The sequence below is a fragment of the Nicotiana sylvestris genome, chromosome 7 (genome assembly GCF_000393655.2).
Source record: "Nicotiana sylvestris chromosome 7, ASM39365v2, whole genome shotgun sequence".
Lineage (NCBI taxonomy): Eukaryota > Viridiplantae > Streptophyta > Magnoliopsida > Solanales > Solanaceae > Nicotiana > Nicotiana sylvestris.
In genome coordinates this window covers 171,183,998-171,256,086 of record NC_091063.1, presented here as the reverse complement: position 1 = coordinate 171,256,086, position 72,089 = coordinate 171,183,998, and the positions used below count along the sequence as shown (strand labels likewise).

At 36.6% G+C, this 72,089-nt stretch overlaps 6 protein-coding genes and 1 non-coding gene across 7 annotated transcripts; 4 read left to right on the top strand and 3 right to left on the bottom strand.

Annotated features, from left to right (window-relative positions):
- Positions 1 to 12,915: 12,915 nt before the first annotated feature.
- LOC104238938 (protein BUD31 homolog 2) lies at positions 12,916 to 19,249 on the top strand. The gene is made up of 4 exons (XM_009793454.2): positions 12,916 to 13,450; positions 18,171 to 18,272; positions 18,400 to 18,587; positions 18,881 to 19,249. Exons 2-4 carry the CDS (start codon positions 18,179 to 18,181, stop codon positions 19,034 to 19,036), a joined length of 438 nt encoding a protein of 145 aa, XP_009791756.1. The 5' UTR covers positions 12,916 to 13,450; positions 18,171 to 18,178; the 3' UTR covers positions 19,037 to 19,249.
- Positions 19,250 to 19,355: 106 nt separating this feature from the next.
- On the bottom strand, positions 19,356 to 22,793 carry LOC104238939 (ankyrin repeat domain-containing protein EMB506, chloroplastic). The gene is made up of 7 exons (XM_009793456.2): positions 22,227 to 22,793; positions 21,371 to 21,450; positions 21,052 to 21,150; positions 20,875 to 20,973; positions 20,675 to 20,773; positions 20,500 to 20,598; positions 19,356 to 19,863 (listed from the first exon to the last, which is right to left on the bottom strand). Exons 1-7 carry the CDS (start codon positions 22,621 to 22,623, stop codon positions 19,759 to 19,761), a joined length of 978 nt encoding a protein of 325 aa, XP_009791758.1. The 5' UTR covers positions 22,624 to 22,793; the 3' UTR covers positions 19,356 to 19,758.
- A 24,093-nt stretch (positions 22,794 to 46,886) lies between these two features.
- Positions 46,887 to 47,264, bottom strand: LOC138874137 (uncharacterized). The gene has a single exon (XM_070152643.1). It carries the CDS (start codon positions 47,262 to 47,264, stop codon positions 46,887 to 46,889), a length of 378 nt encoding a protein of 125 aa, XP_070008744.1.
- A 3,442-nt stretch (positions 47,265 to 50,706) lies between these two features.
- Positions 50,707 to 52,242, bottom strand: LOC138874136 (uncharacterized). The gene has a single exon (XM_070152641.1). It carries the CDS (start codon positions 52,240 to 52,242, stop codon positions 50,707 to 50,709), a length of 1,536 nt encoding a protein of 511 aa, XP_070008742.1.
- Positions 51,631 to 51,735, top strand: LOC138874323 (small nucleolar RNA R71). Its single transcript, XR_011401362.1, has one exon. It is a non-coding gene; the product is annotated as a small nucleolar RNA R71 (small nucleolar RNA).
- A 5,478-nt stretch (positions 52,243 to 57,720) lies between the features above and the next one.
- LOC104236813 (uncharacterized) lies at positions 57,721 to 58,638 on the top strand. Its single transcript, XM_009790831.2, has one exon. The coding sequence runs from the start codon at positions 57,721 to 57,723 to the stop codon at positions 58,636 to 58,638; it is 918 nt and encodes a 305-aa protein (XP_009789133.1).
- Positions 58,639 to 62,866: 4,228 nt separating this feature from the next.
- LOC104236812 (protein ELC-like) lies at positions 62,867 to 64,501 on the top strand. The gene has a single exon (XM_009790830.2). It carries the CDS (start codon positions 63,043 to 63,045, stop codon positions 64,282 to 64,284), a length of 1,242 nt encoding a protein of 413 aa, XP_009789132.1. The 5' UTR covers positions 62,867 to 63,042; the 3' UTR covers positions 64,285 to 64,501.
- The last annotated feature ends 7,588 nt before the right edge of the window (positions 64,502 to 72,089 follow it).

The window sequence follows — 72,089 nt, the reverse complement described above, 5'->3', positions numbered from 1 at the left end:
AAGCTGATTCCGTCAATCCTCGTGGAAAATTCCTCTATGCATGTTTTCTCTGTCGACTCATAACTCATAAATTGAGGAAGACGACATAAGTGTTCAATCATCCACATCTGTAGCAACACATTGCACCCCTAAAAAAAGTTTCCCCCGGCTTTGCAGGCTGTGAGAGCGCGGATGATTTCAGCTACTATCATGGGTGCTAGGGTGTTGTTGGCCTGAGTGAGTAAAGTGCTGACAACCCCAGATACTCGTATGTCAATGTTCCCGTCTTTTCTAGGAAACACCAGGAGTCCCAGAAAGGCTACCATGAATGCAAAACACCTATGTTCATCCCACTTAAGGCGGTTTCCTTTGCTACAGATTTTGTTTTCCGACAGGGTATAAAAACCAGCTGCCAATTCTGGATTGTGGACCCCCCTTCTTATTTTCAAAGAGTCTAGGAACCTGTGTACGATTACGGTCCTTGGAGCGATCAGGTACTGGTGTCTTAGAGGAACCTTGGGACCCCCGATGTATCCGACTATTTCTTCCAATGTTGGGGTAAGTGCAAAATAAGAGAAGTGAAATACGTTGTGAGTCGGGTCCCAGAATGCGACTAAGGCCTTTATGACATCCCCTCTAGGATTGATCTTCAGCAACCCAGTGAGGCCTCCCAGGTACAGATTGACTGTGTCGCGCCCCGATTCTCCCAAGTCATCCCACCACATGTGCAACTCCAAAGGGATCTTGTTCACAATTGTTACGTGTAAATTCTGACTTGTACTCATTCTGCACATTTATTAGGGTGATTAAGAAATAAAATTTATTTGACTCACCAAATTGACTATTTTTATTTTTTCACAGATTAAAAGGAAGATCCGGCTTCACACACGGCTTTTCAGCACTTCGGGAACGAGGATTTTAAAGCTAGGTGAGTCAACCGGTTAAAAATCCAAAAAATGACTAAAAGTGGTCGTTTATGCAAAGTCAGCCTTCCGGCGTCCCTTTCGGGACTATTCGGCTATTCTTGCCAAAAACGGCATCACCCGACTTATTTATGTTGACAATTAAAATTTGACATTTTTGGCTATTTTTGTAAAAGGGGAGGTTGGACCCGATGAGGGTTGCCTATGTATCCCGCACCCTGTGAGAATCAAACCGGCGTAATTCGGGTCGATAAAACAACTTCTTTTTTTGAAAATCATACTCTTTTCATTGGCAAATAAAACTATATATTTTTTCCTTTTTCATTTTTCCACTTTCTCAAAAAATTCGGCAGAGTTTCGACACTATTTGGACATTGATTTTTTTCCAAAAATAGGCGATTAACTCTCCTTAACCCTCATATTGCTATTTTGCTTTCCTCAAAAAGCCGGTGAGCATGCAAGTCCGAAGCAAATAAATGCACAAGTAGAAGCAAGTAAGATGCATCAGGATGGTCATTTTCATTTTCTGCTACACCTGTCCTAGACAGACCCAACCCTTGTGTTGAGCCTCCAAAGTCAAATGCACATGATGCAAACAAACGTTCCTACTAGGGATTCGGCATGAAGCTGAGTTATTCTAGATTCATAACCTGGGTATTTGTTCTAGACTGTGTACCCAAGCGGACAACTCGAGTCGAGGAGGGGGCTACGTACCGAGAACCAAAAGGCCATCCGGCTTAGTAACTTGTCTGGCCTCTTTCTTATTTCAGATATGACACTAACAGAATATGGAGTCTCAACCAGCAAGCACATCCCCGGAGGTAAGAAGAGAAGGGTTTCGGCACAGTTTATATATAGTTCCGATAATATCAAAGCGGTAAAAGCAGCATTTAGCACATTAGGCCCAAACATGTAAAATCAGATAATAAACAAAGCCAATTATAACAATTATTCCAAGCTCAAATTCTCGAACCCTGAACCAGAGATTCAGGGTTCGTCCCCAGCAGAGTCGCCAGAGCTGTCACACCTCCTTTTTCACCCGCGCCCGCCGGGGCGTAGGGGGGAGTTTTTCCAATTAAAGGACAATCGAAACGAGATTTATTATTTTAATTCAGAATCGCCACTTGGGAGATTTATGGTGTCCCAAGTCACCGGTTGAATCCCGAATCGAGGAAAAGATTGACTCTGTATTACAGTTTGCGAACTAGAAACCCGGATAAGGAATTCTGTTAACCCGGTAGAAGGTGTTAGGCATTCTCGAGTTCCGTGGTTCTAGCACGATCGCTCAACTGCCATATCTGGCTTAAATTATCTGATTTTAACAATTATGAACCTGTGCGCAAATTTCAACTTTTAACCGCTTTTATTATTTATTATTCTAAAAGAGAATTGCAACGTCATGAAAATGCATCTCGAACTGCGTCACATAAATGTACCCGCAGTTTTTGACACGTTCTAACTTCGTTGAGATTTGGATTTGAGTCACATAAATGTGCACCCGAGTTTAGAGAGATATTTTTAAAAAACCCGCCTAAAGATGCTAACGCATTATTATTTTGAGAAGGCCGTGAAATTCGCTAAACGGCCTGTCTTGAAATTTAAGCAATTAAAATAACCATCTATTGAGGGCCCCGTAATTTGCATTTTTATTTGGCGAGGCTTGTCTCGTCCATTTTAAGGATATCCTAAAGCGACTATGATTCTATATTTATTTTTGTCTCTAAATATAAAGAAAAGTCATAATTAATTACATGCGTATAATGACCCAGCTTTTATTATTTGCTCCAACAACTTAGCAATTTCAGCGGTTATACCAAACGAGAAGATACTGTTCAATTGAATTCCATTCAAGTTGTTCAATTCTACTAAATGCAAAATTAGGCGTGTATGGTAGACTGAAATAAACTGCAATAAATTGAAGTTGATTCGGATTGATATACATGAGAAATTAAGTTGACAACTAACAACTCAAGCTCTAACATTCATCAGATATTCCCAGTACTCTAAATCTACTTCCCTATTCTACTTCAATTTTGTTTTTCAAAAAATAAACTATGTAAATTGAGATTATACTATAGCATGGCTAAAGGGCAAATATCCAACTAATAGTTCACTGTTTCCATCACACACAGGAATATAAATACACTAACACTCAACTAACAACCACGTGAATAACCTAGGCGTAGGGTTTATCAGTTCAATTTTCAGGCAACAATTTACATTAACTGAAGATAATTCTAACTAAACAAATCCCTATCTGATACAACTCAAAACCATCAGAAATAACGACTAGGCAGTAGCTATCAACAATCAGGCAGCACAGAGACTCGGATCATGCTTCATTTCATTCCAATAGCCAAGGATATACAAATGTGTACCTGATATTGACAATACAAGAAGAGGATCAGCAGTAGCAGTAGCAATACAATAACAACAAACAGCAACAGATAACCAACAACTTGAAAGTGACCCAATGTGGTACCAGAAGGACCAAAATGCAACCCAGGAACGAAATAGAAAAAGGATTGACCCACAACACTTCCAGTAGCAAGACACACCAGGAATAAATCAGGAAAACCAGTTAAAGCTCCAGCAATACCAATAGCAATACGAGTACCCAAAGTAAACCTAACAGAACTTGAGTTTAAACCAGAAAGTAGACCAATAGACTTCAAGAGTAGATTCAGCAGGCAACAGAGAGCATGAATCAGTGTTTAAGACTCCAAATCCAACTAAGAACCAATGGAACAGTAACTTTCAATCCTTTCCTATTTTTCTTCTTTTTTCAAACTCTCAGACTTAGTTTCAAAACTGAATCCTTCAAGAACTCCTAAACCTATCAGAATACATCCTTTCCTGATCCCCCTTCCAGTTCTGACCCAGAAGAAGAACCAAGCCCAGGCTCCTACTCCAAAAAAAAGGATCCCCCCTTCTGTCTAAAAATGACTCTATATATAACTCCCAAAACAGGCCTGCCCCCTCTGCCTTATCAGATTTTTCTGCCCATGATATTCCTCCACCACTACTACATGTTTTGTTCTCTTTTTTAATTCACTTGTTCCCCACTAAAGTATGTTTTCCCCATTATCCCTTGTCCTTCCCTTTATTTAATTGTTCAAACATGTATGAGCAACATTTTATAATCAATCCCCTTTTAAGCCTTTCATACCATTATGTTTTGTTCCCTATTAACACTAAACAATTGCATTAGTTTAATAGTACTTTAGTACTTACTGGACGGAACACTTAAACTGACCATTTTTAAACTTTTCAATTCCCAAATTACCCCCTTAAAGCCCCTGAAATTACTGTCCTACCCCATCCCTTTCACTCTGCATTGAACCTTTCAACTCTAACCTATTCAAATCTACCCACTAACTAAGCTGAATCCAACAAACTACAACAGCTATAACCAATTCAAATCAGCTAATAATTCAAGATAACAAATGACCAATAAATCCAGTTCAACGTACTGAATATACCAACAGGCTCAGTCCTAAGTTCAAATATACCAACGAGCTCATTTTAACACAAAATTTAGAACACAAACGAGGCAGGAGGGGAAACAGACATGAATGAGCTATGAAAATCAAAACCAAAATTAAACTACTATCGTGTTGAACTAGCACTCAAACCTACCGGACTAATCGAAGAAACTTATTTGATTGATTAAACAGTTATAACATATAACAATCGACAACAACAGAAGCAATGATAAAATTGGACCAAATAAAAGGTCTGATGGAGAAGAAGAAAGAACAATGAACAAGACTGGATTATAACTAACTAAACACAATTAACCGTAACAAAATAGAACAAGAAAGGAGAAAAAGGTACCTTAACAAAACAGAAACTAGACAAACCCAGGTTGAACCCTTGACTCGAACTTTTTGAGGTCAAACGGACCTTAATCGAGTTTTCTCAACTGAGAACACTTCGACTAAGGTCCATTGGTCACCCAAATTCCTTTAATTCGGACCAACTCCAGCCTTTGGTTTTCTAGGGTTCTTGGGGTTTGATTTGGGGTTCGAACGGTTCTGGTCTGATTCGAACCAAACCAATGATGGTTTGGTGACGAGGGAGGTCAGGGAGATGTCCGGTATGAGTTTGGGACTTGTTGGGGTAGATTTAGGTTCTGCTCGAATCTTCGATTGAAGATTCGAGAAACTACAGGCTGATTCGAGGCAAACGGTTAACAGATCCGTAATGAGGGTAGTCAGGGGGTACCGTGGTGTGAGTTTGGGTCTGGTTGGGGTAGTTTCAAGTTTTGCTCGAATCTTCGATTGAAGATTCGGGAAGCTACAGGCTGATTCTAGCAAAACGAGTAAGGGATTCGTGGAGAGGGTGGTTAGGTGCTCTAGGGGTGTTAGTTTCATGGTCATCGGCGTTGCTGCCACGGGGTTTACGGTGAAGGGATTTGGTGGCGGCTAGGGTTTGGGGGGGTCATCTCTGAGAGAGACGATGAACAGGGGGTATAGCTTAGGGGGGTGCGAGGTGAGAGGTTGGACTTATATACGGAGGGGGTGGTTTAATCCTGGCCATTAGATCAAGCACGATCAACGGCCTGGATCAATTCACTTAAAGGAAATAGTGATGTTTGGTCATGCCTCGAGACTGGGTCGACTCGGGCTGAAATGGACCAGGCTATGGGGGAAGCCTGGGGTCGTTACATTAAAACAAATCAATGGCTTGGATTTACTGGCCAGATACGACGTCGTTTGGATATATTTGGAGACGGACTGGACCGTTTGATCATATGAGATTGACAGTCCAGATTCACAATGCCCAAACGACGTCATTCTGGACTGGTCGCAGGTGGGCTGGATTTGGGGTGGGTGTGGGCTGGTCTTTTGGATTTGGGCTTGGCCAAATTGGCCCAACCGAATTTTCCTCTTCTTATTCTTTTTCCTTTTCAATTTTCCTTTTCAATAATAAACTAAAATCCTAATTATAAAATCGACAATTAACTAAAAATATTAACTCTTAATAATAACTATCACACAAAATTAAACATCAAATAAAGATAAAATCACACAATTCAGACATTAAATGCAAAAATGCAAAGTACATATTTTTGTGATTTTTCCATTTTGTAAAACAAACTTGATTGTTTAATTAATTCCTAAATTGTAAAATTAAATCCTAAATACACATGCAACACATGTTTTTGTATTTTTCTTAATTAATGTAGAAATAAACATGCACAGACAAAATATAAATAAATCACAAACAACACAACTATTTTTATTTTGAATTTTTGTGGGAGTAGTTCTTGTAGGGCAAAAATCACGTGCTCACACACATGTTGTAGTAAACTTGAAGTTTACTAATACAAATGACAATCATACGGAGACTACAAATGATTGAAAGATTGTAAATCTTCATGTTTCCACAATCATAGAGGGTAAATATGTATGTGAGAAGTTACCCGCCTTATTCTTTAATTTGTACTACATCATGTATCACAGTAAACCAGAAGTTTACTGTCACGACCCTAAATACCGATCGTGATGGCGCCTATCACAGTACTAGGCAAGCCGACAACCCATAAACACATCTCATTTACCAATAACGTTAAGCCATTTAAATGATAGAAATATGCGGAAGATCAACATAGCCATTACTACACAGCCCAACAAATATGGTATCACGAGTCTAAAGCCTCTAATACATAGTTGAACATATAATACATCACGTCTAGGAAATGCAAAAAAATAAACTGGATAAAGAGGAGAAAATAGGGCTGCAGACGCCATGCAGCTACCTCATAATCTCCGGTGAATGCTGACTCAGCGGAAAGTCCTCACTCTGCCCCTCGAGCACCTGGATCTGCACACAAGGTGCAGGGAGTAACGTGTGTACGCCAACTCAGTAAGTAACTAAAATAAATAAAGACTGAAGATAGTGACGAGCAATTAAAAACATATAACTAAAAATAGCAACAGGATCATTGTTCAACTTTGCAGTTTAAAATCAGTTTTCGTCATAAAATTCACACATTTAGTTTAAAGCTTGGAATCATATACTTAGCAGTATTTCCGACAGAGGCTTTGTTTAAAAGAAGAGTGAAATAGTGAAAACAACATAACAAGACCTCTTGGGCAAGGAATCACTCAGAATATGGCCTCTCGACAGCCTCTCAGTCACTCGGGACTCAACTCTCGTCACTCAGTACTCACTCTCAGTAGTCAGCTCCTCATAATAATAGAGATCATAGAAACCGATGTGGCGTGCAACCCGATCCATATATCGTTGCGGCGTGCAGCCCGATCCATATATACATAGTCGACTGCGCTCACTGGGCGTGTGCAAACTCTGGAGGGGCTCCTACAGCCCAAGCGCTATGTCGCTGCGGCGTGCAGCCCGATCCAATATATATATCGTTGTGGCGTGCAGCCCGATCCATATAAGTATCGATGCGGCGTACAGTCCGATCCATAATATATACATATAATATCCTCACAATTGGGTCCTCAACCTCTCTCGGTCATTAACTTCACAGCCTCTCGGGCACAATAGTAAAAGGTAGGGATCTCAGCCCAAACAATCCTCACATTTAGGAATAAAGTGATAAAACCAGCTTTAATCATTTAAACAGGTAAAAATATTACTGAGGATATGGTTTTTAACAAGTAAAGTGAGGAAAAACAATCAAAACGCCCCTAAGGGTTCTACATGTCGGCACAAGGCCCCAAACATGGCATACATCCCATAGTACAATATAAAAGACTGAAATACGGAATAATATAAGATTTCCAAATCAAGTACGCGGCTTAATAGTTGCTACGGAATGGACCAAGTCACAATTCCTACCGGTGCACGCCCATACGCTCGTCACCTAGCATGTGCGTCACCGCTTTTATCAAATCAAGTCAAATACCGGGGTTTTGTACCCTCAGTTCCAGATTTACAATGGTTACTTATCTCAAATCGATGAAAATACTACTCCGCGACGGCTTTGCCTCTCGAATCGGCCTCCACTCGCGTCGAATCTATCCAAAATCAAAACGAATACGTCACAATATGCTAAGGGACAAAGCCCAAGCGAAAACAATCAAAAAATACCGAAAATTCCAAAATTAGCAAAAACCCGAGCCCTGGGCCCACTTCTCAAAACTCAGAAATTTTCACATCATTGGACTCCTCGTCTCCCCACGAGTTCATACATATCAAAAACACAAGAATCGGAGTTCAAATGACCCCTCAAGTCTTCAATTTAAGCTCTCTTAAACTCAAGCTCTAAACCTCCATTTTTAGTCATTTAATTCCTTAAATTTCAGTTCCAATCCATGAAATATTACCATAGAAGTATGTTTTAAGTCCAAAATACTTACCTTAACGAAGTATCTTGGATTTTTCTCTTTAAAATCTCCCAAAGCTCCCAATTCCGAGTGCAAAAATGGTTAAACCCTTCAAAAATCGCGAAGAAAGAATTATATACATTTTGCCCAGGGGTTTTAGCATTTGCGACCCGTCCACCGCTTTTGCGATATCACATATGCGGTCAAACTATCCGCTTCTGTGGAATTTCACTTAACCAGCCAAACCGCATCTGCAGTTCACTAGCCGCATCTGCGACTCCGCAAGTGCGGTTCCCCTACCGCATCTACGGTTACTGACCAGGCCTCTCGAATCCGCTTTTGCGGCTCCCTTTCCGCATCTACGATTGCACAGATACGGCCCAACACTCCTCTTCTGTGGTTCCTGACCCTCAACCCATATCTTGCATCTGCGGCCTTCTCCCTCGCACGTGCGGCACCGCACCTACGGTCCCCAAATCGCAGGTGCGGTAATACCAGAAGCAGCAATATCAGTTGCTGCAACCAAGTTCCAAATTCTTCGATAACCACCCGAAATGATCCCGAGGCCTCCGGGACCTCAACCAAAAGCACAAACATGACCCGATACCTTATTCAAACTTGTTCCAATCATAAAAACACCTCAAAAACATCAAATCTACCAAATCACATCGAATTCAAGCCTAAGTTTCTAAAATCTTCCGAAATACGCTTTTGATCAAAACCCCAACCAAACCACGTCCAAATGAGCTGAAATTTTGCACACACATCCAACATGACACAACGAAGCTACTACAACTCTCGAAATTCCATTCCGACCCCTATATCAAAATCTCACCTATCAACCGGAAATCGTCAAACTATCAATTTCGCCAATTCAAGCCTAAATCCACTATGGACCTCGAAAATCCATTCTGATCACGCTTCTAAGTCATAAATCACCTCCCGAAGCTAACCGAACCATCAGAACTCACGTCAGAGCTCTCTAACACATAAGTCAACATCCAGTTGACTTTTCCAACTTAAACCTTCTTAAAAGAGACAAAGTGTCTCAAATTTCACCAAATCCTCTCCGAACTCAATCTAATCAACCCGGTCACATAAAACACGGATAACGAAGCATAAAGAAGCAGAAATTAGGGAAATGGAGCGGTAACTCATAAGACGACTGGCCAGGTCGTCACATTTACTAATGCAAAAGCAGCTACAGTAAATGAGAAATTTACTTATACAAAAATAGCCACAGTAAACCAGAAGTTTACTAATGCAAAAATTTGTGCCATTGTAAACTAGAAGTTTACTAATAGATAGCGCATGCCATGATAAACTTGAAGTTTTCATTTGCCATTTTTAAATGAGCTATTTGAGTTTTCAGATAAGCATATACTGAAGAACTAGAAAATTCTTCAAGAATTCTCTTATGTTGCTTGTTCTCATAATAAATTGATTATACCAGCTAAAGTTGGGACTAAGACCCCTGATTCTGAAATATATAAAAGGTGAATATGGGCCCATTCACCTATCATGTGAACCGTTTATAGATGCATATATAAGATGGTTACATGTGTGTTTATTGTCAACCTGCAGTTTGGCATTTAAAATTGTTTTTCTCAACTAAGAACAAAACTTTCAGATTATGAAATCAAGACAGTTCATCTTGATAATGTCGGTTTATATCCAAGCTGGTTTAGCATTGAATACCTCCTATTAATGGCTAAACCATTTCTTATGAGAACAAAGCTTCATGTGTTGGTCTAAGATTTTCTAAATTGCATATAGCAACACTTGTATGCATCAGACCAACAATATATGATAAGTCCTCCCTCACAATTGGTTTAGGATCAGAAACCAAATATACTATCTTTTGATGTGTGGTATGATAACTAGGGATTTTGACGAATTTTATACTCCTTCTTGCTTATGTTTTGATTAGAAATTCACACAAAATAGTCCCGAAAGGCTCACAAGTTGTGCTTGATTGCAGGTTTGCTCAACAAATTGACAACATGTCAAAGATCAACACAAAAGGAGTGAAACTTGCACAAGTGCCAAAGACAAGACAAGCTTAGGCAAAACAGGCCTAGTGCGGCCGCACACCACTTTGTGCGGTCCGCACTAGGAGATTCAGAAAGCATGATTTCCAGGCTAAGAGGCAGTGCGACCGCACTAGGTTTTATAAGGTCCTCACTGAAGGTACTGCGGGCGCACTACCATTTTGTGCGGTCCGCAGAGTTGAGAATTAGAGAGGTGTCAAGTTGGAGCTTTCAAGCCAATGCAGTTCGCAGTCTATTTTGTGCGGACCGCACTAGAAGCCTCCACGGCCGCAGTCCATTCTGTGCGGTCCGCGGAGCCAGAGTTCATAGAACCAGATCATCAAGTTTAGAGCCCTAGTGCGGTCGCACACCATTTTGTGCGGTCCGCACTAACCTCGTAGGGGCATTTTTGTCCAGATTTTTTAGCATAGTATAAATAGATTCTTTTTCCATTTTTTAGGGTATCGCATAGTTTTTAGAAGCAGTTGCGCTCGTGAGAACAACTCTTGTAGTTATTTTGGGCAATTTTATCTACTTTGCAACATTGAATCTTTATTTTTATCTTAGTAATTAATTAATATGAGTTTATCTTCATCTATTTCTTGTTTTTCTTCTTTGAATATGAGTAGCTAGACCCCATAGATAGGGTTGTGACTCAACCCTAGTGTGGGCAATTGATGTGTCTTGTATTTTAGGGCTAAATTGACTATGAGTGTTTGATATTTGGGTCAATTTCATGGTTAATTGCTGAATTAGTGGTTGCAAACACTATTTTGTATTTAGTTGACTAGGGCTCTTCTTGAGAAAGAGAGCCTAAGTCTCTAAATTGATCCAACAAGGAATTGGGGAGTACTCAAGAGATTGATAGCCCCAATTAAAGGGTTAAACCTCGAGAGAGTAATAGCCGACTTGAACCCTAAGTTGCTTGTGTAAATTTGCATACCCAGTTGGTCTTGACAAAGTCAATTTGGCAAAATCACTTGAACCACCGAGAGGTGAAGAGTGGGAAAAGTAGTGCAATGGTTATATCATACTCCACAATCATGTCAATTGTGCCTTAGACTCAAGTACCCGTCAATTGACTACCTAAGCGGATGTCACTACCCGAGTTCCCTTTAAACCATTTGAATTATCCTTTTAGCTTATCTCTTAGATTAATCTAGTTGCAATTATAATTTGTAGTTTGATAAAGTAAAATTATAAAGAAAACCCTAAAAAATGATTAGAAGTGTAATTTGGAACACTTACGCAATCCTAAGCTAAATAGACACTCAATTCCACTTCTAGCTCTCTGTGGATATCGATCCCGACCCAAAATCAGGTAAAAGCTGCTCCGACCCTATCTCGATACATAATTAGTAGTGTGGAGTAGGCTGCGATCATGGTATGTGATTAATTTATCTACCACAATGCACAAAGATATGTTTCCCAAAAAAGATTGGGGATATATGTTAGTTTTTCTAACATTTGGAGGATGGAATAAACAGTTGAAAAATATGCTATATGAATCGAATTATCATTAATATGATCCTCACTTAGAAGATAATTCAAGAAAAATGCCAAAAGCATTTGCTGATCCAAAATTAAATATCATATTTCAGCCGTAAATGCTCCTATTACAATTTAAAGTCCCTGAAGGATAAAGTTTACTGTACGCATGAAGCGTGGTAGACCAATCGGTTCCAAAGGTAACAATCCTTGAAAAATGATAAGGAGTTAATGATCAAAACGATCATAATGAAGAGGAAATGATCTCTAGAAGAGCCCACAACATAACATTTCATGAAGCTCCAGAAGAAGTTCAGGTACCTGAAAATAAAGAAAGTGATGAGATCTCGACAAGTTATGTCGCTTGCGAACCGATACAAAATGATCGTTGTGAGCACATGATTTTTTCCCTACATGAAAATAACTCCTAAAAATAGACCAAAATAATTTTTATTGATTTTAGGAAATTTTTCATTATTTATTTGCATTTCATGCATTTTTAATATTTTTTTTTTAAATCATAGAAAAATCCTAAAAATTATCGTTTTTACATATTTAACTTTTAGTCTTTTAAATTAGCATTTTTCTTTAGTTTTAAGTCAATTAGTTGTTTTAATGGCGGCAACCCTCTTGATTGATCAACGCGAGTGAACTGTGCTTAGACGCTTCGTAAAACCGCACCGATCTACAAGAGGAGCTGATAGATGAGTAGGCTTCCCCTTTCGATTCACGGAATGTGATCTGGGACACGATGGGAGTTTGCGCGTGATTGATTCCAGACAGGTCTCTCGAGCCTTCTTTCTCGCCCTCATCTATTTTATCCTCTGCAGCTGTAGCTACGTGGAAGCCAGCTGCTTAAAGACAGGCCCCCTAACCATTCCGCTATTCCTGCCCTAAAGCAAGGGAATCCGCTCTGACCCACCACCCTGGTAGGAATTGCCAGATTTACAGTTTCTGAATCCTTTAATAATAAATAAAGAATTTTAATTTCTACAAAATATCTTAATTTAGGTTTTTCTTATTAATTAAAGTAAAGAAAAGAAAAAATAAATAGAAGAAAAATAAAAAAAATGTTTGGTCTTGTTTATTTAAAATTGGGCCAATCCTTAAATTGACCCAATTAATTAACCCAAAATCTGTCCAACCCAAGCCCAATCTCCCTGCCCAAATACACATTACCCTTTACCCTGCTCCCTACTGCAATTGAGAAACCACAAAAAATCAGATGGATAGACCCTAGAGAACCGAATCCGCCGCTAGAACACAAGAAACCCCCCCTGTTCATCTTCTTCGAGAACAAAAACAAGACTCCCATGATTTTTCTCTTAAAAAAAAACGCACACACAGAGACGGGAAATAAAGGGATGACGAGAGGGAGAGATTAGTGAAGAAATGTTCTAAGCTTTGAGAGTTTATCTTCTTTGTTGGCTGGTGATTACATTCCAAAATCCAAAAACAAAAAGAAAAAGAAAGAAAAGATCTACATATATAGAAAAAGAGTATCTCTGTTTCTGCTTTCAATTTGGTTTCATCTAGTGGAGTACGCGTGAGCCATTCTTCTTGAAGCTGTCGGTTAAAGTTTCCGGTTCGGAGTTTCAACATTTGGTCGAGTTTCTTTTTCTAATTTGACTGCTGTCGCTACTGGTTTTGCTGAGCCGCTGCTGATTTTCGATTCTCAACTTAGCCTCATTTCAGCTGTCTTTTCCTTAAACTTATCTAGAAAAATTAGGTATGTGACTATACTTTTGAGTTTTGTTAAGATATTAATCGAAAATCTGGGTTACATATTAGTTTGTGTTTGTTATGAATATTCATGCCTTTTCTTGTTTGAGTATAAAACAGAGTACCGAAAATAGCTGGTTGGTTAAGTAGCGCAAGATTTTAGTAATTGAAGTGTGAAATTGGGCTGTTAGTTTATGAATAGGAAGAAACGATAAAAAATTTCCTTAGTTTCATGGTTATTTTTCCAGTTGCTGTTCATAATAATACTTACCATGGATTAGCTTGCTAAAAACTAACCAAATGTGCTTTAGTTTCGTTATAATAATTTTTCCTTTAGTTTCGTCATCATTAACTTGCTGTTTATAATAATCTTTTCCTTTAGTGTCGTTACTTGTAGGTTGTTATTTTGCATTTTGTTCTTCCTGTTTGGATCGTTGATATCTAATTATTTGTCTTAATGAGTGTGCTTGTACATATTCTGAGAGATTTTAATAATTTTTAATTTGTTTTAATAGGTGCTTATACATGTTCTGAAAGATTATAGTAATTTTAATTCCTCAAAAATGCTCTTTTCATCAAATAAGTTCAATCCATAACTCGTGGCCCTCATGTAGTGATTTTTAATCCCTTAGAAATCAGGGTGTGCTTTAGTTGAATTTCCATGGCCCTCGTAAACTTGAAAGTGCGTAGTTGCTTTAGGCGCGATATTTAAATTAATTTCCTTAAACACGGGTGTTCATATATGGGACCCAAATCCAAATCTCAACAATGTTACATAAAATGTGTTGCGGACTGCGGGTGCATTTATGTGACGTGGTTCAAAACATGCTTTATGTGACGTTGAATCTTCCTAAAATATTAAATAAAAGCGGTTATAAAGTTAAAATTAAACCATAGGCTAAAACATGTATTAAAATCAGATAATAGGCCAATTATAACAGTTGAGCGCCCGTGCTAGAACCACGGAACTCGGGAATGCCTAACACCTTCTCCTGGGTTAACAGAATTCCTTACCCGGATTTCTGTGTTCGCGGACTGTAATATAGAGTCAATCTTTTCCTCGATTCGGGATTTGAACCGGTGACTTGGGACACCATAAAATTATCCCAAGTGGCGACTCTGAATTTTTTTAATAAAATGATCCCGTGTCGATTGTCACTTAAATTGGAAAAAACTCCCCTATATGCCTCTTTACGAGGGTGTAGGTAAAAAGGAGGTGTGACATTTAGTACTCCATTGAAGTTGCAAATTGAACTAATAAAACTTGTCTGTATATTATTAGTGTACCCTTTTTCCTTGACTAGAATTTTTTCCCACAGGGTTTTTCCTAGTAAGGTTTTAACGAGGCACATAATAATGAACATCCAAAGGGAAGTGCAATGAAAATATTATTGTGGATGTCCATTTATTACTCCGCTGTAGATAATTTTCCTGAAGAAGATTATCCATTTAGTACTCCATTGAAGTTTTCTACAAGCAATTGATGCAGACTAGTTGCAAGGAACTCAATGAAATGACTTGTACCAGCTTCTTGGTTTGATGAGATTAATTTAAATCGATTTGAAATAGTGGTGGATAATATTCTCTACAAACTCAACTTTTTGAGAAGATGGTATACAAGATTGGAATGCTGAGACTCAAATATTATAAACAAGGTTTTCATCATGGGGAGTAAAATATGCGATGCACTCTTTTTTTTTCCTTACTAAGTTTTTTTCCTACAGGGTTTTCCTTATAAGGTTTTTAATGAGGCACCTAGCAATGCGTATTACTAAATATGTGTACTCTTTTTCCTTCACTAGAATTTTTTCCCACGGGGTTTTTCCTAGTAAGGTTTTAATGAGGCACATTATCTTTTAATGAACATCCAAGGGGATTGTTATAAATATATATTATATTATGGATGTTCATTTAGTACTCCGTTGTAAATAAGCTTCCTGAAGAAGCTTATCGATATGGGACTACGCCGTAAATATGGTTATCTATTCAGTACTCTATTAGAAATAAGCTTCCTGAAGAAGCTTATCGTTTCGGTACTCCGTTATGGATAAATATTACCCGGCAGAAGATTATCTATATCTGGTACAGTATCAGCTTACAAGAAGCTTACACAGCAGCTTACACAACAGCTTCCTTTCTTCTATAAATAGAGGAGATTTCAGTTCATTATGTATATGAATTTGAAGTTGAATAATAAATCTCTCTCTCTACTTGTCTTTGATTTCTTTACTTTAAAGTCTTTATTTTATAACAATCCTCTTATTATTGGCAATTTTTTTGGGACTTATAAAAAAGTGTTTTCTTGGGGTTGGGGGTGGGTAGGGGAGGTATTATGCCGAAAAAAGGAAAATTACGGGCCAAATCTTATCCGGATTCGGACTACCTATCTATTTAGCTCCATAGCCGGTTCAATTGGTTAGCCTTTTACCCAACCCCGACGTTTCTTTCCCCCCTCGATAAGAAAATCGAAGTTTCCAGAATCCAAGCTCACCGGAGCTTCTTAGGTTCGTATCGTTCTCTGCGCCGCCGTTTCTTCCGCCGTCATCATTAGTTAACTTTCAGTACCGGTACAGTTGCTTTTGCGGTATTTTTTTGTCATTCAAAAGTGTCCTTTTTTGGTACTAATTTACATCTTCTATATTATGAAGAAATACGGCGTAGAAGTATTTGATTAAAGCAGATTTAGCTCATAATATTTGTTCGCTGAAGGAAGAATAGTGCTGTAGGAAGTTAATTTAAATATTCTGAAATATGGAAATAATAATTTATTTGCTGCATTTTCATTTTGTCTCTGGATTTTGATAAACTATGCTCATGGTTTATTGTCGAGGAGGCGAAGTTAGCGCCTGCGTTATGTGCTGCCAAGTCTCTGGGTAATTTGGTTTATGAGGTTAGGCATGATTATGATACTGTTAAGTGTAAAACCTATAGAAACCCTAATAGTGTTGGAATGAAACAAACCGAAATAATCGAGATGAGTATAGAGGATTCATATGGCCAAACCCTAAGAATCAAGTATGTTGTGTAAAGATGGCTAGAGAGGAGACGGGAGAGGTAGCAAGGACTGAGGCAGCCACACCAGCTAATTTGGGATGGTGGCATAGTTGTTATGTTGTTGAATTAATTGACCCTCTAAGGGAGCCGAAAGCTAGGCAAGCTTGGTGTGACTTGACTTAGCTATACCATGCTCAAGAGTAATTGACCCTAATATCTTGCTGCTCAATCTTGTCTTAATAGGTGGATGAGGAAGTTTATGCATTAGCAACTTAGTTTTTTTATATTGGACTAGCATATTTTATCCAAAATAAAAATAATATACATCTTCCAAGTCAATCCAAAAAGCTCTAAGCTACGCTAAAATCATTGAGGTAGGAGCCACACTTTTGAATTAAGGGAAACTAATGCAATCAAATTCTCTACTCTTCATCAAAAAGTAAAAAAAACAATCCTAGATCTGTTACAAGTTTCAGATGAAATACTAAATCCAAAAGCCGTGTGTTCTAAGTACAGAATAGCCGTTCCAAAAGGAAATACTTTTTTCTTAGATAAAAGCTAAAGTGAGAAACTTGTAACAGATCATGGATGAGATTGGTGAGGAGATTGGTGATGATGGGAGGAGAGAAACTAGTAAGAGGTTGAAGTTGAAAATATAGGTTGTTTTATAGATTATATTTGCAAGGCTTAAAAATTTAATTAAGAGAAGAGAAGTAGAAAGGGTCTCTAAGCTTGTAAGCCTTTTAACCTGGTTTTGTTTTCCTGAGCCGAGCTCTAGCAGAGCATAAGTGTGATCCAACGCTAAACCTTGATATCCGCTCTGCATTTGATTCGTCTTAGTTACAAAAACTGAAGTTTCCTTGTTGACTATCTGAATCTTGCCTTCAATCAGATAGTTTAACGTGAACTGTCTCGAAACTATAACCAGGCATGTAGCAAACCTATATATCTGTGTCATTGCTAGGTTGTTAGGTTGATCTACACACAACTTTCTTATTGTGACATGTAACTTGTGGTAATGGTGCTACCACAACTTTCTTATTATAACCTGTTACCATATAGTAATGCTAATTTGTGGAGAGATCTAAAAAGTAAAGGACATCATTATACTTTTATGAAGCATGTAAAATTATCTGATTATCAACTGTGCCTTAGAATGTCAGTACAAGCAAAACTTTTATCTCTAATTTGCCTCGTTGCTGTGTTAATTAGGATGCTGATGACTTGCAGTTCACAGATTTTCTTCTTTATACTCCCCTTTAGCCCATGCCTTTGCTTTGTCTATTTGATAACGAGGGAAAGAAACAAAGGAAAAAAATGAAATGGATGTCAGGCGAGCACATATCCATTGCTTCTGCCATGTCAGCGGAAATCATTATCACTTCTCTCTTCTTTCTCGTTGAGAACAAGTTTCTGTTCAACTGTAATTGCTTGATTTGTAACCAAGAAAGCATGGATGGTCTTGAAATTTAACCATGAAATACTGAGAATCCGAAAGCGTGTCCATGTAATTTTACTAGATTATGTATTGAGTAGTGTATCATGATCACATAAGAATATCAGTTTGGCTTTTGTGGCCAATTGATGCTTTGGAACTCATTACCCAAGCATCTTCTATCATTTACCATAATTGTTGTTGGTAATGTTTCTCTGACTGCTCAATCCTCGTTAATAAAGTCAAAAATTAAGATACATTTGTCAGTATGTTTTACATTTACATTGATTTGCTGCAGTTAAGGTCATGCCTAAAGTAAAAACAAACCGTGTCAAATATCCAGAGGGATGGGAGCTGATTGAACCTACTCTTAGTGAGTTACAAGCAAAAATGAGGGAAGGTATTGTTACTTCAGTTAATAAGAGTATAAGACTACTTTAGCATTCGTTGTTTCCTATGTAGGCAAAATGATTTTCATCTCCTAATTTATTGTGGAACTTTAATGTTGGTTTGACTGTTTTGTACAGCTGAGAATGATCCTCATGATGGCAAAAGAAAATGTGAGGCTTTGTGGCCTATTTTCAAAATTGCCCACCAGAAGAGCCGGTATATTTTTGATCTCTATCACAGGAGGAAGGAGATCTCCAAGGAATTATATGAGTTCTGCCTAGATCAAGGATATGCGGATAAAAATTTGATTGCGAAATGGAAAAAGGTATGTTCACCCTCCTTGCTTCAGTTTGTGTGCCACCTTTGCTTTTTAAGTTTGCTTTTTAAGTGCACTTTCATGAAGCCATGAACTATCCCTTTTTTCATTTGTGGGGAACTCTTATTCATGAACTGTAACACATGCCAATGCATATTTCTCTTTTTTCTTTATGTATTTCTGTTTTGACTTTTGTTTAGTACTTTGGGGGTTTTGGGGGGGGGGGGGGTTGGTGTGTCCTTTCCATTTGTGTATATACTGACTTTGTAGACAATTCTTATGGTTTTGGCTTTGAATTACAGCCTGGTTATGAACGGCTCTGCTGTTTGAGGTGCATGCAACCACGAGATCACAACTTTCAAACAACTTGTGTCTGCCGAGTTCCACAGCATCTTAGGGAGGAGAAGGTTATTGAATGTGTCCATTGCGGCTGTAAAGGTTGTGCAAGCGGAGATTAACCTGTTCTTTAGAATCAACTAGTGCTTAATTTTACATGTTTTGTACTTGTAGTAAACCTACATTATTCAAAGCACTGATCAAACGATGTCTAGAACATCGTAGTCAGTTCAATGCTTGAGGTTGTGTTGGATGAGATAACAATTGTGGTCACAGTACCTATTGTAAACTGTATAACCTATTTATAGACTACTTGCCTTCAGATAGTTTTGATATGGTTGTTTGCAAGTTAATCATTACAGCATATCAGAATAGTTAGTGTAAAAGCTACTTGGGTTGCAGGATGCTTAGACAATTTAAGTGTCACATTTGGTAGGGATAGAAGTTGTAAGAGATTTTAATAGACGTGGTGTAAAATTCATGACTTTTCAATTCCCTGATACTGTCACAGTAGAATGTCTAAAATCAGTATTGAGATATGTATACCATAAAAGTCGATATTTCACGAATCTGGTCAAGACCAACTGCACATTTGCTCAAAGATTTTACAGTTCAAGTGATTCCATGGTTGATAGTCAATCTGAATTGAGCTTCAATATCTCCATCTTAACACGCTTAATGAACATCCTCCTTAATTGGAGATCTCCTTTTTCTTCCTGTCGGAGGCAAAACTGCAGAAGAATTTGCTAATGTGAGCTGCGACGCAAAGTCATGTCTGGCTCTAACCTTCTTGAATATTTGGAAGATCCATCTCTTGGAACTGTGAGTAAACTGTAGAAGTGAATCACAGTTCTCTATTAGCAGAAACGAGCTTCAGTAATTTCGCCAGATCATAAGACTTGAAATCTTTGCCATAACAAAGGCTAAGATCAAGCGGTGTATTGCCATCCTGTCAAACGTAAATGTTCAAAGGCTATTAAAATTTTCACATGCATACCTGTCTAAGGAAAGAGAAGCACAAACTAATAGGGAGATCAATGGCAAGGTATAGAAAAGTTCACCATGGAAAGTCCTCCCATCCCAGGAAAATTATAGTGCGCAAGTGCGATAAAAACAATTATTATTTTTGTATATACATAAACCGTTGAATCCTCTTAACATAAGGAAGATTCTAGGTATACCATTTTTGCATTTTTTTGAATCCCTATTCGTGGCTCACTCATCCTACATATAGTCATGGTGGATAGTATCTTTTATCATTCATCTACCGTTTGAGTTGGATTGGCACGTCTATATTCGGCTTGAATGACCTTTACCATCCTTTCTCAAAGCTGAGGGCAAAATGAGTTGTAATCGGGATATTTTATCAATGAGAAGAACATCATTAGAGTTGCATTTTAAAGATTTTTGGGGAAAAACTTAGCTTTGCAAAATCAGTTGACTTAAACACGCATACATATAGGTAGTAGGAGGTATTAAAAACCACCCAACTGGCCAGTATGGATAGTTCTTAAGCGTATTTTAAGCCGTAGAAACGGAACCAGCAATAACACTAGTTTGGCACTAAAGTTATAGCTACAATTACCTTATTCTTCCTGTACTTATCTGCTCCACTGACTAGAAGAATTTTGGCTATATCTCTATGTCTGCTTTGCATGGCCACATGCAGCGGCGTCCAGCCCTCCTATAAGAAGGAATTACTACAAATAAGCTAACAGGACCATGAAAATGTCAGAAAATAAAATAAAATGTTCACTTACATTATCAGCAACATTCACATCAACCTTGTATTTGATTAACAACTTTACAGTTTGCATGGCTCCTACTTGAACTGCATAATGAAGCGGGGTAACACCGTCCTGTTAACAGGGAGAAAAAGACATAAAATATGATGTAATCCCTGTAATTAAACTTTAAGCAAGTTGTTTACAAAGTGAAAAGCAAAAGAGAGCTGTCTCACCAAATCCCTAACTTGAGGATTTGCATTTTTTCTTAGAAGATGACTGATGACAGCCTCTTTTTTACCAAAAACCGCATGGTGGAGAGCAGTTCGCCCTTCCTGTCATCAAATTAACTGAATAACTTACTTCATACCAAACGAATGAACAAAGGTATTAGGGACTACAACGAATCTTACCTTGTCAACAACATCAATATCGAGACCTTCCTCTAGAAGTCTATCCATAAATCGTATCTGCCCTGCTAATGCAAAAGTGTGAAGAGGGTTCCATTTTTCCTGGATTGGACACACATCCAATAGTATCAGGACTTGTTCCAGAAACCAGTAAAAGAATGTATGATTTCTTTTCAATAATGTAGATTTTGGTCTCTACAGTTTGTAAGCAGTTTCTAACAGTTAGAATAGCAAGCCCCTGGCTTGCACGAAAGACTACTAATTTACTTATCAGAGAAGATGTTAGCATGAAAAGAGGCAGCTGGAGGTCCTACGAACTTACAGTTGATATCTTATCCAGCTCTGGAGTTTGGTTGCGGTACAAAATTTCCCTTTCCTCTGGGCTCAAAAGCTGTTCAACCTCTGAAACAAAAACAAAAGTTAGATACTAATACTTTATCGTTCACATGCCCAAGCGCACTGAACTTTCTTTTTGTGCAAGTGTTGAGGGGGGTTTTGGGTGTGGGGTTTGTGTGTGGGGGAGAGCTAATTGAACCTGAAGCATTTCGAAACGACTATAACAGATTAGCTGAATTGATGCACTAGAGCTTCTGTCAACTGAAGTTAAGATACAAAACTAAATCAGAACGAAATGACGCAACACAACTTATTAACATCATCTGCTGGAAGTCTGGAACTATCCATTCTACGATGTTTATCTCTAACATTTCCTTGCTTCATTTTGTAACTTTCCTTCTTTCATCTGTTCACGAGGCTGTCAAAAGACAGAAAACCACTAATATCTACCAGGAGTCGTTTTGGTTGTATGCCGCTATGTATTTCCATAGACCAATTAGAGTCTAAAGTCCACCAGGCTGATGGATTACAAGTCAACTCCTAACCTCGTTATTCCCCCCACCCCCCCCCCCAAAAAAAAAAAAAAAATAGTAGTGTCTGAGCTAGCTTGCGGCATGTCTTGATTATTCCACTAGATACCAGCTACCTCCTTCTTCCTGCATCCCATCAACACAGGTACCGAATAACTCGGCCCACCAAGGCTCAGGGGAAGAAATCACCTAACTTAGTTTTTCTTTTATCCCTTCTGTTATAGTTTGAATAAACTACCATTTTTCAAGAATTTTCTGAAGACAACAACAATTATATAACTGTCCCACTTGGAAACAGAAAAAAGAATATACCTTTCATAAACTCCTCTTCAGAGTTGCTACTAGACAACCCATTTGTAGAATTAGCTGTTGCTTTATTTTCTGCTCCATAGTCCCACTTACTCTCAACATCCATATCTTCTTCTTCCTCTTCCATTTCATTCTCTTCTTCTTCTTGTTCTTCCTCTTCATCTTCACTATCACTACCATCATCAGGATCTTCCCAAAAAGAAGCTTTGGTTAAGTTGACTACGTTAGTCCTTTTAGTACAATTGTGAAAATAACAAATTTTGACTACATTAATTCTTCTGGGAAATCCGAAAGAAATGACATTGGAGCAGCCTAAACTGGAGTTATAAGTAGTTGTAGTTGCACATAGCTGTGTGGATAGGGCAGCTGGATTACTCTGCAACACCATTATTTTCTCCATTTTCAATCTTCAGGCTAAATTATACCAGTAAAACCAAGACTCCCATAAACCAAGAAGGTAGATTGTGAAAGAGCTTGGATGATTACTCTCTTTGAGGCATTTTGTCGAACAGGTTAGAGGCTTCCGATGGGCTATTCAGATAGGATTACTTCTTTTGTTTCTGGCCTTTTAGGGAGTGACAAGCAACGCATCAGATTATGCAGTCCTTTAATGTGGGCCTGTCTAATAGGTATCACCCTTTTGGGCTGTGATAAGCCAGCCCATGCATATTTAACTCTCAAGAACAAATAAAAGAAGCCCGGAGTTAAACTTTGAAAGTAAAAATAGCACGGGCTAGTCAGTTTTCGGACTGGTAATTGAAAACTAGCCAGCGTTTGCATATTTATTAAAAAATAGTCACTATTTTACTGTAACACGGAAAGTTCCAGTATAATATACTGGAGATTGGTGCACCTGTGTATGAACTTCCAGCATATTATGCTGGAACTCCATACACAGAAAGTTCCAGCATAATATAATGGAGATTGAAACACTTGTGTATAAACTTCCAGCATATTTTACCGGACCGATATATTATACTGGAACTCTAGTATATTATACTGGAATTCCAGTATATTATGCTGGAAAATTTTCCGGATTTTGAACAGTGTTTTCGTTCAAATTTATTTTTACATGAAAATGGCCAAATTTTGATTACTTTTGAAACTGTGGGTATTTTTCAATGACCACTTGTAAATCTGACTATTTTGAATTTCTCCCAACTTGAAAGGGTAATTGACAAGAATGACCCTATAAGGTACTGATCTTTAAATATTGCTATCGTTTTTGTACGTATTTAAAAAATAACCTTCTGACTGCGCAGATTGTCAGTGATGTCTCGAGTTTATACTATATTTACTCTATCTATATTGTTAATTGTTCATAACTCTATTCGATTGGCATGATTTTGTGTTTGTTTAATTATTCACCGAACTCTACCAAATTAGCCTAATTTTGTGATATCTACAATCTATCTGTTAAATTGTTCATCAAAGCCTATATGTTTCGCATAATTTTTCTGTGTTGTTCAATAAAATAGCCTCTGAATTTGCAACCAATTTCGATTTAGTCAAATAACACCAAATCAAGAAGACTCACTTTGTCTTCTTTAATACTTTCTAAGGATCAACAATAGAGTTTTGAAATTCTTAAAGTAAATCACGAAATCAATGTTTAAACTAAAAGCTGAAGCATAAAAAATCAAATAATTTTAATCATAATTAACTATGAACTTTTAATTTTTAACCCCAAACAAGAATTTTAATCTTCCAAAATTAAAGAATTATGATGTTCTCGGTGAAAAAGCAGACATGGAGAAGAAGGAGCTAATGGAGCAAAGAGGCAGAGTCCATTTATTAAATATATACCACCAATTACAAGGATATTTAGCTAAGACTGGTCTCATTAGGGGACACTAGAGGCAGATCTAGAATTTTAGTTCTTTGGGTTCAGAATTTAAAGTTATGAGTTCATATCTACTATTTATTGCAACTTTCGTAAATTTTTACACGTAAATTTATGCTTTGCATAAAAAATATTGGGTTCAGTTGAACTAGGTAATTCTATGCTACATCCGCCCCCGGGGGACACAACATGCAATTTTATGACCTTGAAACAAAGGCGAGGAAAATCAATCAATCAACTATATTTCAATCTCAAACTAGTGAAAACAAAATAAATAGAAAGAATTAAATTAAATAATAGTTCAGCTAACCGCTTAAACTAGAAATAGTCAACAAACATATAATATATGTATAATCCTATCTATAATATTTGTATCTTTTCATTGTGATTTTTTTGCATCCCTGTATACGAATATCAACATTTAAAAATATAATTACCCCAAATAAGGTATAGGTGTTGACAAAGTTGAATTTTGATATATATCTTGGCTGTTACTCCAGCTTCATATTTTATTGGCATGATTTTTCTGTCAGATGCATGCTATGAATAGTACAAGTCATGATCAAGAACTCTTCTTGAAAATTTGCGTACTAATAATAAGGCTTCACTACACTTTGGTTTTGTACAATAAGGGCTCGTTTAGTACGAAAGATAAGGGATAATTAATCTCGGGATTAAAATTGAGATGAGTTTATCTTATATTTGATTCGGATAAATCGTAGTATAACTAATTCCGGAATTAGTTATTCCGAGATTGTAGTGCTATTTTATCCCTATGAAAGGGTGGGATAACAATCCCGAGATAACTAATTTCGAAATAATTAATTCTGAAATAACTTATTTCCCAATCAAACGACCCCAGATGGTAAGAAAACTGCTGGACCAAATTACTCCTCTACTGATGACTTGAAGCAAAATTCTTTTGAAAGCAAAGGAAAGTTATGGACCAAATTCTTCTTACTGTTAACTCTTTTTCTCTTTCTTGTTCATGATAGGTAAAAAGAGATTGGTATGGGGGGGGGGGGGATGTGGGCCATGTACAAATCGTCAAGAGAAATTTTACGTAACAGCAAATAAGTACAAAAGAATTACTAGTAGTATATAACAATAACAACAAATTAATTAATGTAACATATAATGATAAAAAGAATCTTAGATAATTTGTTGTATGTTATACTGCTTGCCAACATAACAGTTGCATTTGTTGGCTTAGATTGCGTTTGGATTAACTGATTAAAATAGCTGATAAGTTTGACGTGCTGAAACTGATTTTTTAAATAAGTATTTACATGTTTAGATAGATGTGCTGAAACTGATAATAAGTAGTTGATGTGTTTAGTAAAAAAAAATGTTGATAAGCTATTCTTTTATTAAAATAACTAAAATATACTTAAAACGACTAAAATATACTTTAAAACTTCACAAAAGATCAACAATTGTAAAGTTTCTTTGTAAAGAAAAAGATGAACAACGACTATGGAATGAAAAGAAAGTTAGTAAATTTATATTGGGATTTTTTTTTGTGAATTAGAAAATATTATTATAAACTAGGTACACAAGGTATTTTACATTCCATAGAGTTCGGGAAAATGCTGCAACCCAAAAGGTATGATGTAGACAATCACTTCTATATATGACTCGAACTCATGACCTATAGATCACTTAAAAATAATTTTAATTACGTTACTCCAAGACTCCCCAAAATATTCTTCATTTGAGCACGTTACAAAAGTCGTACCTATATACTTAAATTGTTGCTTATGCCATAGATATCGTTGCCATTAAACAATACCTTAGTACTTAATAATAACTAACAAGAGAAGACCTACTTGTAGGTTGATGAAAAAGAATCTTAGTGCATTGACTGGTCAACCAAATAATGAATTACTTCCTCCGTCTCAATTAATATGATCACTACTAGAAATCCGCTAATTTGCGACCAGGAAAAGCGGCCAAAGTTAATCGCTTATTGGCCAAAAAGCGACCAAACAAGCCTGGTCGATATTAAGCTGGTCCCTTTACCTTAGGGACCAAAGTTGGTCGCCAATTAGCGACCAACTTTGGTCTCTAAGGTAAAAGGACCAAATATTCCAGTAAAGAAAAAAGCGACCAACTTTGATCGCCTTATTATTTTAATAATATAAATTTGACGACCAAAGTTGGTCTCCACAGGTAAATTATGTTTTTATTTATTTATTATTAATAAAAAAAAGCGACCAACTTTGGTCTAAAAAGAAAATATTATTTTTTAAAATCTGGATATTAGAGACCAAAGTTGGTCGCTTTAGTATTAATTTTTTTAATTTTTTTTAAAATAAGGGACCAAAGTTGGTCGCAAAATGCAAGAATTAATTATTTTTTAATTGTAGGCGACCAACGTTGGTCGCTATATTTCCAGAAATTATTTTTTTAAAAAAATGGAATAGCGACCAACTTTGGTCGCTTTTTGAGAAATCTGGGTTCAATGGCGACCAAGGTTGGTCGCCATTTACCAGAAATTTGTTTTTTTTCCAGGGAAAAGCGACCAACTTGCGACCAAAGTTGGTCGCTTTTCTTGGTATATTTTTGGCAGAAAATGCATGTATTGGCAGCTACACCACCTGCCAGCTTACCAAAAATCCTAAATAGACATTTTATGCCAACAACAACAACAACAACAATAAACAACAACAACAACATTGAAACTAACAAACTATAAAGTTCAATAGAAGTAACACATTAAGCTAACCAAACTAAGTTAATTGTTATTACAAGTCCATTCGAAAACCGATTGTATTTGTCTAGTTGAAAGTGTATAAAAGTCAAGGATTGTTTTGTACATCATTATCACCACCGTCTGATGAACTTTCACTAAGACGGTATCCAGAAGGGTGTACTTGTCTAGGATGGGAAGAACAATCACGGGGAGGACGGGAGGAATGAGCACGGGGAAGGCGAGCCTCTGGCGATGAGTCACGAGACCGGGGAATCGGAAAACTTCCAGAAGCTAGGAGAGATTTGATCTGCTCTTGCATGCCAATGTACTGAGCATCTCTAATCTTTTCTCTCTCCTTGGCGGCTTCTAGCTCGTATGTGAGCTTTGTCACAGTCTCCAGCATAGAGGAGAGGCTCTCCCCATCAAGTTGCTCGGTTTGCGAGAAAGTCCCTATTCCTTGCATTCCACACTTATAGCGATGAAATTTTTTAGTAGGAAGCCCGTATACCTTCCCCCATTTTGGACCCCCAGCAGCCTGCATCCAGATTCTTTCAGCATCCTCGTCCGAAGGTTGGATTGGGTCGCCCGACTCACTAGGTGGCTGACTGCGTATGAATTCCTCCACTTCAGCTGTGAAGCGACTCTATAAGAAAAATTACATTGAATTAGTATTTCAAAATTCATATAAAAGTAAATCAAAATACTTAATGAAAAGTGAAAACTTACATGTACAGTCGAGGCTCGGCCTTCGACCCACCTTTCTTGATCCGTCTCTTTCTTCTTCTTTTCAATATGAGTCTCCTTGAATAGCTCATCTTGGTTCATCGGACGCCCCAACTTCTTCCCCTAAAAACTCATAAATTTTAGTTAATAAAAAGAATAGATATACTTTGAAAATTAAAATAAATTAAGCAATTACGAACCATTCTTCTCTTTATTGTCCCTAGGCTGATCGCACCTCCAGTGTGCAAGTATCCTCCCTTCTCAGATGCACGAGCTTTCTTTCTTTTTTCGCTCTTCTCTAAGAACTCTATGGTAAGCCATTGCCTTTGCAAATCCTCCCATAAATTCTAAAGCAACCAGCCAGGCTTCTGGTTCAACTTTCTAGCTTTGGAGAAACAATGCGACAACCGCTTGTGAGCTTTGAGATGAAAATTTGAAGCCACATCCGCACTATAGCGGTGTTCCCATACACACTTGCTCTGTATTTCAAAAGTTAAGTATTATATGGAAATATCATAAATTCTATATTCGATATATTATAATTAGCTTTTGTTAGCTAATAATTATTCAAAAGTTAAGTGCATTAACTGCTTATAATATAGTATATAGTATATTAGTGCATATATATTATATTAGTGCTAATATAGTATATTAGCTAATGCACTAATACTTAGTACATAATATAGTGTAAGTGTGTGTGTGTGTATATATATATATATATATAAGTTATATTCTATAATACATATTTAGATGGAAATATCATAAATATAAATAATTGTACTGCTTAAAAGAACATTTATACCTTAAAGTCATTGAAAATTTGCTCCTTCAGCGCGAATGGGAAATCACTCCAAGACGCATAAGGGCCATCATAAAGCTTTCTGGTGGCTTTGGTGATAATACTTGTAGTAATATTACTAGGGATGAACCTGCAATTTAATAAAAAAATACATTAATATCTTAGTAAAATTGTACAAAACAATAAACGTAAAAATAACAAATACCCATCACCCTCAGGGACTATGATGATCCTGCCATACTGATCATAATGCACCTCATCGTCATCATCAGCATCACCGTCCGAAGCATGTATATCAGAGGCATGTGTGGAAGGTGTAGGGGAGTCAGAGCTAGTATCTCGCAGGCGAAGGCCTGAAATAGGTAGAGTTTCAGATGAAGATGGCTGCGAGCCCTGTGACTACGACATAGTTGTATGGCCCGCAAGTGGACGTGACACTGATAGCTGTGACCCGAGTGGCTGTAACCCGAGTGGCTGTGACACTGATGCCTGTGATCTATGTGGATGTGACATGGATCGATGCGATCCATGCGATGCAGATGGCTGCGATCCACATGGTCGTGCGACAGCTGGACTGTATGTTGGACGTACAGTCCTATGGCCCTGTGACGAAAGACCTGGTGTTTGCACGAAGGTGTAGGGCTGGTGATACCGTGGCAGCTCAGAATAGCCCTGGGGTGGAGGCAAAGTCATAGGCATAGGCATATGCATCTCTGAAGAGGCAGGAAAAGATGGAGGATTATCTTCTACCCTCCTCTTTGGTTTCTTAGCCTTTTCTCGGCCCTTGCCTGTCATCTGGATAATATAATACATATTTAGATTGAAACATATAAAGAAACTAGCTATAAACGAAAGTTATTAAAGAAACCAACTTTTTAAAGCTTATCGACATATAGTTCCTCGTCCGAGAATTCTTCTTCCTCACTAGTTTGAGCTTCATCAGTTGATTCTTCTTCCTCGTTTTCTATTATTCTTACTTCATTTATATCAACTTCTTCCAATATGTGTTCAGGATGTTCCAAATCATTTTCTAAAATTTCGTCCACTATTTGGTCAACACTGGAGATATCGTTTTGATATGCAACATCTAACACATTCTCGACTTCCACCCTACCCACATGCTTAGTTTTTATTACAACCCACCAAACGGACTTATTCCGCCGCAATAGATAAGGAGCATAATACACTTGCCTAACATTATGTGCAATTATGAAAGGATCATAGCGATCATACTCTCTCGTATAATTAACCTCAATTATGTTGTATTGATTGTGTACTCTTGTACCTCTTGTTGGATGTGGGTCAAACCACTTGCATCTAAAGAGTATCAATTTCTTATATGGTCAACCTGTATATTCTAGTTCTATTATTTCTTTGAGCACACCATAATAATCAATATCTCCATCTTGGTTGCCATCACCACCTTGAACCCACACCCCATTGTTGTTGCTATTTTTATTTTTAGATCAATCCTCTGTATGAAACTTATAACCATTCACAACGTACTTAGACATTGTTGCGACCTCAATCCCAGGTCCCCAAGATATATCTTTCAAAAATTGATTTACACCATTATTTGGATCATTTACCTACATATTGTTAAAAAAATCCATAAGTTAGCATAACATCCAAACATTGTTTACCTACATAGTGTTAGAATATTTTAAGGAGAAACTTACAAATTATTTGAACCACGTATCAAATCTCGTATATACAACATCATGGCCAAATTGACCCACGAAGTGGCTGTGACACATCAAATATTTTTAGTAGTTGCATTGAGATGTAATCACAGTAATTTTTATATTTTGATAACCACTAAATCAATACTTACTTGAGAAATGGTACAACTTTGGGACAATTTAGCAACACGTGAAGCGTAGCTGACTTGAACTCTATATCACTCAAACTTCTCTTTCTAACATCCTTAGAACATCTGCTTGGTTGATTGAATATGGACATAGGCGGATATAATGGATCATTCCTAAAGTCGACCGTGTGCCTGTTGGGCCTATTCCTAGCACATGGCATATTACTCTCAAAATAATAAGAACAAAAATGAGCAGTTTCCTTTACAAGATAAGCTTCGCATATAGATCCTTCAATCCTATTCATCTGCTTAACAAATTGTTTGCATTTGCCAATTGTCCTACATAATTTCAGGTTAGCCAAGAACATTCAAATAAAACAGAAAATTACATCAAATACATAATATTACCTCTCAAATGGATACATCCATCTGCATTGAACAAGCCCTCCAAGTTGTGCCTCGTGTACAAGGTAGATTAGAAGGTGTTCCATCACATCAAAAAACCCACATGGAAATATCTTTTCCATCTTAGAAGAAGTTACACGAATGTTCTAATCCATCTGGTGTAGGTTTTCTTCCCTTAATATGGAAGAACACAAATCTTTGAAAAACAAACTAATCTCTGTGATGGGTTTCCAGATTCTTTCAGGCAAACCACAAAATGCAATAGGCACTAAAGTCTCCATGAAAACATGACAGTCATGACTTTTCAAATGGCTCAACTTCCCTACCTCCATATCAACTTTTTTTCCAAAATTCGACGCATAACCCTCAAACATCTTCAATTTCGTTACCCAATCACAAATCTGCCGTCTTTTCTCCAAAGTGAATGTGTAACTTGCTTTGGGCTCGAATATCTTACCATTGTTTGCTGTCTGCAAGTATAATTCAGGCCTCCTGCAATATTCTTGTAAGTCCATTATAGCCTTCAGGTTATTCTTTGTCTTACCTTTAACATCCATCACTGTGTTGAACAAATTGTCAAAATAATTCTTCTCAATATGCATGACATCAAGGTTGTGACGGAGAAGATTATCCTTCCAATAAGGCAACTCACAAAATATACTCTGTTTGGTCCAATTATGAGTAACACCGTATCCGGGGAATCTATAAGGTGGAGTTTCAGTAACTTTACTGAAGTTATGGACCCTCTCCCAAATTTCCTCACCTGAAAGTATCAGAGGTGGATAATCATATTCCATTTTATTCTTTTTGAATGCATTTTTTATCCTTCTAAACTCATGACCCTCAGGCAAGAATTGACGATGACAATCAAACCATGATTGCTTTCGGCCATGTTTCAAAGTGAATGCTTTACTATTTTCCATGCAGTAAGGACAAGCTAGCTTCCCAGCAGTCATCCACCCAGACAACATTCCATACGCAGGAAAATCATTAATTGTCCACATTAAATTAGCACGCAAATTAAAATTTTGCTTGGTTGATATGTCATATGTTTCAACACCATCGTACCACAATTGTTTTAGCTCATCAATCAAAGGTTGAAAATATACATCTATCAAAATTTTCGGATTACGTGGACCGGGGATAATACAATTTAAGAATATATATGGACTAGTCATGCACAACTCGGGTGGTAGATTATAAGGTGTAAGAAAGACAGGCCAACATGAATACGGTGTCGCAGATACAGAAAAAGGCATGAAGCCATCCGCATACAAACCTAACAGAATGTTCCTTGGTTCACTAGCAAAATCTGGATATGTCCTATCAAAGTGTTTTCAAGCTTCTCCATCTGAAGGATGACACATAACACCAGGTGGTATTCTATTTTCAAAGTGCCATCTCATATGAGGAGCAGAACCCATCGACGCATATAACCTCTTTAGCCTAGGTATAAGAGGTAAATAATGCATCGCCTTGATAGCGACCATTTTCCCGATGGAAAGCCTCTTGAAACGAGGCTTTTCGCAAAATTTACACCTGCTTAAATTTGCATCATCTTTATAATATAACATGCAACCATCTTCACAACAATCAATTCTCATTGACGAAAGTCCTAACTTAGAAACTAATCTCTTTGCCTTATAGAAATCAACAGGTAATTAGATATCGGAGTCAACTAGTTCACGCATAAGGTCAATAACAGAGTCCATGGATCCTTGAGAAATATTCCAATCAGATTTGATACTTAGTAATCTAACTGCAACAAACAACTCAGAGTGCAGACTTCCTTTACGTAATGGACGACTAGCTTCCTCTAACTGTTCATAAAAATGTTTTGCTTCATCATTAGGAGTTTGTTCAATATTTTCATTGGGCTCACCCCCTAAGTGCATTCCAAAAGCATCCACAACCATATCATGAATTCTGGAATCACGATTTGTATTCTCCACCGACCTACTACTTTCACCAACAACCATGTTATGAAATATCCCATGGCTACCATCGATATTTCCATGATTAGTCCACACAAAGTAATTCGCTATAAACCCCTTAATATAAAGATGAACCTTAACTTCCTCCGGTTTTTCAAACTTCATACAGTCGCACCTAACACAAGGGCACCTAATTACTCCTTCATTTATGTATGGCGGAAGTGACATTGCATGTCTAATAAAGTCATCAACCCCTTCTACAAAATCCTCCCGCAATCCCCGCCGATTAGGATAATTCCTATTGTACATCCAAGTACGATGTTCCAGCTATATAAATAAAGCAAGAACAAATTAAATTAGTTAATTCATATCCTAATCTTTTTTTAGTTAACTAAAAGTCCAATTCATATCCTAAAAATTCAATATGACCTTAAGTTCATAATTAATACATTAATAAACTCCTCCCTTTAATTCTTTTTTCTTATCTTATAAATGTATAATGCATAGTTTAAAGCAAGAATTTAGGTACTCTTATTTAGGCATTGCTCCTCTTCTAAGACAATGAATTGTTTCTTTTCACAATTGAACTCAATATAAATTAATACAAGAACTAAAAGATTATAATTTCTACCTTAAGTTCATAAATCTAATGTAGTTCAAACCAAAAACCTTAATACTAAATAGACAAAAACTCTAAAAAAATACATAAAATTATATAGCAAAAATTAAAAATTAAAAAGCTAATAAGGTAGATTACTAACCTTGGTAGATTAAAAGGAGGATTAAAAAGCAGTGGTGGCAAGGGGTGGGGGACAGCAACTCCGGCGACAGTGGTGGCGGCGGACAACGGCTCCGGCGACAGGTTTAGCGGCGGCTCCGGCATGGTGGCGTGCGTTCACACTGGTGGAAAGGGGTGGGGGATTGATTTGTGTAAGGGACATAGAGAAGGGGGGAGAATATGTTGAGAGAGAGTTTGGGAAAATTTTGGGGAGAAAATAAGAGATTGGGAGGGGAAACCCGATTTTTACTCCTGGATTTAAAAATAGCAACAAACTTTGGTCGTTATTTTGGTAGCTATATAAGTATTGACTATTTGACCAAAATAGCGACCAAAGTTGGTCGCTATATTTGACCGTTTGACCAAAATAGCGACAAAAGTTGGCTAATGTACTGATACTTAGTGCATAGTATAGTGTAAGTATATATATATATATATATATATATATATATATATATATATAAGCTATATTCGATATAATATTAGCTAATGCACTGATACTTAGTGCATAGTATAGTGTAAGTATATATATTATATATATAAGCTATATTCGATATAATATTAGCTAATACACTCATACTTAGTGCATAGTATAGTGTAAGTATATATATATATATATATATATATAAGCTATATTCGATATAATATTAGCTAATGCACTGATACTTAGTGCATAGTATAGTGTAAGTATATATATATTATATATATAAGCTATATTCGATATAATATTAGCTAATGCACTGATACTTAGTGCATAGTATAGTGTAAGTATATATATATTATATATATAAGCTATATTCGATATAATATTAGCTAATGCACTCATACTTAGTGCATAGTATAGTGTAAGTATATATATATTATATATATAAGCTATATTTGATATAATATTAGCTAATGCACTGATACTTAGTGCATAGTATAGTTTAAGTATATATATTATATATATAAGCTATATTCGATATAATATTAGCTAATGCACTCATACTTAGTGCATAGTATAGTGTAAGTATATATATATATATATATATATATATATATATATATATATATAAAAGCTATATTCGATATAATATTAGCTAATGCACTGATACTTAGTGCATAGTATAGTGTAAGTATATATATATATATATATTATATATATAAGCTATATTCGATATAATATTAGCTAATGCACTTATACTTAGTATAGTGTAAGTATATATATTATATATATATAAGCTATATTTGATATAATATTAGCTAATGCATTCATACTTAGTATAGTGTAAGTATATATATTATATATATATAAGCTATATTCGATATAATATTAGCTAATGCACTGATACTTAGTGCATAGTATAGTGTAAGTATATATATTATATATATATAAGCTATATTAGATATAATATTAGCTAATGCACTTATACTTAGTATAGTGTAAGTATATATATTATATATATATATAAGCTATATTCGATATAATATTAGCTAATGCACTGATACTTAGTGCATAGTATAGTGTAAGTATATTATATATATATATATATAAAAGCTATATTCGATATAATATTAGCTATGCACTTATACTTAGTATAGTGTAAGTATATATATTATATATATAAGCTATATTCGATATACATTAGCTTATGCACTTATACTTAGTATAGTGTAAGTATATATATATATATATAAGTATATATATTATATATATAAGCTATATTTGATATAATATTAGCTAATGCACTCATACTTAGTGCATAGTATAGTGTAAGTATATATATTATATATATAAGCTATATTCGATATAATATTAGCTAATGCACTCATACTTAGTGCATAGTATAGTGTAAGTATATATATATATTATATATATAAGCTATATTCGATATAATATTAGCTAATGCACTTATACTTAGTATAGTGTAAGTATATATATTATATATATATAAGCTATATTCGATATAATATTAGCTAATGCACTTATACTTAGTATAGTGTAAGTATATATATATAAGCTATATTTGATATAATATTAGCTAATGCACTCATACTTAGTATAGTGTAAGTATATATTATATATATATATACTTAGTATAGTACTATTCATCCCTTGTATTACAAAAATATTACCGGCTTACATTTATATTATTTAGATAGTAAATACAAAAGTAATTTTTAATTTTGACCATTGTTTACCTGAATAGAGACCAACTTTGGTCGCTAATTATACATGAATTTAATTTAGCGATCAAAGTTGGTAGCTAAATTTAAATCAGATTTATTTATATGTTATATAATATTTAAATTAATAATATAATTGTTAAACGTTAGAACTGGGCCCCAGATTAGAAACCAACTTTGGTCGCTAAGTTTGAATTATATTTATTTATATTTTATAAATTTTTTTAAATAAAAATATATTTATTAAAATTTTATAACTGGGTCCCTGTGATGACCCAAAATGTCATCTTTAATTTAAATAATTATCTCGGTATTTTAAGACCTTGAAAAGTGCTATCAATAAATCCTCGACTTGCGTGCGCAATCCGTATAATTTTCCGGAAGGTTCTTATGTGAAAAATGGATTAAATTGTGAACTAGAGCTTTAAAACTCAACTGAGTTGACTTCGGTCAATATTTTGAGCAAACGAACACGGATAAAAGCTTTGACCATTCTGGTAGTTCCGTATCATTATTTGGGACTTGGTCATATGCCTAAAATCGAATTTGGAGGTCCCTAGATCAAATTATCGCCATTTAACGGAATCTAGAAATCTAAGGCTAAAGATTTCTTAAGTTTGACCGAAGATTTGACTTTTTGATATCGGGGTCGAAATCTAGTTCTAAAATTTTTCATAGCTTCGTTATGTCATTTATGACTTGTGTGCAAAATTTGAAGTCAATCGGATTTGATTTGGTAGGTTTTTGCATCGAATATAGAAGTTGGACGTTCCTAATTTCATTAGGCTTGAATTAGGGTGTGATGCATGGTTTTAGCATTATTTGATGCGATTTGAGGTTTCGACTAAGTCTGTATCATGTTTTAGGACTGGTTGATGCATTTTATTGAAGTTCCGAGGCCCTCGGGAGGATTTCGAAAGGTTAACGAAAAAAAAAACTGTTAAATTTTTCTCTTTGGACAATTGCCGATTTTTCTACAGCATGTGAACAATATCTGTGAATAGTGACTGTAAACAATACCCCGTGAATAGTGCCGGTGAATAGCACCCCATGAATAGTGTAGTGAACAGTACACAAACGCGTGAACAGTGCCCCCGACATTTTATGGGCAGATTCTTAAGTTCTGAAAATGGGACTCGTCCCATTGTCCATTTTTATCAATTGGAGCTCGGGGAGAGGCGATTTTCGGGCGATTTTCAGAGAAAATAACGGGGTAAGTGTTCTTAACTTAATTTTGGTTAGATTACCCGAATCTATTACTAGTTTTGGCATTAAATCTGTGAATTTAGTTGGAAGAGTTTGAAAACCCTCTCGGATAGATTTGAGGATTTGAGGGTCGAAATATTATCGAAATTTAGTAATTTTGGTATGGTTAGATTCGGGGTTGGATGAGGTTTCATATTTCGCAACTTTCGTCGAATTCCGAGACGTGGGCCCCATGGGCGAATTTTTAGTGCAATTTCGGATTTTTAATGGAAAATGTAGAATTTCATATGGAATTAATTCCTATAATTTTTATTGACTGAATCGAATTGTTTATGACTAGATTTGAGAATTTCGGGCACGAATTCGCGAGGCAAAGGCTTGTTGGAATTTTGAATTGGTTGCAAAGCGAGGTAAGTGTTTGGTCTAACCTTAGCTTGAGGGATTAGGAGTTGTGTCATATTTGTTATGTGTTATTTGTTGAGTACGACGTATAGGCATGGTGACGAGTATCCATACGTTGGTGTCAAGCATGCCCGTGAGTCTTATACTTTCATTAATGTGACTCTGTTTCGTATTGTATATGCTCTATATGATAATTTCTATTGAGGAATATGACTTGTGGAAGCATTATTGTTAATTAAACATGGTAGAGCATTGGCTCAAGTTGAGAACTGAATTGTTGAACATTGTAGAGCATTGGCTCAAGTTGAGAATTGAATTGTTGAACATTGTAGAGCATTGGCTCAAGTTGTGAATTGAGTTGTTAAGTAAACGTGAAAGAAGAAAGGAGAGAGAGAGAATCATGATATTGTCTCCCTTGCCGGGACGTTATTGTTTTGATGTTGTTTTCCTTGCCAGGATTTGATTGTGGTACTATTGTTCCCTTGCCGGGATTTTATTGTGATTTCGTTTATTTCCTTGCCCTTATTCCTTGTGATTGTTGTTTGGGTGAGGAAGAGTGTTAAAGAATGAAGGGTGATGTCGTGTATGATTTGGTAAGGAAGAGTGTTAAATCACGAAGGGTGATGCCGTGTATGATTTTGTGAGAAAGAGTGTAAAGCATGAAGGGTGATGCCGTGCAGCACGATGTACAATTCCGTACCGATTATATTGATTTTATGGAGGATGAGAGTAAAGGCATGAAGGGTGATGTCGTGCAGTTTATATTGATTCTTATGGTGAGGACGAGAGTAAAAGCACGAAGGGTGATGTCGTGCACTTGTCCTTGATTTTTCCTAATTCTAATTGAGTTATGTTGTCCTTTACGTTTATTACTGATTTTCTGTTGTTACTTGATTTTATTTCGATGTTATAGATTCCCTTACCCTTATTTCTTGTGATTGTTGCTTGGTTGAGGAAGAGTGTAAAGCACGAAGGGTGATGCCGTGTATTGTTTTGGTGAGAGAGTGTTAAAGCACGAAGGGTGATGCCGTGCACTTTCTATTTGATGTGTTTACTTGTTATTAACAATTCAAGTGTATTAAATGTTTAGATCCCTTTATTGTTGTGATCCTTTGTGTTGGAATCCATAGTGTTTACAATACTTCGCCTTATTTTGTTTTATATGTTCAATACTTCAAATTTCAGAATTTGTTACATTTTTAACTCAATTGATTTCTCAATTAAATTTTTCCTTAAACCGTTTGAGGTTGTACTTTACTTAAAAAGAATTTTCTACTATGTTTTGATTTATTGATTTCTCGTATTAAAGGTAATGATTCTCGTATTAAGGGTGTGAAATCCGGGCTGTGACAGTCCCATTTTAGCGACCAAAGTTGGTCGCTATCTGCTGACCGTTTAATTAGCGACCAACGTTGGTCGCCACTTTTAAATTATATATATTTATATTTTATAATTTTTTTAAAATAATAATATAATTATTAAAATTTTGTAGGTGGGTCCCACTTTAGTGACCAACATTGGTAGCTAATCTTAGTATTACCTTTGACCAAGCAAGTCTGACCAGTCCAGTCAACAGTTTGACTAAATTAGCGACTAACCTTGGTCGCAAATTTATTTCAAATATTTATTTTATTGTTTTCGCTAGTTTGACGACCAACTTTGGTTGCTTTTTGCGGCAGACCAACTTTGGTCGCTAAAGTTTGGTCGTTTTTTTCCGAAATTCTAGTAGTGGATATTCTTTCATTTTGAGTTAGTCGTAAAAAGAATGACACGTTTCTGTATTTAGTAGTAAAAATTTAACTTTAAAGCTCATTACCCTTAATGAGAAATATTATAGTCATATAAATATTCATATCTTATTTTAAACCATAAGTTTTGAAAAAAATTCTCTCTTTTTTAAACTTCATACATAATCAAATATTATCACATAAATTAGAACAGAAAGTAGCTAAAAGATGAATCACTACTAACAATTCGGCAATAATCGAACACGGTCGACTAACCAATTTTATTCGGTCAAAAAACCGACAAAAAAACCAACCAACTTTGGTTGGTTTTTAAAAATATTTTTTTTTTTTTTTTTTTAGGAAACAAACCAACTTTGGCTAGTTTTCTTTGGCGCAAAAATGCGGGAAACTATTTTTGAGTCCCGCGAAATTTATTTTTCAAGAAACCGACCAACTTTGGTAGGTTTTTTATTTAAAATAAATTAAAATTGATATTAAAAAAGCCGGTCATTTTAAAAAACCAACCAATTTTGGTCGGTAATTTTACTTTTTAATAAAATCGCCCAACTTTGGCCGGTTATTTTCGTGCGAAAATATAATTAAAGAGTATAAATGAAATAAAAGACAGTCTTAAAACAAAATGCACCAATGGTCTAGTGGTAAAATAGTATCCAGCCACAGTACAAATTCCGGTTTGATTCCTAGATGATGCTTTTTTTAATTACATAATTAAAATACCGACCAACTTTGGTCGATTTTTTCGCTATTTTTTTTTTAATTTAATTGACCGACCAAAGTTGGTCGGTAATTTCTGACCAACTTTGGTCGGTATGTCCTTCCGACCTTCAAAATACCGTCCACACGTAAATGGACGCATTTTGGATGGTTATTGGTCATTATCGACCAACTTTAGTCGATTTTTTTTGGATGATTTTGCCCGGATTTCTAGTAGTGAATGATGAATTAGTTAGAGTTTCTTATTCTCATTACTCTATGAAATATTTTGTGGCTAACAGTTGTTGGTGATGACTGATACTTGCCAAATTGGATACCACATGTGAAAGATAGGTACTAATCTAATTAATGATGTTTACTTAACACATGGATCTATTGCAGGACTAGTTGGATGTGTAACAAACTCAAAACTATTTTTTCCCTTTTTTGCATTAATTAGTAGCTGTCAATAATTATTTTTTCTTATACGTACGTACCTTAGCTTGATGACTGTTCTAGTTTTATTATTGAAACATTAATGTATTTTGATCATGAAAGATTCTTTATTTATATATAACAATAGTGTTCGAACTAGTTTGTATATACCTTAATTATTTTACCAGTTACTTACTATCTTCTAGCAATACAAGTATCGAGTAACTATATTTACCAAGATCTACGCATATAGTTGACGCGGAGATGTTGCATTAGCTTGCTATCTACTTTGTGGATCTTAGGTTCTATGTTTCTACATAGGGATGGTAAGTAATGCGAGGCAGTGGGGTGCGGGGTAGATTCTCTCTTAATCTGCAGAATTTCAACTTGCCCCACTCTGTCCCTGCAACATTTTCACCGTTATTCACTTGTTCGCGCATCACACCCGCATTCACTTACCCCACCTTGCATATCTCTAAACCTGCATCGTCCCCCATATGTCTAAACTCGCCCCTGCTCGTACTTGCACTGCCTCATTGCCATCCCTATTTTTTGCAGGATTTATTTGAGTTGCTGCTTTGGTTTGTTCTCTTTCGTGAGAAATTAAAATGATTTCCCTAACGTGCAACAAAACTGTTGGCTTCTGAAGTCTCCTTGTATTATATCAAAACAAAACAAGGTGCCAAATTAAATCATTTCAATCTTTCCTTTTTGGGGTTATGTATCCAAAATTCAATTCTTATTGTAAGAGTTGAGACTAATATTTTGTGAGTTGGCAGTAGAGAGCTGTCTGATTTGTGCTCATACCCTCATAACTAAACATCTCATTAATTAAAGCCATTTAAATATTTGAGCAAGTTGGCTACTTTTGGACATGTAACAAGCAAGAATCGTTGACCGTTGACTACATGGAAGTTTGATGCTAATTAATTTTGTATATTCTCTCTTGTCCTTAATTAGTCTCGTTCTTCCAAATTTAAGTGATGATTGCCAGTTTGGTCTTCGTTTTCTTTTTCAAGAAAACTGATTATATTCTTTGTTCAAAGTTTTTTAAAATCTCACAAATACCGTTAGAAGGGCCTCTATTTTAATGTATTTAATTTCTTTTTTAAACATAGTTAACATAACTCCGCATGCGTGAGCTTGGTCACATTATCGATTCTATACCAGAATGAAGCAGGAGAGTTGTGGTAAATCGCCAACCAGCATAAAATTTGTCATTCCGTTGTGAATTCTCGCGATATAAATTTCACTTTTAGTATTGTTGCTCCCAAAACGCACACGTAAGTATACGCGGCCGATAAGTAATATAATGATAAGTTGAGTGTCGAACCCATAGAGACTTGTGTAAACTACTCACTAAATCGCTAAAATTGTTATTCAATCCAGCTAAAATCAAAGTCCAATAATATGATTATATTATACTACGATTCTAAATAATAACTAAATTATCAAGTAACGAGTTGATTGTTGTGTATTCAGTAGAGACAAGTATACCAGGGTTGTGATCGATTCACCATTCGTATTGTGTTGTAATTAACTCCCACTTTCATTTAATTCACTCATGGTTACTCATTAATCGATAAATACTCTCATAGCCTTCTCCCGAAGTACTACTCACCTATTCTCAATAGATTAACGCCTATATTCTTATGAAATCAATCTATTAAGAACACATTAAGATCATGATATTTAATTAAGCACGGTGACTAGGTATATTCCTATTCTAACCACAAATCCGCTCCCCTTAAGGGTTAAGATCGTGCTCTCTTCAATTCTTCTCTAATCTAGACAGGCTTTCCCAAGCATAGCATAGATAGTAAATAGAACCTAATCACTGGCCAGACAATTAAGCAATTAAACACAGAATTGAAGAAACAACCATATATTGGTGAATTATAATCAAGGTCAAGTTAATGTCAAACAACAATATTCATGGCTAAATCACAACCCCAGAACAATGGGTATTTAGTCACTCCTGATGTAATCAAACAATTGCAAAAGTTTTGAATAATTGAAAATACTAGAAAAGATGAAGAGTTCTAAGATGTTCTTGCTCCTCAATGTTTCTCGTGTGTATTTTTGCTCCAAAGTGCGTCTCCCCCCCTCCCCCTAAAAATTAGGCTTAGTCTTCCTTTTATACGTGTTGGATAGGTCTAGGGTCGAATAAACGTGTCCCGGACAAAATAGGACACAATCCGCGTCACCGGCGCCCAGCCCGACGCCAGGCGCCCTCCATAGCGCCCCCATATTTTCAACACTGTTTTCAGCGCAACAGGTGGCGCCAAGCGCTGCCTATGGCGCCCAAATGGCCTCCTTTTTCGATTTTGTTCGTTTTAGCTCAAATCTTGCACGTTTCGCCCCTACTTGCTCCCGAATCATTCCTACAAGTAAAAACACTTCAAATTAATATAAATCATAGCATTTAACATCCCAAATTCACGAAACAAGAGTAAAATATGAGGCGATATACATAGAAATATATATACTTTAAGCTAAACATCAACACCTCACACTTAGACTTTTGCTCGTCCTCGAGCAATTGGACAACCTAATAAACCCCCAACTACGTACAAAGTTCAATCATAGAGGAGCACCCTAACTTTTAACCACACGCTATACCCTTGACCACGATCAATGCCTGCAAACAAGCATGAACACACAAAAATTCACATTCTTCCCGTTTAAGCATACCCAAGTATAATATTTCAATTTAATAATTTCCAATAACCTATTCGTCACCACCCAACCTCAACAATCGACTTGCAATCACTAAGCACCCCCAATTCATGCACTTACCCAACAAGAAAGTTTACAACATTACCAATCATTCATGAGATCATGTGCCCTCGCCAACAAACAAAAGAGTGAATATAAATTGGTCCACACATTCAAATATACTTTTGAATATAGATTAAGAACATAACACAATTGAACAAAATTCGCTCACTCTCACAAAGAATTCATATGCATCCCGTGGTCATACCATAAGCTTGCTCGTAGTGTAGATCTCCACTAATTTAAGCTAGCCAAATCTAGGATCAATTAGGACTTTAAGGTTGTAATGTAGGCTAAGGGACGGGTATGATACATTTAGAAATAGTGGCTAACCCTCCTAGCACTTTAATACACTACATTTATAATTCAAGCACATATTCTTCTTAACCAATCACCTGCCATATACAACATAGCCCTCTTTTCAATTAAGCATTTCTCTATCTTTCACTAGCACAAATCAATAAGAATTGGAGGTGTTTATTTTTCTACATACTTTCACTATCATTTTTTTTTCTTTTCTTTAAATTTTTTTCTTTTTCTTTCTTTCTTTTTTCTTTTTTTCCCCCCCACACTCCATACAATAAAGTTCATCGGCTAGTGACCTTTAATTTCAACTTTAGTGCACCAACGGGCTCTTCCATGGCTCCACTCAAAAGATACTCCCCAATTTCTAACCTTACTTCTTTTAGCGACTAAGTGCCTTAGGAGGTAAAGGTTCAATCAATATCAAATTAAGAATAAAATGGGGGATGTCTTGTAATGTGGATGCCAAGAGAAAGATCTATAGGCTCAAAGAGGCTAGCAACGGAAAATTTTATTTTTATGTAACAAGCACATCCATGATCAAGCAAGAAAATGCCTACGTCATCTTCTAGATTAGCACAACTTACAATTTCGCTTCAATTAACACACGGGGCAAGTTCTAAACTACACAAGATAGCATAGAAAATCACGAATCCTCACACACACGTTGTACATGACTCAGTCAAGACGGTTCTGTTCAACTCTCAAGTCAAACAAGCACAATTAAATGAAAAATTTAAGCAACATTGCACTATGTGGTATACAAGTCAAACAAATGAGAAAAGACGTCACAAAATAGGCTATTTACTTTACTTAGGCTTCACAATACAAACCAAATACACGGGAAAACAGAATATATGTCATAGCCTAATGTGCCAGCATCAACCATGTCAATGAGTTTCTCAGAACGACTCAGTTTCTTCCTAGACTACTCCTAAAAAGAAATTAAAGTGCCCGGTTCGAGCTACATCCTTGGAAAAGAACCGGTGCCCAAAGAAAAACCAAGGAATACTACCTCTCTATTCTAAAAAAATTAGAAAAAAGTAAAAAGAAACAAAAATCTTTTTGGTGTTTTTAAATCGGACTTTTATCCCTCAAGAAAATTGTCCAAAAGATCCATCGTCGGGAAAAATCCGAGCTTTTTCAAATTTTTTTTTTCATTTGAAGCAACTAATACTACACTAGACTAACTACGCTAGAATTACTGAAAGAAACAAAACAAACAAGTTGATACAAAATATACAACTACAGCATATATAGTATTCCACCCACCCCACACTTGAACTATGCATAGCCATCGATGCAAGTAAAAATGAAAAACAGAGTAAGGTGAAAAGAAAAACTCCCTGTCAATTAGAGTCCACTCCCCCCAGCAGTGCTGGGATCATCATCATCCGATCCAAAAGGCACCAAAGTCATGGGCCCCGTAGAACCATTTCCATCCTCATCATCAGTATCTGAGCCTTTGGCAGAGTTGATGTCCTACGATGAGTGAACGGGGCTGCCAGGTGCAATCCCCAACATCTCCTTGGACGTGCTGGAGTCATCGCGCAAATGCATACGCTCCTCGTATGTAATGCCAGCCCTGCTCATGAGTAGGTTCAAAGTGTTATAAATGTACCTGTTGAAGTTCTCCTCTCTCTCCATCCGGGCCACGGGGGTGAGTTTGGACGATGCCTCCACCACAGATGGGATGTCCATAAGCCCTAACGGCGCCTCCACCACCTCATCATGTCTAGGGTACTCCGGCACTCCATGAAATAACATATACTGAGTAAGTAAATTGCCAAAGAAGAACCGCCGAATCTGTCGCCCAAACCTCGTGCGGTCCATCTCACGGAGCATGATCTCAGCTACATTAATTGGTTGGCCGGTCATCAAGGAGAAGATAAGACACACTCTAGCTCGAGTTCTTTCACTACTGTGCTCAGCCGGTATTAGTCTCACCTGCACAAAGTTCTGCCACACTTTGGTAGCGATGTTGAAGTCTGAGCGAACCATAGAGAGGTGAATGTTGCCTTGCTTCCGTATCCACTTAGAATTGGAATCTACGTTGCAAAGAATGTGACGTATTAGCTCATATTTCGGCCTTCGGATCAAGCGTTGAAGTCTCCTTAGGTTGGCATTCTCAATCCACAAATAGTCACACAAATACTCCCTGCCCAGCGGCACATCCTTTCCTCGTACACGTGAAGTGCTTCTTTGATAATCCCAGTTAGCATACAGCTCTCGTACCATGCTCAGGTTTGTAGGCCCCGGGCATTCCAAGAAATTGTCCATCTTTAGAGTTTGTATCCTGTCAAGTATCTCTGGGAATTTCCTCTCTAAGGCTGCAGTATTAATCCCCATCTTAGAAATATACCGACCAGACGGCACAAAGTCTCTGTGCCAAGCAATAGCAACAACATCAGCCAAGTCCAAACGAGGCCTCAGCCTTAATGGCACTTGCTGAGATCCCTCGGCAACCTGTTTCCCTTTAGACTGTTGTGAAGAGCTTTCTCCCTGCTTGCGCTTTTTGGTCGCAGGAGAAGTGGTGGAGGACTTTCCAATGCCTTTGTTGTTGCTAGTGCTATCACGAGCCATAGTATCCTGTAACACAAGTAAACATGAATGTGAGAAGGGTTCAAGAAATATGCCTAAGGTTGTCGTGCAAGTCATGAAATGACCCCACACTTAAAACCGAAGGCACAATGTGTACTATGTCTGAAATTTTCATCCACCATGTACAAGTGTTTCACCTCAAAGCTATGGGTACTCAATACTTCCCCATGATACACAATAATGATTGATCATGGTAACGTGAATTCACAATAAGGTAAGAAAAAGGCATATGGTATGCACCTTTCACAACTACTCGACTATACTAAATTAGGCAAACTTACAAGATGCTACAACATACAACATAGAATATCAATGATGTAAGAACATGTTCTTCATAAAAGCCATATCCAATAGCATGTAAAAGTATCCCTATACACCCCCACACTTAGCCTTAATGCATACACAATTGCATCCGGTTATTCAGACTTCACCGGTGCACCAAAAATCCTCATTCAAGCATTTAATCAAACACAATGTGGGCATGAAGTGTGTTCTTATAATTCAATAATGGTGGAACATGGTGGCCCTCCCAATTTTTAACGAAGTATAGAAAATTCTAGTTTACTACTCCGTATACACATTAAACACACAATTTTTGACCAAAACAAATCACCCACCATAACAATTACATAAGAACTACATGGGGGGAAACTATGGGGAATTAGGGCTCTTGGGAAGGGGATTATATTTATCTACTAGTTAAAACACAACAAGAAATAGAAGAAAACAAGACCATACCTGGAGAAGGGGCGCAAGAGAGAAAGAAAAATTGATGGGAATTTTCGTGAGGTTGAGGAGAGGAAGCGAGCAGAAGCAGTGGCGTTGTTTTTTTTTGTTTTTCGCTTCTTCAAGTTTTGATTTGGGTGTTGTTTTGTTTGGGTAGGTTTTGGGAAAGGGTATGGAGGTTAGGATTGGGTTATAGTATTAGTGTAAGTGGGTATTTAGGTAGGGGTAATGGGTATGGGTTAAGAATACACTAAATAACGAACTAAACAAAAATTAAAAGAACTTACCTGACACCCCCCAGCTTGGCATCTCGCACCCTGCCTAGCGTTGGGGTTTAAATCCACACTGTTTCCAGCGCCCCAGGTAGCGCTGGGCGCTGGCCTGTGCGCTGTCCGTGATAAATTTTTTTTTATTAAACATCCCGATCCCCCGAGCCTTATATATATATCAAATTTATCCTACACCATTACATCTAAAATTTATATACCTATGAAGAAAATGCACCACTCTACCTACTTTAAAAGAAAAATTAAGAAGTTAAACTAGGAAAGCAATAAAAATTAGGTTGCTTCCCAACAAACGCATGATTTAACGTCGCGACACGATGCAAAGTCTTGCTTACTCATCAGCGAGTACGACCTTGATCTTCTCACGATTAATCATTCCTCCCCAATAATGATTGACTCTATGACCATTCACCAAGAATTTCCTCTCACCATTTAAAGCTCGCAACTCGATTGCACCATAAGGAGTGACTCTCACCACCTCAAAAGGACCTGACCATCTTGACTTGAGCTTCCCAGGGAACAGCCGTAGTCTATAATTGAATAATAATACCTGTTGGCCTGGCTCAAAGTGACGCGGCTTGATATGCTTGTCATGCCATATTTTTGTCTTTTCTTTATATAGCTTAGCATTTTCATAAGAGTGCAACCTGAACTCGTCTAACTCATTCAACTGCATAAGTCTTTTCTCGCCTGCGACCTCAAGGTCCATGTTCAGCTTCTTAATGGCCTAGTATGCCTTGTGTTCCAGTTCAATGGGCAAGTGACATGCCTTCCCATAAACCATCTTGTAAGGGGACACTCCAATTGGCGTTTTATATGCAGTTCTATACGCCCATAGGGCATCATCCAACTTTGCAGCCCAATCCTTCCTATTTACACTCACCGTCTTCTCTAGTATTTGCTTGATTTCTCTGTTTGACACCTCGGCTTGCCCACTTGTTTGAGGATGATATGTTGTAGTAACTCTATGGCGAACTCCATATTTAGCTAGAAGGTTATTCAACAATCGATTGCAAAAATGAGTCCCTTCTTCACTAATTAAGGCACGTGGAGTCCCAAATCTCGAGAATATGTTCTTTTTCACAAAAGCAGCTACCACCATGGCATTATTCGTTGGCAAAGCAATTGCCTTCACCCATTTTGACACGTAGTCAACTGCTAGCAAAATGCATTTATTTCCTCTGGACGGTGGGAATGGCCCCATAAAATCTATCCCCCACACATCAAAAAACTCAACTTCTAGAATGTTATTTAAAGGCATCGCATGCCTCCTTGTGATTATTCCTGTTCTCTGACATTGGTCACATGTCTTAACGAATGCATGGGCATCCTTGAATAAAGTCGGCCAAAAAAGACCGGATTGTAGCACCTTTGCAGCTGTTCTATCTCCTCCATAAGGACCCCCATAAGGTGATGTGTGACAATCATACAACACTAATTCCACCTCTTTTTTAGGAATGCATCTCCTCATTAACTGATCAGCATATTGCTTGTACAAATAGGGCTCATCTCAGTAGTAGAAGTTCACATCATGTAAAAACCTCTTTCTAGCTTCAGATTGGATTTCGGGAGGAAGTACCCCACTCACAAGATAATTCACATAGTCTGCGTACCATGGAGGAGGGTCTTGGGTTATAGAAAAAAGTTGCTCATCAGGAAATACTTCTTTAATTTGGCCACGCTCCTCCACGTGATCATGATTTTCCAACCTTGATAGATGGTCAGCTACTTGGTTCTCTGTCCCTTTTCGATCTCGTATTTCTACATCAAACTCCTCCAGCAATAAAACCCAGTGCATCAATCTAGCCTTAGATTCTTTTTTGTAAACAAATACCTGATTGTTGCATGATCGGTATGGACTATGACTTTCGTTCCCACCAAGTATGCCCGAAATTTCTCAAAGGACCAAACAACAGCTAACAACTCCTTCTCAGTGGTGGTGTAATTAAGATGTGCATCATCAAGAGTCTTACTCGCACAGTAGATGGAATAAAACACCTTGTCCTTCCTCTGGCCTAGCACTGCTCCAATAGCAAGGTCACTCGCATCACACATAAGTTCAAATGGTAAGGACCAATCAGGTGCCACAATAATGAGAGCAGTCACCAACTTCTTTTTAAGTTCTTCAAATGTCTTGAGGCAAGCATCATCAAAATTGAAAGTTACATCTTTTTCAAGCAGCCTGCACAAAGGAGTAGCAATTCTTAAAAAATCTTTAATAAAGCACCGATAGAAACCTGCGTGTCCCAAGAAACTCCGGACACCCTTCACTGAAATAGGTGGAGGTAATTTTTCAACCGCCTCCACCTTCGCTTTATCGACTTCAATGCTGCTCCTAGATACTCTGTGACCCAACACGATGCCTACTTGTACCATAAAATGGCACTTTTCCCAATTCAACACCAGATTTGTTTCTTCACAATGGGCTAGCACCTTGCTTAAATTCCTCAAGAAATCATCATAAGAAGACCCAAAAACTGAAAAATCATCCATAAACACTTCCACAAATTTTTGCACCATGTCGGTGAAAATAGCCATCATGCACCTCAGGAAAGTGGCTGGTGCATTACAAAGACCAAACTGTATTCGCTTGAAGGCGAAAGTGCCATAAGGACAAGTAAAAGTAGTCTTCTCCTGATCCTCTGGGCATATGACAATCTGATTGTATCCCGAATAACCATCAAGGAAGCAATAATATTCATGCTCGGCTAACCTGTCTAGCATTTGGTCTTTGAATGGAAGTGGGAAGTGGTCCTTGCGAGTTGCCTTGTTGAGCCTTCTATAATCAATGCAGACTCTCCATCCCGTAACAGTGCGAGTAGGGATTAGCTCATTCTTCTCATTCTCAACTACAGTCATTCCTCCCTTTTTGGGCACACATTGATCCGGGCTTACCCAGTTGCTGTCAGAAATAAAAAAAATGATACTTGCATCGAGCAACTTGATTACTTCCTTTTTCACCACCTCTTTCATAATGGGATTTAATCTCCTTTGCTGCTCCACACTGGGGCGATGTCCGTCCTCTAAAAAGATTTTATGCATGTAGAACGATGGACTAATACACTTGATGTCAGCCATAGTCCATCCAATGGTCTTTTTATGCTCGCAGAGTACTCTGAGCAATTTTTCTTCTTGAGTGCTAGTCAAGCTAGACGAAATAATCACGGGCAATGTTTCAGAGTTTCCCAAATAAGCATAGCGCAGATGCGCTGGAAGTGGCTTGAGTTCTAGCTTCAGAGCTTCTTCAATAGATGGCCCGGGAAGGGTCAAAGTGACAGGCCTGTCCAACTCTTCAAAATTTTTAAACCCTTGGACATAACTGCAGGACATATCCAATACTTGCTCAATTTCTCCCATCATTTCATCTTCACTATTTTCTACATCCCCAATCAATACTCGTTCAACAGGATCTACAATGCTCATATAGGGCACTAACAATATGGAATCACTCTCCACCATAGAGATCATGGATAACTCTTCATAGTGGGCTGGCAACCTGAGTGCTTTATAAACATTGAATACCTCTACTCGGTCACCTACTCTCATCGTCATCTTTCCTTTGCAAACATCAATAATAGCTCGGCCCGTGGCTAAGAATGGACGCCCCAAAATAAATGGGACTTCCTGATCAGGCTTGTAATCTAATATAATGAAATTAGCAGGGAATATGAAAAAACCCACTTGAACTAGCACATCTTCAATCACTCCCTCAGGATGAGCAAGGGAGCAATCAGCTAACTGTAAGATAACTGTTGTTGGACGTGGCTTACCCAACCCCAACTGTCTGAACACAGATAGCGGCATCAAATTGATGCTCGCTCCAAGATCACATAAAGCTCGCCCAACAACATGTTTACCAATCGAGATTTGGATAGTGAAACTACCTGGATCCTTCAATTTCTGAGGTAACTTGCCCTGAATTCTGGAACTGCACCCCTCAGTGTGTGCCACAGCCTCGAACTCGGTTAGCCTCCTTTTTTTGCCACAATGTCCTTGATGTACTTTGCATATTTGGGTACTTCTTGTAAGATGTCAACCAAAGGAATATTAATTTGCACCTGCTTAAAGATATCATGAAACTTTTTATATGTGGCATTATCTCTTAATTTCTGCAATCTTTGAGGGAATGGAGGTGGTGGACTTGCAACCAATTATGGGGGTTGCTCAGCCACCGCCTCTCCATCTGGCTTCTCTGGCTCCTTAGCTTTTTCTGATGTTGATTCTATAGTGATTGGCCTCTCATTAAAAGTCACTTGTTTCCTCTTTTTAGACTGCACTTCTTCTAGTTGTATCCCATTCCTCAACGACGCGACATTAAGGGCCGCCCTAGGATTTACTTCATTGTCACTTGGAAGAGCTCTAGCTGGTCTAGTGTTTTGAGCACTGGCAAGCTGTCCCATTTGACGCTCCAAATTTCTCATTGTTGTGGCACGGGCTTGCTGTTCAGCCATCACTTTCTGAGAGAAGGCTTGTTGTTCAGCCATCACTTTTTTTAACATGTCTTCAAGGTGACTTATAGGACTTTGTTCAACCTGAGGTGGTCTATATTGTTGTTGAGGTGCTTGAGGCCTATATTGATTCTGAGTAACCTGGTTTCCACCCCAAGAAAAGTTTGGGTGGTTCCTCCAATTGGGATTGTAAGTGTTCGCATATTGGTTTATTTGGCCCCTATTTGAATTACCCACAAAGCAGACAGATTCTGGGTTTGCGGGGCATATGTCGCTCGTGTGCCTCTCTCCACATATTTCACAAAAAGCTTGAACCTGTTGTATCAGTTGTACCTGTTCCTTGTTGATACTCAAGTTCATCTGATTGACTTGATTGGTCAGTGTAGAAATCTGCGCTGATAATGCTGCGATGACATCTAACTCAAGAACCCCTGCAGATTTTTGCACTATGTGTCTGCCCATCTCTCCTTGCCAATCCGGATTACTCTTGGAGAATTTGTTCAATAATGCATATATCTCGTCAAAGCTTTTCTCCAACACTTGACCCCCAGCTGCAGCATCTACCACGATCTTTGTTTCAGAATGTAGCCCTTCTATGAAAGTGTGAGCTAACACTTCATTCGTCTGATTGTGATGAGGACAGTCTCTAAGTAGCCCCTTGAACCTTTCCCAAGCTGAGTATAAAGATTCTCCCGCTTTCTGTTTGAAGGCAAGTATCTCACTTCTGATCTTTGCAGTTTTGCCTGAAGGGAAGAACCTTGCCAGAAATTTTCTCGCCAAATCATTCCATGTTGTAATGGAATTAGCTGGTTCTGCCTTTAGCCATAGCTTAGCCTCGCCCAATAGTGAGAATGGAAAAAGTGTGAGCCTCACATAATATGGAATGACCCCATTAGTGATATAAGTATCACTAATCTCCAAGAAGTTCAGAATATGCTGCTGTGGATCCTCGTGTGGAAGACCCATAAATTGCCCGTTTGCATGAAGTAGCTGGATCATGCTCTGTTTCAGCTCAAAGTTCCTAGTGATCCTGGGCTTCACTATATTGGAGGTGACATTAGCGTGCTGGGCATCCACCTCCTGAACAACCATGGGTTGCTCCTCTGCCATGTCCACAGGAAATTGAACAAGTGCCTGAATATTATTTATGTCCCTTGCTTCCCTCAACCTCCTGTGAAATGTTCTCTCAGGTTCAGGATCAAAGCCTTGAAGTCGGTCTTGGCTTCTGACCCTACGCATTCAATCAAAGTTCTTGAGATCTGAGCAACAATCAAGTAACGTTAGACTCGACGAAATAAACAATTAAAGCAAAAACTAACAAGTAGCTAATATTCAAGTCCCCGACAACGACGACAAAAACTTGTTGCTCCCAAAACGCACACGCAAGTATACGTGGTCGACAAGTAATATAATGATAAGTTGAGTGTCGAACCCACAGAGACTTGTGTAAACTACTCACTAATTCGCTAAAATTGTTATTCAATCCAGCTAAAATCAAAGTCCAATAATATGATTATTTTATACTACGATTCTAAATAATAACTAAATTATCAAGTAACGAGTTGATTGTTGTGTATTCAGTAGAGACAAGTATACCGGGGTTGTGATCGTTTCACCATTCGTATTGTGTTCTAGTTAACTCTCCCTTTCATATAATTCACTCATGGTTGCTAATTAATCGATAAATGCTCTCATAGCCTTCTCCCGAAGTACTACTCACCTATTCTCAATAGATTAACACCTATATTCCTATAAAATCAATATATTAAGAACGCATTAAGATCACGATATTTAATTAAGCACGGTGACTAGGTATATTCCTATCCTAACCACAAATCTGTTCCCCCTAAGGGTTCAGATCGTACTCTCTTCAATTCTTCTCTAATCTAGACACGGCTTTCCCAAGCATAGCATAGATAGTAAATAGAACCTAACTGCTGGCCAGACAATTAAGCAATTAAACACAGAATTGAAGAAACAACCATACATTGGTGAATTATAATCAAGGTTAAGTTAATGTCAAACAACAATATTCATGGCTAAATCACAACCCCAGAACAATGGGTATTTAGCCACTCATTATGTAATCAAACAATTGCAAAAGTTTTGAATAATTGAAAATACTAGAAAAGATGAAGAATTCTGAGATGTTCTTGCTCCTCAATTTTTCTCGTGTGTATTTTTGCTCCAAAGTGCGTCTTCTCCCCAAAATTAGGCTTAGTCTTCCTTTTATACGTGTTGGATAGGTCTAGGGTCGAATAAACGTATCCCAGGCAAAATAGGACACAATCCGCGTCACCGGCGCCCTCCATAGCGCCCCCATATTTTCAACACTGTTTTCAGCGCCACAGGTGGCGCTAGGCGCTGCCTGTGGCGCCCAAATGGCCTCCTTTTCCGATTTTGTTCGTTTTAGCTCAAATCTTGCACGTTTCGCCCCTACTTGCTCCCGAATCATTCCTACAAGTAAAAACACTTCAAATTAATATAAATCATAGCATTTAATATCCCAAATTCACGAAACAAGAGTAAAATATGAGGCCTTATACATAAAAATATATATATTTTAAGCTAAACATCAAGTATATAAGATATATAATCATGGGAGCATATTAGAAAAGCTCTAGTATTCGATAACCCTGAAATACAGGAGTATTGAAATATTTTGGATCCAAACGGACCATCTATGATAATTAGGATTCCTACGACCGATTCTAACTAGCTTGAGATTGAGGCGTCGTGACAAGAAGTTAGAGGTCACTGAGATTTGAACTCGTGATTATGGTCACTTGAACAATTGTTCTTCTTTTGTTTTCTATTTTTTGATTTGATTTTCAATTTGGTTCATATTTTTTTTGGTTTTTTTTTAACACCTCTATATTCATTTTTGAAGACTTCCAAGGGTTTTGATTAATGGGTTATTATTAAAATTCTTTTAGCAGTCCCTCCATTAATATTACCTTCTACATTAATGAAGAAAGTACTAGTACTAATTTGTAGTTATATATTAAAATTCTTTTAGCATAAGTAATTAATTATATTTTTTAAATTACCTCGAAACATGTTCCTCATTCTGGTATAACAACTCTTATTAATTTCAGTTCCTCTGTGATTATTGGAGTGCGAATCATCACATGCGACGAGGTTCTGACCTAATAACGGTGGTTGATTTAGTGTTTATATTAGTAAGGGAAAAATAAAGTATTTCAAGAGGTTATAATAAATAATGTGTGTACTAATAATGGTGGCTGATTTAGGGGTAGTTTGGTTTGAATACGGCTTGTGTCGGAATAAGTTATGTTGAGATTAGTTATACTGAGATTATTTTTTATCCATTGTTTGTTGTATTGTATTAAAAATGACAATTGCATAATTTCTCCCGATACTAATTACCTCACCCTTTACAAGGTATAAGTTATCCTGGTACTAATTTTAATCCCGGAATAACTTATACCAGGTTTGCTAACCAAACAAAGAAGGTGATATTAATTTTTTATACCAGCACTATACCTTCTTATACCTTATACCAAACGACCCCTTAGGGTTTTAGATAGTAAGGAAACAACATTATTCTTCTAAAGTTTTTTTTTTTGGATCATTGAGCCGGGTTTAGTATACAACAATAGCCATGTCTCAGTGCCAAACAAAATTGGGGTCAGCAATATAAATTATCGCTCCTTTTTTAAGTTCAACTCAAATATTCTTCTATGTTACATTATGTAAGGTATAATTCTGAAAATCGGACGAAGCCGAGCTACAAGAAAAATTCCCGTCGTTACCATATTAACAACATGTATAAGAGCTGAAATGGGGTTAGGCCCCTCCATGGCATCAGGTAACCATACATGAAGGGGAATTGGGGGAATTTAGCAACTGCACCGGCAAATAAGAAAACTACACATAAAGTAACAAATGAAAAATCGACTTCATTATTATAAATTTAGTTATTGATTATTTCGAATAAATCCCTAAATTCGAAACTCATTATTATCCAATAAAAACCTAAAATTCTTAATAATAAATTTATATGATTATTGTTTTTATTCCTGTGGAAGTTGATTGGAAAAGACACAAACTCAAGGGAACCATTCTTTAGTCCACTTCTCACTGCGTTCATTTTCACTAAATTTAATGTTCTCAACTGCAAATGCGTATGGAGTATTAAGAAGAATGTTGATATGCAACTTGTGCACATCTTGATTGGATCAAAAGAAAATATTTCCAAAGTTTCTTTAATTTTCATATATATCTTATGTATAATTGATATAATTGATTGAACGGGCCAGCTTAGTATAATTGAGTTTTGAGATTGATAGAGATGATTAAAAAAATCTTATGTATACCTATATCCATCGACATCTAAGTTTCATATATATATATACTCGTGGAGACGAATTTTGCCAAGCCATAGTCTTATGTAAGTGCTCACTATCTGAAGTTTTTCCATTTCTCATAGCAGTGACGAAGCTAGAATATTTTTTAAGGGTATTTAAATTTGAAAGAAGTAAAAAAAAATTCGAGAAAGGGTGTTCAATACATGTTACTATATATCTTTAAAACTTAATATTTTATCTGTATATACAGTGTAATTTTCTGATAAAGGGTGGTCAATTGACCGCTCTTATCATAATGTAGCTTCGCCCATGTCTCATAGAATTAATGTAGCTTCGCGCATGTCCCATATGACTCGAACTCGAAACTTTTGATTAGGAGTTATAAATCCCACGCACTTCCAAGTGAAGTGTGTTCACAGGGCTCTGTCCACAACAAATGAAAAACAAAGAGTAAATTGAAAAAACTATTTGTTTTGGTTGGTAGTTTAAATTACAAGGACATCTCTCGCCAAAAAGGTGATGTTGGGTTATAATCCATTTTTCGAATCTAATTATTTTATTAATAAACAAGACGAGGAAAATAGAAGAGAATTACTGAATAATCAAATATTCATAAAAATCCTAGTAAAATAGAAAATATGGAGGCTATCTTGATGAATTAACCTGTATAAAGTAGGAAAAAAATACAAAATTGGCGGTCCGACTAGCAAAAAAGTATATAAAGGATGTATATTGTTCTATGTATAATATAAATATACATAAAAAATATATATATTATCGGTTATTATTTTTTGAAACAGCTAAAAATGTATATTTCTCTTAAAAATATATAGAAATTAGTAAAGAGAAAAAGGAGTTTCTTGATAATATCCTGCTTTGATTTGTAGTTGGTGGTTCCTTCTGACTAATTTTAATTACAGGGCCCATCTCTCGACATCACATTTTTTCTTTTCATCTTCAACAGCTCTACATTATGGTATGGGCATATAGAATTAGCTTGGTATGAGTAAATTGTTCTTGTGTAATTTATAGGTCACGAGTTCGAGCTGTGAAAACAATTACTAATATTTGTTTTAGGTTAGACTGTTTACATCATATCTCTTGGATGCGTCCCCGACCCTAGGTGAATGCAGAATACTTTATGTATTACGCTGTCTTTTTATATTGAATTAGCTTATATTATTATTTTTTCTTGAAATGACACGCAAGATATGTTTCAATATCAACTCTTTACTTTGAAATGAATGATGATCACATGTATCTGCAAAGGTTTATGTTAAACCATCTGTCTTTTTTTAATTTCTAGTTTTTTTAATAAGTTGACATTAGCAAACAATTAAATAGTAAGTACAGATCATAGAAAACGACAAGTTAAGCACAATAATGATAATCAAAATAAAATAAAATAGAACACCTAGCATTTTCTTCATTACTTCTACTAGAATCAGATCAAGTCAAACCATAGTAGTACTTAATAAACTTAACAATTTCTTCTTAACAATTTTTTAGACAAAACAATTGAACTGTCACTAAAAATTTGTACTACTCAATTAAAGAAACTTTTTTAAAAAGGAAGTCTCGGAACAACAATAAATTTGTTTTCATGTGGTCCGTAGGTTACGGTTCGAGTCGTGGAATCAATCGATGATACTTTCATTAGAGTAGGCTATCAATATCACTCCCTTTTAGGGTGCGGCCCTTCCTCAGACCCTGTATGAACGCGGAATATTTCATGTACCGAGTTGCCCTTTAATTAGACATAACAATTGAACTGTCAATGAAAATTTGTACTACTTAATTAAAGAAACTCTTTAGGGAAGGGAAGCCTCAAAATAACGGTAAAGTTGTCTTTGTGTAGCCCATTGGTCACAGTCTCTAGCCATGAAATACGCTATTGATGTTTGCATTAGAATAAGTTGGAGATATCATACTCCCTTAAGGTACGACCCTTCTTCGAACCCTACGTGAATGCGAAATATTTCGTGCACCGAGCTGCCCCTCTAATTAAAGAAACTCTTTATGAAAATTAATAAGGCCTTCTATTCTTCTAACTGTTTAATATAATTATTTAGAATTTTTAGGTCAGAGAATCCTTATTAATTGGCCATGACCTGGCCAAAACCTGGATTTTCTCTCTATTGGTTTTTCTTCTTCTTTTCAGTTACATACTAAAACAAACCTTTCAAGTAAGAAACAACTATTTGAAGAAGAAAAGAACCTACAAATTCTCTTTTCTTCTACAAATTTCAAACCCCTCATTTTCCTTTCTACAACAGCTAAGTATAATCCAAAAAATACTTAAAAACACCCTTCTTTTCTATCTTCCTTTACTTCACAAGAATCAAATATATTAGTCTCTTTTTTTTTGTTTTTTTTTCAAGAAAGAATGAGAAATATAGCAAGTTGTTACAATGAACATGCTATAAAAGTAACAGATTCATATTGTTCAGGTCCAAAAAATCATGTTTATTTATCACCAAACCTAATTCCTTCAATCCAAAATGTTGTTACTTGTCTTTACAAAGTCAAACTCTACACAGAAAAGCAGTTTTTCATCAAAATCACATGGTGTAGCTTATTAGAACAAGGGTTCTCAATTAGCATAAGTGACTATCCTTGTTCTTCCTCCAAATTTAACAAGAATTTCAAGAAAATAGACAAGGCAAAAGGCTCAAAAACTATTGAATGCTTTAACTCAATATTCAATATTTTCTGGGATCTTTCTAGTGCTATATATGAAGCAGGTCCTGAACCGATCAACGGGTTTTACGTAAAAGTGTTAGTGAATTCTGAGGTGGGGTTAGTACTAGGAGACATGGAACAAGAGATCGAGTTCGAGAATTCAATTTCTAATGTTGGAATGGCGAGATTTACATTGGTTTCAAGAAGTGAAAATTTTTCAGGCAGCTGTATTTTTGCAACTAAAGTTAAGTTCTGTGACAGTGGAAAATGTCATGATATACTGATTAAGTGCACAGGAGAAGAAAAAAAGAGTACAAATGACATATTCAAGAATTCAGCTTTGTGTGTTACAATTGATAAGAAAAATGTTATTCAGGTTAAGAGATTACAATGGAATTTTCGCGGAAATCAGACGATTTTTTTGGATGGATTGTTGATAGATATGATGTGGGATGCTCATGATTGGTTGTTTAACTCAAAATCTGGATTTGCTATGTTTATGTTTAGAACAAGGAGTGGTTTGGATAGTAGGTTATGGTTAGAAGAGAAGAATTTGCAGCAAAAAGAACAAGAAAAAGTTGGATTTTCTTTGTTGATTTGTGCCAGTAAAAATCCTGATTAATTTAGAAAAAAGAGTTCATGTTATAGTTTTTTATTTTAGTTCTTTGTTTCTTATTTATCTTCTTCTTTTTTGTTGAAGATATATAGGAATGGTCATGGTTATTTTAAGGAGTTTGGTTAATTCAGATATGGAATTGTAAATGAATATTTACTTTTCAAAGTCTTCATATTTTTCAGTTCTCTGCTATATTTTTTGTTAACTGTTTCTTGTCTTTTCATCTTTTTTCTTTTGTGCTGTCCTCTGTTTCTTCTCCTTCTTTTCCCTATCTATTTTTTGTTTAATTATTCAGTATCTGTATGGAGAGACGGACTTATGTGTAGTATTGAGATATTATCGGATCCCGTAAATTTCGGCAGAAATCTTGTGTATATTATGTGCATATCTTAAAAATGATTATATAAATAACTTGGCACCCTGAACATTAAAAGTCTTTAGGGACACTGGTTGAGTAAAATAGTGGTGCACTATCATGTTGAAATCCTAGGTCCGTCTCTATTCGTATGCACTGCCCGAATCAGTTAATTTGGATTCGCGCCGTATAAGACTATTTAAGGAAAAATGCTTCTACCAGGAATTTCTTCGTCCGTAGGAACCCGAGATCTCTGCCTAAGAGTATAGGTTTTCCATACACCCTGCCATATCCTTTAGTGATTCTTTTTTTTTCTATCTTTAGAGAAATATATTTGAGAAAACTACTAATTCAATATTACTTGTTATGCTTACACATCAAATTTTTTACTAATACTGGTGCTGAAAATGCCATTTTGACAATTACTAGTGCTAAAAAGCCATGATTCTGTTTCTCTTCACAAAATAGGCCCCAATTAAATAATTGAAAATAGGACTTTTCTCGTTTTTTTCTAAAAAAAAAAATCTCCAATTTTTGTATTGTGGATATGCTCTTGTCACGCAAGATTTGAGAATATGACATTTCTGCCTTGTTAGGAGAACCAAATTTCAAAAGTAAAGAATCTGTTTTTCTTTCCTTTTTATTTCATTGATTTATTTCAAAAGTAAAGAATATGACATTTTTGCCTTATCCAAAAGTGCTTCTAAAGTTAAGGTGTTTTGCCAAGCTTTTAAAAGAAAAAAAGTGATTTTGAGTAGAAGTGGAAATAATTTTTGAGAAGCAGCAAAAAAGTAGTTTCTCCATAAAAGTTTTTTCTCGAAAAAACTTTGAAGAAAAATACACTTAGAAACACTTTTTAAGAACATGGCCAAAAACTAATTAATGCTCAAAAATACTTTATAAATTAATTAATCAAATAAAAATTACTTCTCGTCAAATAAATAAGCTGATTTTAAAAGCTTAGCCAAACAAAATAGTAGTTAGGATTTGGTTTAGCCCAATGGGCAGGCATAAATGGCAATCTTGTATGGATCTCTTTGCTTACCTTTGCAATACTTGTTAGAGCTGTTTCATGGAAATTCTTGTGTCAGAAGGGTTTAAGAGAATTTATTGTAGAAAGAAATGATGCAAACTTCCCCATAAAATAGGAAGGAATAGAAGGTACAAAAATAAGTGCACATGCCATGAGATGGGCAAAAAGGATTGTTTATTTTGAATCTTATAAAGTTGATAACATGGGCTTTATTTATCTCTGAAAATTTTCCATGAAAATAATAATGTATAGTCGCTTTTAAAATAATAGTCAAAAAATATATTATTTTTTGTGTATTATATGTACATTATGTATGTTATATACTAAAATTATACACTTTTTCGATTACCGAATGTAAATAATTTCTGATGCGGGCTGAAAGTGAAAAAAGGACAAATTTTCGTAGGGACATTTATATCCCGGATGGACAAAAGAAATTACGCGAAAGTGTCCATCATGAAAAATAATACACTTCATATTTATTTAATTTCTTTTTATAAAATATTCAACATGTATGTACTTCGTAGAGAAACTTTCAGAAGCTACTATGTTTTAGTGGTTATTAGCTAGTTGTAGCTACCATTTACTATATTACTTCCTATAGCTATGTTTTGAATTTTTTTAGAGTGTATTCGATATATTTAAGTCACTGTATTCATGAATACAGTAGCATTTCTAGGCGTGAAACATAGGATTACAGCTAGACAGATTTTTGTATTCGAGTGTATTCGACTGTATTCATGGCGTGAAACATGGGATTACAGCTGGATAGATTATTATATTCGACTGTATTCACGGCGTGAAACGGGGGATTACACTGTTTTTAAACGGAAAGTGGATCAATTAACATAATAAACTCCTAATATAACTCAACAAACTCAATTATAACACACAAATTTTGTATTTCCAGTTATAAAAAAAATTCTCAATCGAAAAACACCCCAAAAACATAGCAATCTTCAGAGAAATTATATAATACGTCTGAATACATAGCTTATATTAATTAAAACAAGCATATGAATACATTCATGGAATATAGCAAGACAGTGAAAATAATGAAATACATAGAGTACAATGGGATACATTGAAATACAATGGAAAAAAAAGATAATGAATACAATGAAATACATAGAATACAATGAGATATATTGAAATACAATGAAAAAAAAGACAATGAAATACAGCGAGATACATTGAAATATATTAACAGAAAATTCAAAGTTGCTCAGCCCCCAACTCCGTCGTCTTTGTTCAAGAACAACCCTAATGTCGTCTCGTTGAAGTAACATCAGTATCCAGCCCTCGCTCGCCATCACCGTTGCCTCCGGTTGCTGACGATTAGCACGTAATTACCGGCGAAATAACGGAGGTTTTTATTGATCCGATATGTTGCATCAGAGAATGAGATTGGGAGGCAGAGGGTGGCGCTATCAATGAATAACGGCCACGGTCGAACGGTGACGGTGGCAATTGCTCCAGCGTCCGGCGGAGGAGAAAACATCGGGAAATAGAGAGAGAGAGAGGGAGAATAGATATGGGGTAGGGGATAGGAGAAATTTGAGGGGATAAGAGAGGGAAAAATAATACAAAGCTTATTTTATGGCTTAAGGGTAGGAGGTGAACATAAATAGATATTTGGCTATAAAAAATTAAAAGATAGCTATGAAATATAATTTTTTAAAAGAGTATTTATTTAAAATAAATAAAGTATCAATCTTTGCTTTAGGAGGTAACTAATCCTACTTCGTATACCTTTACCAATAAGGTGTAAAAACATGAATTATATATCCGAGAGTATATAAAGTACCTTGACTGCTACAAAAAATTAAGGACAGCCCAAGATATTTTTGTCCTGAAAAATTAAACTAAAAAATTAAAATTCAGGACCCACAAACTAATTCCTAAATAACAGTCCTTTAGAATGACTATTTGGTGTCATTACTACCAACAACTAAAAGGTTAAAGCTTGGGCCATCTTTATCAGGTTTGGTCTGCGCTAACAACTCAACTCACAGCCCAAGCATAAGAGGACTGAAGTGCACAAATAGCCCCTTTTGAAGCCACTATTTATATTTTGTCATGTTTTAATAAGTTTTGCAAACATAACACATGTGTTGCATTGCGCTATGCTACACAACTGGAAAAACGAGGAATTTTGATTACCTCTTTAAGGAAAAACTTTAGTACAATAGCCTATTTGGCCAAACTTTTTTTTATTAAAAATATTGTTTTTTCAAAGTTAAAGTGTTTAGCTAAACTTTTAGAGAAAAAAAAATATTTTTGAGTAAAAGAAAAAATAATTTTGAGAAGCAGAAAAAATAACTTCTTCGCAAAAACACGTTTTTGAAAAGTACTTGGGTGAAACCTTGTGCTTTTGAAGAGCGAAAATTTGCAAAGGTTTTTTAAAAAGGTGGAAAAATTATGTGGGCGTCTGGACATAGGAATTGTAAAATTTCAAAAAAAAAAAAAAAAGTGAGAATTTTTTCAAATGAAAATTAGAGTTGTGTTTGGATATGAATATAATTTTGGGTTGTTTTGAATTTTTATGAGTAATCTGAGTGAAAATTTTGACAAATGATTTTTTGGAGTTTTTCAAATTTTCGAAAAATTTCAAAATTTATTTTCAAGTGAAAATTGAAAAATTATGACCAAACACTAATTTCGAAAAAAATAAATTTTTTTTTTTGAAAAAAAGTGAATTTTTTTATTTATGGCCAAACAGGCTCTGTAAATGGTGGAAACCAAAGATGAAAAATATTTTTTTGATTAATTATTTTTTCTTCTCATAAATAAACAATAATTTCAGTCATATTTTGTTCAAAATTTTCAGTCATTAAACATACCAAAATTTGTTGTTCACCATGTTTTTCCAAATTGAAATCCAAACTTTCTAAATAATAATTTCATCAAGTCAAAGTAGCTTACAAACGCTTCAAAAAGTAAAAGGTTAGCTCCAACTCTTCCTTCTTCAATCGCCGGAACTGATCGAAATCCGACGTCGTTTTTTCCCTTCCGATCAACAATGGCACCACCACCACCTCCGCCGGCTGTTCACTCCCCGTCTTCCAACCAATACACCCAACAATTCTTAAGCAACGTTCTCTCCCAACGTGGCCCTTCTTCTCTCCCTTACTCCGAAGACGTCAAATGGCAAATCCGTCAACACCTCGTTTCCTTAACCGACACGTGTCCTTCTCTTCAACCCAAAACCGCTACCTTCACTCACAACGACGGCCGTACCGTTAACCTCCTTCAATCAGACGGCACCGTTCCGATGGTCTATCAAGGCGTCACCTACAACATCCCGGTAATCATCTGGTTAATGGAGTCTTACCCTCGTCACGCGCCGTTGGTTTTCGTCAACCCCACGCGCGACATGATCATCAAGCGCCAGCATCCTTTCGTGAACCCTTCAGGTATCGTTTCGATTCCTTATTTGAGTAATTGGGTTTACCCAAGCTCGAATCTCGTTGATTTGGCTGGTAATTTGAGTCATTTCTTTAGCCGTGATCCCCCTTTGTACTCCCAACGTCGCCCAAACGCAAACCCGAACCCCAATCCAAACCCGAACCCGCATCCCCCGCCAGGTACTAGTTTTTCGAGTAGCGGGTCAACCCGACCTGCGATACCTCCTCGAATGTACCCGCCATCGCCTTATGGGAGTGGTGGTGGTGGGGTAGGGAGGATAATGGATGATCCGTCGGAGGTGTATAAGAGGAATGCAATAGATAACCTTGTGGGAAAATTGCATAGTGATATTGAAAGGTTGAGGAAGGTGAGGGAGGCAGATATGGACGGGTTGTATAGTGCACAAGGAGTGTTGAGGCGGCGAGAGAAGGAGTTGAGGAAAGGGGTTACGGAAATGCTTGACGAAAAGGAGGGATTAGAGCAGCAATTGCAAATGGTTTTGATGAATACTGATGTGTTAGAAGGTTGGGTTAGAGATAACGAAGCAAAATTGAAGAAAATTGGGAATGGGGATGTGAATGTGGATGTGGACGAGGCGTTTGAGCCTTGTGATAGTCTTTCAAAACAGATGTCGGATTGTACGGCCTCGGATTTGGCTATGGAGGATGTGATTTATTCATTGGATAAAGCTATACAGGACGGGACAATTCCATTTGATCAGTACTTGAGGAATGTAAGGTTGTTGTCACGCGAGCAATTCATTCATCGTGCCACGGCTTCGAAGGTTAGGGCCGCTCAGATGCAGGCTCAAGTTGCTAATATGGCTTCTAGAATATCTCAATATGCGTTGTCCTAGATGTTGAATTACTTGGAATTACGTGTGTACTGTTAGTATTATTTTTAAGGTAGATTATTTGTGAATAGTATGTCAATGCTTTATTTCTGCACAAAGAGATTTTGACACTACATATTGGCGTGGGTTTTTTTATGTTCTTCAGAGATTGTATCAGTTAGCAAAGATATAGAGCGATTTAAGGGATTTTCATGAATAATTGATATCCCCATTTATTTAATCTCTTTTCGAGTCTTTGCAAGTCTAATTGGAATTGGGACCAATGATTAGCTTATGTCTTTACTTTCAAAGAATGAGTTGTGACAAGTACAATATCTGTATACTTATACCTAAGATGGTTCTTGGCATGGTCATTTGTACCAAGTAGTCATTTTGTAAGTTATCTTTCCTTTGTATACTTGAGAACTCGTTTTACTTCCTATGCTTCCTTTGCTTACTACTTATAATGTGAATGTATCACCAGAAGTTCCAAAATGGCCCCATTATACACCGAGTTTTGAACTGTACTCCAACTTGCCCTTGGATATTTCTCGGTTATAAATAAAAAAGTTCCAAAATATTTTTCTCTTACTAAAGCATTTGGACTTATGTTCATTCGCTGTCGCATTGTCATGACACTGTTAGAATTGAAGTGTAAGTGCTTATTAGATATACCAAAAACAAACTTCAAGGTGAATATAGGAGATAAATTATGTTTTTGGGCCTTTTGGGAAGGTACAGATATAGCGATCAGCAATCTTTTCCTAATTTACTGGCATATTTTTACCAGACTTCTTTGTATAGCTATGATTCAGGGGCATGTCAGTTGAGTTTTATAAGCCTTTTTTGTTCTCTCTGAATTCACAAAAACTATTTGGGACTCTAACTTCTGTTGTTGTGTACCTGATCTTGAAGTAACATAAGATGCGATTTATGTGAATGATGTCTACGAGTTGAATAAGATCTATGTGTTTGGAATTTTCTGTACATTCAGAGCCATCTAAAGTTCAGCTAGAGTGGGTAAATACTAAGCAAGTCCTTACTTATAGAATGCTGTTCCTTGTGGTATTTGTACCCCATTATGAAACGAATGTTTAAATTCCAAAGTGGCAGTGAAGAGAAAATCATTAAATTCACACTGACTTCGTCTAAATATCAAGGGACCAAAACATATGTCAAGTAGTTTATTTCTAGTCATTCATTAGAAATACTTAAGTTTGTTGCTTCCTCTAAACTATACTTAGCTCTGCCTTGTTATTGAAATTGGGGAGGGGGGTTACTCCCTTGATAGTAGTTGATTTGACTCAGAGCTTAATATATTAATTTGACTTATATTTTATTGATGGTAGAGGAAGAAAACATTAAAATTATGTCTGATAAGTTAGTTTGACAGGAAAAAACATCATATTAAAGTTCAAATTTGTCTAATCCCCGTGATTATTAAGTACTTCCAGAATGATGTACATAAGAACAAAGTAAAAACAGATGACTATCTTCAGTGCACAAATAGAGAGAAGAAATGTAATAGTAGGATAGTTTTAAACTTCTCTTGCAAGTTAGGTGTTTCCCTCATATTCTGTTTATCAATACTAGAAGATGGTTCTTTTTCCTTCTTTTTTTTCCCCCAAATATCTGCTGTTTACATTTGAAAAAGGGGTGAGGCAAATTTGCAGTTTTTTTTTTTTTTTTTTGATGAAGTAAGTGGTGTATTATTGACAAAAGCATCCACACGTATTACAAAATAAAAGAAGATATCAGCTCCTAAGACGAGAGCAACAAAAAATCTATCATAAGACTAGAGAGGTGATAAATTCCATAAATTGGTCAGAGTTATACAGAGGGGAGAGTTTAACCCAACTAAAAAGAGTGACCAAACATCTAGCCTTAAGTAGGTATCTAGCAGTTGAGATGCCATCAAAGCATCTTTGATTCCTTTTTGTCCATAAGCACCAAAATATAGCAGCAGGAACCATAGACCAGATTTTCTTGATGGACTTCTCAATTTTCCATGAACTCCAACTCACAAAAACTTCCTTGACACTACATGGCATTGTCCAACGCAAACCAAAAAGTGAAAGAAACATGGACCATATGTCTGTTGCTACTAGGACAGTGAAGAAATAAATGGTTGATTGTTTCAGAGTTGCTTTGGCACATGTAGCATCTGCTAGCAAGCTGAAAACCCCTTCGGATGAGATTGTCATGGGTTAGGCATGCTCCATTTAGAGTTATCCAGCAAAAAGTACTGATCTTTGGAGGCATTTTTGTCCTCCAAATTAGTTTCCAGGGCCACTGATCAATCATTTCCTTCCCGGAGCTTAAGATTCGATAACTAGCTCTGACTGAATATGCACTACTCCTACTGCTGCCCCATCTGAGTTTGTCCCTACCTGGAGTAATGGTTGAACTAGTGTGAAGGCTGCCAAGAAGTGCTACCAAGTCATCAAACTCCCAGTCATTCAGATTTCTTCTTAAGCTTGGGTTCCATGAGTTAACCTCCCAATTCTGTGCAACTGTAGAGTCTGGGTTAGTAGCAATAGAAAATAGTCTTGGATAAGCATCCATCAGTGTAGTATGGCCTAACCACTTATCTTTCCAGAATAAGATATATTCCCCATTTCCCACCTGAAGGTTAGAATCAATAGTGAAGACATCCCACAGCTTCCTGATACCCTTCCACAACCCACATCCATAGTTAGATCTAACAGTATTGGTACACCAGTGATTTTGATAGCCATACTTAGCTTGAACAACCTCCTTCCAGAGACCAACTCCTTCCTGATTATACCTCCAATGCCATTTCATTAGCATGCTCTTGCTATGTACAGCCAAGTCCTTTACCCCAAGACCTCCAAGTGATTTAGGAAGTGTTACCTTGGCCCATTTGACAAGGTGAAATTTATGGTTCTTGCTGTTGCCTTCCCACAAGAATGAACATCTGAGTTTATCTAGCTGCTTTTGAACTTTGACAGGAATTGGAAAGAGAGACATAAAATAGGTTGGTATGCTGTCCAATACACTATTTATGAGAGTTAGTCTGCCACCAAGAGAAAGATATTGTTGCTGCCAGGACGCTAGTCTTTTCTCAAATTTTTCAATGACCACATTCCATATTTCAGTTGATCTGTGTCTAGCACCCAATGGGAGGCCTAAGTAGGTGGTAGGGAATGAACCTGTAGTGCAACACATTATATCAGCCAACATCTCTAGTTCTGGGACCACATTAACAGGGTAAATGACACTTTTTGACATGTTAATGTGCAACCCTGACAAAGCTTCAAAAATCAACAGAGTAAGATTGAGATATTTAACTTGAGACTTCTAAGCACCACAGAAAATGAGGGTATCATCAGCAAACAATAATTAAGACACTGAAACTGTTAAGCCAGAGATGTTGCCAACATCAAAACCCTACATCCAATGCATTTGCTTCGCTTTTTCCAGCATTCTGCTAAGTCAATCCATTGCAAGAATGAATAAGAAAGGGGACAAGGGATCCCCTTGTCTTATCCCTCTCTCAGGGGAGAAAAAGCCAACAGGGCTTCTGTCAACAAGAACAGAATATTTGACTGTGGAGAAGGTATATTTAATCCATCTAATCCCATTTTTCACCAAATCCCATCTGCCTTAAAATTGAAATGAGATACTGCCAATTGATTTTGTCAAAGGCCTTCTCTATATCAAGCTTAAAGAGCACGCCAGGTTCACCATTTTTTTGCCTCCAATCCAAGACTTCATTAGCAATTAGTGCAGCATCTGTAATCTGCCTGCCTTTAATAAAAGCATTCTGGTAGTCAGAGACCAACTTCCCGATCACCTTTTTAAGTCTCTCAGTCAGCACTTTTGCCACTATCTTTGTAGACACTACTAGTAAGACTAATAGGTCCAAAATCTTTGAGTTCAATTGCTCCTTTCCTTTTAGGGATGAGAGCAATAAAAGAGGCATTAAATGACTTAACCATGTGACAGTTTCTATGGAAGTGGTTGAAAGTCCCCATTACATCCAGTTTTACAGTATCCCAACATCTTTGATAAAAAGCCAATGTAAAACCATCAGGGCCAGGGCTTTTGTCAGGTGCACTGGAGTTGATAGCATCTAAAACTTCCTCCTCTTCAAAAGCAACTTCCAAGGCATGCTTCTCCTCATTGTTCAAACAACCCAAGCCTTCAAAAGTACAACTAGGTCTCCAAGTTTCATTCTCAGAGTATAAAGCTTGATAAAAATCTAATATCACCCTTTTAATCTGTTCCTTTTCTTCAATGATATCCTCTCCCACTTGTAGTCTATCAATGCAGTTATACCTCCTGTGAGAATCGGCTACCTTTTGAAAGTATTTTGTATATCTGTCACCCTCTTTCAACCACAAGCATCTTGACTTTTGTCTCCATGATATTTCTTCAACCTTGGCTAATTGTTGTAACTCCATTTTTAGCTGAAGGATTTTATTTGTTTCAGCTTGAGTCTGTAGTCTTCCTTCAGTTGCTTGTTCCATTAATAGTAGTTCTTCCATAGCTTTGTTGGTTCTGGTGCTAATTCTACCATATGACTCCCTGTTCCAGATTGCTAAATTCTTCTTTAAAAGTTTCAGCTTTTGAGAGAGTACAAAGTCAGGGGAGCCATTTACCACATAACCCTGCCACCATACAATTGCAGTTGTTAGCAAAATACAATTGCTAATGGTAGGAAATAATGAACAAGGTGAAGTATTCACTGGAAATATGATGAGGGACTTGCTCTCCCTTTTGTTTTGATTTGCTTTCTTTCACCTTCTTTCTAATTAAAAGGTTTTAGGGAGTGGATTTCTGAAATGTTGTACTTAAGGCAGTTTTTTGGAAGTCAAGTTATTTATGACCTGCAATCTCAACAAAGTAAATATTTAATTTTCTTGATTGGTGGTCTCAACAGAGGAAGTTAATACAAGTTTGATTAATCTTGTGGTAAATGAAAGAATTGACAACTAGGGGATTGACAAAGGACACATGGGGTTTTGGAGTGAATATGAATGAGCTTTCAGATTGGGTGGGGAGAATGCAGATGAGGATTATCATACAAGAGAAAAACTTGGAAAGTTGGATGCTACTTGATAGGGTGTATGATTGTGCTGTATGTACGAGAATGAGTTTGAATACCTAAAGTTGGAATTTGTCCTCATAGAAGAAAGAAAGGGGAAATATATCTTTGCTTCAAGTACAAGTATGTTTATTGCAAATTTCAATGGTGGTTATGCACTTGATCACCCAAAAAAAAGGGGACGAAAACAAATGAGGTTATACAACTTTTAGTTTAAACTATTTAATTCGCTTTAGGTTTTAACAATTATAACATCTTGAATGATCTGCAATTGAGTTCTATTCTTATGTTCATGGTGACAATAAGCAAATTATCAAGTACGTGCAGTAAGAAGTTTTATCGATCTCTGTATAGTTTTTCTCTTCCTCTCTTTTCTTAAAAAGGAGGGGGGATATATTATATAGTTTTAAGATGTTTTGATTTAAGAGATTTACAACTCATTATATTTGCAATTCTGTGCTTGAAGAAGTAGAATTTGCATAATTTATCCCAGTGGCCATTGATGTGTGTTTTTGCCTTGTTTTACTTGTTTGGGTTACTGTTAATGACCTCAGAAAGTTGCGTGAGACTTCTGCGAAACAATATGGTATAGCTAACATGTCATACTAGTACCTTCTTGCAGTTATGTTTCTTTGATATGGATGCAATTCAGGGCCAACAGAATGTTATTTATTTTTATTGGGAAAGTTAAGTAGTTACTTTCCCTCCTCCCAGCACATACTCTGAGAAAGTTTATTTGTGTATGTGATCAATTGCTGCAGCTGAGCTATATTGTTCTTCTAAATTTCTGCTTCTTCTATTTCTTAAAATATGGTAGCAGTATCAAATTGTGCTAATGAGTGAATCTTCTTTTTTCTTTTGGTGCTTGAAACTAATGAAGTTGAATGAAGACAGCTAGGCTCAGGTATAAGCGAAAACTGTTATGCTGCAAATATTCAGATTGAGTTTCCCAACCCCCTCCCCTTTTGTACTTCTCTATTTATCGACAAGGTGAGTTGCTCTGATGGTAAGTACCCTCCACTTCCAACCAAGAGGTTGTGAGTTCGAGTCACCCCAAGAACAAGGTAGGGAGTTCTTGGAGGGAAGGATGCCGAGGGTCTATTGGAAACAACCTCTATACCCTAGGGTAGGGGTAAGGTCTGCGTACACACTACCCTCCCCAGACCCCACTTGTGGGATTATACTGGGTTGTTGTTGTTGTTGTTGTATTTATCGGCTGAAACTCGATTACTTATTGGCTAGCTGTATTTATTGGTTAATTCCCTTGCAGCAAGTGTTAATATCCGATAAGTATGTACGTGCCGTAGTGTTCATTCAATCTGGATGTTAGTATACTTCTCATTTGTGCAATTTGGGATTTCACCTTTGCAGATCTTGCAACAGTTCTTTTTTTTGAAGAATCCTTTTCCTCTTGAGCTTTCATTTCTTTCTGGTTTCCAATCTGTGACTGTTTCTTTTTTTTGAAATGTTAAATGGTTTTCAACTTTTAAATTCTTACTGTTTAATAAGCAATTCTGGTTTTGATAATTGATAGGTAGGGAGGAAGCTATAGTTTTGAAATTTTGTTACCTCTAGGGTTATTTTGTTGCCTCGAGGCCTCTGTCAGTGTTTGGTTCAATTCTTGTTCAGTTGATTAACATTAATTCTTCTTCTATGTCTGATCCTGAATCTTGTTTTTGAGTTATTTGATATCAATCTTGGTCTTGATTCCTGAATCACATCTCTTGCTTATTTTTATAAAAGCAGCGCCAAATTGATCAAATGAGTAACTTGTCATAAAATAACCAATCTTCATAGCTAGGGATGTAGTAGCTATAAAGATTTCCTTGCCTCACACTGTCACACCTATCAATTCTTGTATAAAATAAAGTACGTGTTTTTTTGCATCCACCCCTAATTTGATGGCCACAAACATGGCCTAATCAATCTGTTCCACTTTCCACTGGCAACTACTCTTATAGTCCGTTTGGTCAAGTTGCAAAAATTAGTTTATTTTGAGAAGTATTTTTTCAAAAGTACTTTTGGTGAGAAGCAGTTTGTGTTTGGCTAATTAGTTTGAAAAGCACTTCTGAGCAGCAATTAGTGTTTGACCAAGCTTTAAAAAACTGCTTCTATGTGTATTTTTCTCAAAAGTGCTTTTGGAGAGAAGCTATTTTTTTCTGCTTCTCCAAAACTGCTTCTGCTTCTCTTCAAAAGTATTTTTTTTACTTCCAAAAGCTTAAACACCTTAATTTTTGGCCAAAAGTGCTTTTGGCAAAAAAAAAAAAGAAGCACTTTTGGCCAAAAAGAAGCTTGGTCAAACAGGCTATTAGTAATATTGCACAATTTGTTTTACAGAATAACCCCTATGTATCATACGCACTAGTATTTTCTTAATGGACGTGCTAAAAGTAAATTGGTCATTTTAAACCCAACTGATTCATCAAATGACTACATAATGTCGTTATAGAAAAGTAGTATGACGTGAAAACGCAAATTCATATTAATGCAAACTCTAAGGATGAACTAAACAAAAAGAGAAAAAAAGGAAGAGAGATCTGAATCTAGTGCTAAAACCTATGCTTTCACGTGTTGAGTTCAACGCCATTGGCACCTAAACAAGATCTTAACCGAATGATACTCAACATGTAGGGACCTAAATGAAAATAGAAGAATTTCATTTGCATAATTGTGAAAGAGGGCATTAGAACTTAAAAAATTATGAAAATGAGAAAACATGTTTCCCTCCGATTCATAATAAGTGACCAATTTATTTTTT

Bases quoted from the DNA above. Each gene is read 5' to 3' on its own strand.
- LOC104238938 (XM_009793454.2), top strand. From the start codon at position 18,179: ATGCCTAAAGTAAAAACAAACCGTGTCAAATATCCAGAGGGATGGGAG. The intron at 18,273-18,399 runs GTATTGTTACTT...TGTTTTGTACAG, and splicing joins ACAAGCAAAAATGAGGGAAG to CTGAGAATGATCCTCATGAT. The intron at 18,588-18,880 runs GTATGTTCACCC...TTTGAATTACAG, and splicing joins TGATTGCGAAATGGAAAAAG to CCTGGTTATGAACGGCTCTG.
- LOC104238939 (XM_009793456.2), bottom strand. From the start codon at position 22,623: ATGGAGAAAATAATGGTGTTGCAGAGTAATCCAGCTGCCCTATCCACA. The intron at 20,774-20,874 runs GTGAGACAGCTC...CCCTGTTAACAG, and splicing joins ATCCTCAAGTTAGGGATTTG to GACGGTGTTACCCCGCTTCA. The intron at 19,864-20,499 runs GTAATTGTAGCT...TACGTTTGACAG, and splicing joins ATAAGTACAGGAAGAATAAG to GATGGCAATACACCGCTTGA.
- LOC138874137 (XM_070152643.1), bottom strand. From the start codon at position 47,264: ATGGACCTTGAGGTCGCAGGCGAGAAAAGACTTATGCAGTTGAATGAG.
- LOC138874136 (XM_070152641.1), bottom strand. From the start codon at position 52,242: ATGCGTAGGGTCAGAAGCCAAGACCGACTTCAAGGCTTTGATCCTGAA.
- LOC104236813 (XM_009790831.2), top strand. From the start codon at position 57,721: ATGAGAAATATAGCAAGTTGTTACAATGAACATGCTATAAAAGTAACA.
- LOC104236812 (XM_009790830.2), top strand. From the start codon at position 63,043: ATGGCACCACCACCACCTCCGCCGGCTGTTCACTCCCCGTCTTCCAAC.